The following is a 59,588-nucleotide window of genomic DNA, read 5'->3' as shown; positions in this document are numbered from 1 at the left end:
AAAATAGTCAATCAAGTCCAGGAAGCCCAGAGAGTCCCATACAGGATAAATCCAAGGAGAAACACACCAAGACATATATTAATCAAACCATCAAAAATTAAATACAAAGAAAAAATATTAAAAGCAGCAAGGGAAAAGCAACAAATAACACACAAGGGACTCCTCATAAGGTTAACAGCTGATCTTTCAGCAGAAGCTCTGCAGGCAAGAAGGCAGTGGCAGGGCATATTTAAAGTGATGAAAGGGAAAAACCTACAACCAAGATTACTCTACACAGCAAGGATTTCATTCAGTTTCGATGAAGAAATTAAAAACTTTACAGACAAGCAAAAGTTAAGAGAATCCAGCACCACAAAACCAGCTTTACAACAAATGCTAAAGGAACTTTTCTAGGCAGGAAATGCAAGAGAAGGAAAAGATCTACAAAAACAAACACAAAACAATTAAGAAAAGGGTAATAGGAACATACATATCGATAATTACCTTAAATGTAAATGGATTAAAGGCTCCAGGCAAAAGACACAGAATGGCTGAACAGATACAAAAACAAGACCTGTATATATGCTGCCTACAAGAGACCCACATCAGACCTAGGGACATATACAGACTGAAAGTGAGTGGATGGAAAAAGGTATTCCATGCAAACGGAAATCAAAAGAAAGCTGGAGTAGCAATATTCATATCAGACAAAAGAGACTTTAAAACAAAGACTGTTACAAGAGACAAGGACACTACATAATGATCAATGGATCAGTTCAAGAGGAAGATATAACAGGGCTTCCCTGATGGCGCAGTGGTTAAGAATCTGCCTGCCAATGAAGGGGAAACAGGTTCGAGCCCTGGTTCAGGAAGATCCCACATGCCACGGAGCAACTGGGCCTGTGCACCACAACTACTGAGCCTGCACTCTCGAGCCCACGAGCTACAACTACTGACCTCTTGCACTGCAACTATTGAAGCCCGTGAGCCCTAGAGCCCATGCTCTGCAACAAGAGAAGCCACTGCATGGAGAGGCCCGTGCACTGAAACAAGGAGTGGCCCCCACTCGATCAACTAGAGAAAGCCCATGCAGAGCAATGAAGACCCAGCACAGCTAAAAATTAATTAATTAATTAATTTTTTTAAAAAAGAAGATATAACAATTGTAAATATTTATGCACCCAACATAGGAGCACCTCAATACATAAGGCAAATGATAACAGCCATAAAAGAGGGAACTGACGGTAACACAATCATAGTACAGGACTTTAACACCCCACTTTCACCAACGGACAGGTCATCCAAAATGAAAATAAATAAGGAAACACAAGCTTTAAATGATACATTAAACAAGATGGGCTTAATTGATATTTAAAGTACATTCCATCCAAAAACAACAGAATACACTTTCTTCTCAAGTGCTCATGGAACATTCTCCAGAATAGATCATAATGTGGGTCACAAATCAAGCCTTTGGTAAATTTAAGAAAATTGTAATCGTATAAAGTATCTTTTCTGACCACAATGCTATGAGACTAGATATCAATTACAGGAAAAAACCTGTAAAATATACAAACACATGGAAGCTAAACAATATGCTACTAAATAACCAAGAGGTCACTGAAGAAATCAAAGAGGAAATCAAAAAATACCTAGAAACAAGTGACAATGAAAACATGACAGCCCAAAACCTATGGGATGCAGCAAAAGCAGTTCTAAGAGGGAAGTTTACAGCAATACAATCCTACCTCATGAAACAAGAAAAATCTCAAATAAACAACCTAACCTTACACCTAAAGCAATTAGAGAAAGAAGAACAAAAAACCCCCAAAGTTAGCAGAAGGAAAGAAATCATAAAGATCAGATCAGAAATAAGTGAAAAAGAAATGAAGGAAATGATAGCAAAGATCAATAAAATTAAAAGCTGGTTTCTGAGAAGATAAACAAAATTGATAAACCATTTGCCAGACTCATCAAAAAAAAAAAAAAGGAGAAGACTCAAATCAACAGAATTAGAAATGAAAAAGGAAAAGTAACAACGGACACTGCAGAAATACAAAGGATCATGAGAGATTACTATAAGCAACTATATGCCAATAAAATGAACAACCTGGAAGAAATGGACAAATTCTTAGAAATGTACAACCTTCCAAGACTGGACCAGGAAGAAACAGAAAATATGAACAGACCAATCACAAGTAATGAAATTGAAACTGTGATTAAAAATCTTCCAACAGGGCTTCCCTGGTGGCGCAGTGGTTGAGAGTCCGCCTGCCGATGCAGGGGACACAGGTTCGTGCCCCGGTCCGGAAAGATCCCACATGCCGCGGAGCGGCTGGGCCCGTGAGCCATGGCCGCTGAGCCTGTGCGCCTGGTGCCTGTGCTCCGCAACGGGAGAGGCCACAACAGTGAGAGGCCCGCGTACCACAAAAAAAAAAGAAGAAGAAGAAGAAAAAATCTTCCAACAAACAAAAGCCCAGGATCAGATGGCTTCACAGGCGAATTCTATCAAACATTTAGAGAAGAGCTAACACCTATCCTTCTCAAACTCTTCCAAAATATAGCAGAGGGAGGAACACTCCCAAACTCATTCTACGAGGCCACCATCACCCTGATACCAAAGCCAGACAAAGATGTCACAAAGAAAGAAAACTACAGGCCAATATCACTGATGAACATAGATACAAAAATCCTCAACAAAATACTAGCAAACAGGATCCAACACACATTAAAAGGATCATACACCATGATCAAGTGGGATTTACCCCAGGAATGCAAGGATTCTTCAATATACTCAAATCAATCAATGTGATACACCATATTAACAAGTTGAAGGATAAAAACCATATGATAATTTCAATAGATGCAGAAAAAGCTTTTGATAAAATTCAACACCCATTTATGATAAAAACTCTCCAGAAAGTAGGCATAGAGGGAATCTACCTCAACATAATAAAGGCCATATATGACACACCTACAGCCAACATCGTTCTCAATGGTGAAAAGCTGAAAGCATTTCCTCTAAGATCAGGAACAAGACAAGGCTGCCCACTCTCACCACTATTAGTCAACATAGTTTTGGAAGTTTTAGCCTCAGCAATCAGAGAAGAAAAAGAAATAAAAGGACTCCAAATTGGAAAAGAAGAAGTAAAACTGTCACTGTTTGCAGATGACATGATACTATACATAGAGAATCCTAAAGATGCTACCAGAAAACTACTAGAGCTAATCAATGATTTGGTAAAGTCACAGGACACAAAATTAATGCACAGAAATCTCTTGCATTCGTATACACTACTGATGAAACATCCGAAAGAGAAATTAAGGAAACACTCCCGTTTACCATTGCAGGAAAAAGAATAAAATACGTAGGAATAAACCTACCTAAGGAGACAAAAGACCTGTATGCAGAAAACTATAAGACACTGATGAAAGAAATAAAAGATGATACAAACTGATGAAGAGATATACCATGTTCTTGGATTGGAAGAATCAACATTGTGAAAATGACTATACTACCCAAAGCAATCTACAGATTCAATGCAATCCCTATCAAACTACCACTGGCATTTTTCACAGAACTAGAACAAAAAATCGCACAATTTGTATGGAAACACAAAAGACCCTGAATAGCCAAAGCAATATTGAGAAAGGAAAACAGAGCTGGAGGAATCAGGCTCCCTGACTTCAGACTATACTACAAAGCTACAGTAATCAAGACAGTATGGTACTGGCACAAAAACAGAAATATAGATCAATGTGAACAGGATAGAAAGCTCAGAGGTAAACCCACGCACATATGGTCACCTTATCTTTGATAAAGGATGCAAGAATATACAGTGGAGAAAAGACAGCCTCTTCAATAAGTGGTGCTGGGAAAACTGGACAGCTACATGGAAAAGAATGAAATTAGAACACTTCCTAACACCATACATAAAAATAAACTCAAAATGGATTAAAGACCTAAATGTAAGGCCAGACACTATAATACTCTTAGAGGAAAACACAGGCAAAACACTCCATGACATAAATCACAGCAAGATCCTTTTTGACCCACCTCCTAGAGAAATGGAAATAAAAACAAAAATAAATGGGAGCTAATGAAACTTAAAAGCTTTTGCACAGCAAAGGAAAGCATAAACAGGATGAAAAGACAACCCTCAGAATGGGAGAAAGTATTTGCAAATGAAGCAACTGACAAAGGATTAATCTCCAAAATACACAAGAAACTCATGCTGCTCAATATCAAAAAAACAAACAACCCAATCCAAAAATGGGCAGAAGGCCTAAATAAACATTTCTCCAAAGAAGATATACAGATAGCCAACAAACACATAAAAGGATGCTCAACATCACTAATCATTAGAGAAATGCAAAGCAAAACCACAATGCAGTATCACCTCACACTTATCAGAATGGCCATCATCAAAAATCTACAGACAATAAATGCCGGAGAGGGTGTGGAGAGAAGGGGACCCGCTTTCAGTGTTGCTGGGAATGTAAACTGAAACAGCCACTCTGGAGAACAGTATGGAAGTTCCTTAAAAAACTAAAAATAGAGCTACCATATGACCCAGCAATCCCACTCCTGGGCATATACCCTGAGAAAACCATAATTCAAAAAGAGACATGTGGGCTTCCCTGGTGGCGCAGTGGCTGAGAGTCCTCTTGCCGATGCAGGGGACGCGGGTTCATGCCCCGGTCTGGGAGGATTCCACGTACCGTGGAGTGGCTGGGCCCGTGAGCCATGGTGGCTGGGCCTGTGCGTCCGGAGCCTGTGCTCCACAACGGGGGAGGCCGCGGTGGTGAGAGGCCCACGTACCGCAAAAAAAAAAAAAAAAGAGAGACATGTGGGCTTCCTTGGTGGTGCAGTGGTTGAGAGTCCGCCTGCCGATGCAGGGGACACAGGTTCGTGCCCCGGTCTGGGAAGATTCCACATGCCACAGAGCGGCTAGGCCCGTGAGCCATGGCCACTGAGCCTGCGCATCCAGAGCCTGTGCTCCGCAACGGGAGAGGCCACAACAGTGAGAGTGCCGCATACTGCAAAAAAAAATAAAAAGAGAGAGAGAGAGACATGTACCACAATTTTCACTGCAGCACTATTTACAATAGCCAGGACATGGAAGCAACCTAATTGTCCATCAACAGATAAATGGATAAAGAAGGTGTGGCATGTATATACAATGGAATATTACTCAGCCATAAAAATGGAAAGGAATTGAGTTATTTGTAGTGAGGTGGATGGACCTAGAGTCTGTCATACAGAGTGAAGTACGTCAGAAAGAGAAAAACAAATACTGTATGCCAACACATATATACGGAATCTAAAAAAAAATGGTTCTGATGAACCTAGGGGCAGGACAGGAATAAAGACACAGATGTAGAGAATGGACTTGAGGACACGGGGAGGGAGAAGGGTAAGCTGGGACTAAGTGAGAGAGTAGCATTGACATATGTACACTACCAAATGTAAAATAGCTAGTGGGAAGCAGCTGCATAGTACAGGGAGATCAGCTCAGCACTTTGTGACCACCTAGAGGGCTGGGATAGGGAGGGTGGGTGGGAGGCACAAGACGGAGGGGATATGGGGATACATGTATACACATAGCTGATTCACTTTGTTACACTGCAGAAACTAACACAACATTGTAAAGCAATTATAGTCCAATAGAGATGTCTAAAAAAAAAGAAAAGAAATGGCAAACATCATTCCCTTTTACTCCTATATACTTCATTGTGTATCTCATGGAAACAGAGACTTTTTTTTCATAACAACAACATAATGATCAAATTCAGAAATTTTAGCATACACAGTCTGTATTCTAACTTTGCCAGTTAGCCAAACAATGTCACATACAGAATTTCCCCCCATCGGAATCCAAGATCCAATCCAGGATCATCCATAGCCTTTGCTTGCCATGTTGCTTTAGTTTCTCCTATTCTGGAGCAGTCCCTTGCCTTTTTCTCTCTTTCAGGATGTGAACAATGAAGAGTATAGGCGAGTTGTTTTGTATAATCTCCCTTTATTTAGGCAAAAAAAGTAATAATTCTCTTTAACTATAATAATGAGTATTTTATCAATTCAACCTCTCTCTTCCCCCAAGAAAAGCTAGAATTATATTTATAGAGGAGAAAGTTTTAACTGTTAAACCTTGAAAGTATATATAATGAGCATTATTCACCAGCAGAAGGTTCAGAAGACTCCACTGGTGAATAAGATTAGTTAAATAAATTTACATGGCAATATCAGGTTTAAACTAGGCCAAAAGATACCTGGTGACTGTAACAATTCAGCACTAAAACACACTACTAAGTGAATCTCTAGTGATCTCTAAAGGGGTTTCTTTTCTTTTAATTGAATTAATTTTAATTGTTTTACTTTTAAAAATAGCATAAATATTTCCTTATCTGGGATGTGTAAGAAATGTTTATAGAAAAGCAAGAAATCAAATTATAACTTAAGATAATCTTTCAGAATTTGAATTCTTAGAACCTTAGAGATCTTCAAGTTCTTGTTTTACAGAAAAAGAGACCAAAACCCAAACTATATCCTACAGAAATAATCAGATAAGTGCTCGTGGGTGTTTTACAAGGATGTTCACCCAGCACTGTTTTGAATAAGGAGAATGGGGAAAAGGAAATGATCTAAATGTCCATCAATAGGAGGTCGGTTTTTAAAATTGTTTAGGCAATACATTAGATTCTGTGTAGCCATTAAATAATAATGGAAATATATATTTAATGAAAGATGGCCATCATATATGAAATGGAAAAGCAAACTGTAAAATAACATATGTAGTATAATCTATTTTTGTAAAAGTAAACGTGTATATGTGTGTGTGAGAGTTGAAAAAGTCTGGAAATAAATACACCAGAATATCACTAGAAATAGCCTCTAGGTAAGACTAGAATTGATTTCAATTGACATTTTCATACTTAGTAAAGCGTGAATTTTTGTATCAATTATTACTTCACTAAACAGGAAAAATAAAGTTATTTTCATTGCAGGAAAGAGCAGGTAACTTTTTTTGATTTTCGCTTTTACTGGTGAACATTAACCACCCCCAAAAGTGTGTTGAACAATGTTATGAAATTGTTATTGGAGGCATTATTCTTAATGTACAAGATCAGAATTGCAGTAAAGATAGCAGGGAAGAAAGCCATACCAACAGTGTATTTGAAAATGGAATTATGTCACTGGGATTAGAATCTGAAGAGAAAACAGAATGTATCTCTCTCATTTGAGTATGACATGCTGTGGGGAATTTTTTGGAGGGATGGATAGAAGGAAGGAAGGATGGATGGATGAACGGAAGGATGATGGTTGGATGGACTTCAATATGTATAAACGTGCATGACCTATCATTCCATAAAAAACTGGAGGTGGCTGGGAGGAGAGATGGACTGCTAGATTTGATCTTAGGCTTTCATCCTTTAGTATTTACAGCCAACTTTTACAGTAACTATATATTTTTTGTGTTATTATACTCTCTTATGGAAGAAAAGGGAGAAATTCAGGCCTCTGCTACTCCTCAAGCCCCTGCCCAATCAATAGTCCTATATTGGCAACAAAGATGGATGAAGACACAGTGAACGGTGCTAACTGTCATGATTTGAGGAGTTCTTAATCTCTGTAGGAGGTGTTGGGTCTCCTTTAAAATCCAGAAAAATGCACACACAATTCTGACTCAACTTCAGGAGATTCTTGAGTCCCCAGAATCTCATCCATTAATTTCACTGAGGTTCGGCAACTCCATATTAAGAACCTCTGAACTAAGTTGTAGCAGGAATGACTAGACCTGATGATGACAGGCAGAACTGACTGTAAAAGCTTTGGGGGTCAAGCCCATGTGTTTCTATTTGGAATCTTGGCTGCTTTAAATGTAGCCGAAGCAATTGGAACTTAAAATTAAAAAGGAAGAAAATGGAAGTTTACATATTTTTCTAATTAATATTTTGAGTTCAAACAATGCCTTTCAGAATAAATAATTCACCATAGTCCCAAGTGGTGAATTAAGAACAAGAGTTCATGATTCCTTACAAAGAAAAAGAAAGAAAACTGAGGATGCATTCATTTATTCAACAAATCTATATTGAGTTCCCACGATATGCCAGGCCTTGTTCCAGGAGCTGGAGACATAGCAAAATAGACAAAGTGCCTGCCACGTGGACTAGCTTTTTTGTTGAGGTGGGGGAGGGAGACAATAAACAAGCAAATAAATAATTACATGCTATAGTGTCATACTGTAATAAGTGCCAGAAAGAAAAATGCAGCAAAAGAAAGCTAGCAATGGGGAGGCTGTTTGGCAGAGGGCAGTTAGGGAAGGCTGAGAAAGACACACTTGAACAGGTGCCAGAATGGAGTGAAGGAGCGAGCCATGCAAGCGTCTGGGGAGTTTTCCAGGAAAACAGAACAGGAAATGCAAAGGCCCTGAAGAAGGAATGTGCTCCATGTGTCTGAGAAACAGCTATGAGGCCACTGTAGTTGGAGGGAGGTGAATAAGGGAGAGAGTGGTGGGAGGTTCGGGAGGCATCCTGGAGTCTGAGGCCACAGGAGGGACTCTTGAGTTGTCTTCTAAGAGTTGTGGGAAGCTACCAGAAGGTTTTCAGGAGGGCAGTATCATACCTGACTTATAGTTTATGATGGGTCATTCCAGCTGCTATGTGGAAAAGAGACAGTAGGAGGATGAGTGTGAAAGCAGAGGAGAGGAAAGAGAATGCTTTCATTCCATTCCCACATGGTACCCAGAGGTTTTTGTTGGCCCTGGAAAGAAAACATAGATACAAAGATTATCAGTATCAAACTGCACCCTTTATACCAGTTCATTCTACCCAGTATGTCACCAGCATCCAGTTGGTGGGTCCTGGAAATGAGACAGCAATCACCTACCTAACATAGCTGTGATATTGTGACTTATAATAAGAAATAAATATTTGGTCTTTGGCCAGTTCCTGGCATAGGATTCCTAAAAACCCTTAGAATTTCATAAATGATGAGAATGAGTGTCTTTTTTTATGTTAATGGCTTTGGGGCGGAAAAACCTAAGGGTGGGGGCTGCTAGCCTGGAGAACCAACCATGTGATTAGAGGATTGAAACTTTAAATCCCACCCTCCCTGACTTGGGGAAGGGAAGAGGGGCTGCAGTTTGAATCAATCATCAATGGCCAATGCTTTAATCAACCATGTCTATGTAATGAAGCCTCCATAAAAACAGACAGGGTTCAGAGAGCTTCCAGGTTGGTGAACATATGGAGATATGGAGAGAGTGGTGAACTCAGGGGAGAGCATGGAAGCTCTGAACACTTTCCCCACACCTCCCCTATGCATTCCTTCCATCTGGCTGTTCCTGACATATCCTTGTTTATAATAAACTAGTAACCTAGTAAGTAAAATGTTTCTCTGAGTTCTGTGAAGCCCTCTCGCAAATTAATCCAAACTAAGATGGGGGTTGTGGGAACCTTCGATCTATAGCTGGCCGGTCAGAAGCCCAGGTGGCAAACTGGAGTTGCCAGCAGTTTGAAGTGGGGTGTGGAGGGAAGTCTTGTAGGACTGAGCCCTTAACCTGTGGGATATGACAGTATCTATAGGTAGATAGTGTCAGCATGAGTTGAATTGCAGGGCGCCCATGTCAGCACGTCTGAAACGTGCTTGGTGATATGTGGGAAACCACCTCCTGACACTGGTTTCCAGAATTGGTACCAGAATACTATTAGCGCTTATCTTCTTTATGCAAATAATTGCTTGTCTTTTCCTCAGTCTTCCCACTGGGAGGTAGATATGGTAGCTAAGACATAGTAGCCAAAGCCCCGGACTTGGGATCAAAAGACCTGGGTCCAACACTCCATAGGACCTGTATAGATTGGGTAAGTCCTCAGATTCTTCATCTGTAAGATGAGGATAATGCTAGCTTCTTCACAGAGCGGTTGTGAGAAGTAAAATTCAAAAATGTTTTTGAAAGGGCTTTGTGAATCCTATGCAAATATAAGGAATTATTTTAAAAAACTTACTCCCCTCCAATTCAATCTTAACCCAGCTCAGACCTAGCAGCCACTAAAAGAAGGAAGTGACAAAACAAAGAAATGGTTCTCCCACTACTCTCTTGGACTCATCTCTTGGAGATGGGGGATGGGGTGCGGGGAGGAGGTGTTGGAGGGCAGGCTAGGATTTTGCAGAGTAAGGACAAAGAGAAGAGAAAAGAGAAGTGAATGGAAGAGAGAGAGGTTTGGAGGCAGTGCATGAAGAAAAGTGAGTCTGTGTAGCAGACAAGCACTGCTCAAATCCTCCTTCAAGTCTTGTAATCAGCAGACAGCATCCAATTATCAGTCCCTCAGGGTCTGCCTTAGCTGCAGAGAGCCACCTCATCCAGGGGTTCCTGGGGCAGCATGCATCTGGTGACTGATAGACAAGTGTTATAAAGGCCTACCCATTTTGGCCCACTGATGGAAAAATATGACAGGCAAATTCACACCAACATTGCCAGCTGAGCTGCTGGAAACATTGTCAGGCCTACATCACAGATAAATTTCTCCCGCTGCTTCTCCTTCCTTACAAAAGTGTTGACTCCAACAAATATCTTGCAACCCAAACTCTATCTCAGCATCTGCTTCTGGAGAACCTGGACTGCATCAGGACGGAGTCTGAAAGAGCACATGATAAGATTGGGTTTACAGCCAGATCACTCTGCCCAGACTGGAGATAAGGACTCCATCAGTGAAGCACAGATAATCTCTGTCATAAACTTTCACTGGTGGTGAATTGAGAAGGTGGATCTGTGAAAGGGAATGCACTAGCAGGTGTGATGAATCAGGCATTTGAGACATATGGAGGAAATAGAAGCTATAAGGAAAACAATATTGGATAGCTATTGCTAAGGACCACTGTTGTGCTACAGAAAAACAAGGAATAACTGAAGGTAAGAAACAAGGAATTGGGGAGACGCAAGAGGGAAGAGATATGGGAACATATGTATATGTATAACTGATTCACTTTGCCATAAAGCAGAAACTAACACACCATTGTAAAGTAATTATACCCCAATAAAGATGTTAAAAAATAAAATAAAATAAAATAAAATAAAAATTTAAAAGAAAAAGAAACAAGGAATTGAAAGCCAGATGTGAAAGGAGGAGGGTCTCTTTGGTTGCAGAGAAGTTCTCATCTTCTGCAGCTGGAAAATAGAGAAAGTCAAGGTCCAAGCCTAGGTCTTAATGGAATGGCTGAACTTCAGAGATGATTAAAAGCCTAATCAAGGAAACTCTGTTATGCTAAGGTCAGAGCCCTGTTTGGGGAACTAGGGACTCTGACACATGGGCTGGGACATCTGGGCAAACACCCCCAAAGATTTTGATTCCTTAGATTTCTTTGAACTTTCTGAAGCTGCAGATGTTGGCCATATCTCCTTATTAAGAAACAAACAATATTGCATCTTAGGACCTAAAGGATTTAGGGATTGTGGTCCTTATCACATCTCCATTAATTCACTGGTCTGTCACCTGCAGAATGGATCTAGTAGGATGATTGTAGACTACTGATAGTAGTCTAATCACAGATGCCAGGCCAGATGTGATATTTTTGATAGAGGAGATTAATATGGCCTCAGGAATACAGACTGAAGAGGACCCATCAGTAGATTTTGGTAGACACTTCTGTTGGACACATGTACCCAGCAACATCAGTTGTAAGCATAAATGATGATCTAGCTTGACTTCTGAGACAAGTCTCGACCTTTGAGGTCTAAACCAATAAAACCCCACTTTGGGATAGTAACTGAGCCAGCAGCTGAAGTCTCTTTCTTCCTCCAGTCTGGAAGAATATCAAAATATCTTTGCATGGATCAAGCTTGTATGCTTGATCATTTTTATATTACTTTCATAAATACTCCTGTCTGCATTCTACTTCACATTTGGCTGTGGTTACCAAGTATCTGTAACCCTTAAATTTCTAGACAGTATCATACTTTCCCTAGAAAGCCATATTCCAGCAAACTTGTGCTATAGTGTGTACCACCTGTACATACATTGTATAGGATATGTGTAAATATCCCCCCAAAACCCACTATTTTTAAGCACTTAGGAAACATTTCTATGTAAATTATTGTAAACTTTTTCAATAGTTGGGACAATGGCAATTTAAAAATTGACTTTGATTTTGCAAATACGTTCTTTTCTCTCAATCAGAAAAGATGAACCAGAAACAGTTTGAGTTCACACGTAGTAGACAAAAATATATATTTTCAGTTTTCCCCCATGGATATATTAATTCTCCTTCTGTCACAATATAGTCCAAAGAGATCTGGACCACCTGGGTATCCCACAGAACATCACATTGATCCATTACACTGGTAGCAATGTGTTGATTGGACTGGATGAGTAAGAAATGGCTAGCACTTCAGAGAACTTGCTAAGATATATGTGTTCCAGGGAATGAAAGAGAAACCCTGTGAAGATTCAGGGCTTGCCTTATCTATAAAATTTAAAGGAGCCCAATAGAAAGGGGTATGCTAGGATACCCCTCCAAAGTAAAAGATTAATTATTGTGGGACATCTCTGGTGGTCCATTGGTAAAGAATCTGCCTCCCAATGCAGGAGACGTGGGTTTGATCCCTGGTCCCTGGGGAAATAAGACCCCACATACCGTGGGGCAACTAAGCCCACACACCACAACTACTGAGCTCGTGTGCCTCAACTAGAGAGAGAGAACCCACACACCACAACTAGAGAGAAACATGGTGCTGCAACAAAGATCCCGCATGCCACAACTAAGACCCAACTCAGCCAAAATAAAAATAAATAAATAAAATAAAAATAAATATTAAAAAAAAAGATTAATTATTGCATACTGGGGCTTCCCTGGTGGCACAGTGGTTGAGAGTCCGCCTGCCGATGCAGGGGACACGAGTTCGTGCCCCGGTCCGGGAAGATCCCACATGTCGCGGAGCGGCTGGGCCCGTGAGCCATGGCCGCTGAGCCTGCGCGTCCAGAACCTGTGCTCCACAATGGGAGAGGCCACAACAGTGAGAGGCCCGCATACCGCAAAAAAAAAAAAAAAAAAAAAATTATTGCATATTATCTCCTACCATGAAGAAGGCAGCACAATGCCTGCTGGGCCTCTTTGGGTTCTGAAGGCAACACATTCCACACCTAGAGGTATGGCTTTGGCCCATGTATAGGATGACCCAATAGGCTGCCAGCCTTAAGTGAGGCCCAGAGCAGGAAAAAGCTCTGCATCAAATCTGAGCGGTGGTGCTAGCAGCCCTATTGCTGGGCCATGTGATTCATCAGACCCTAGGGTGTCAAAAATACAGGGATGAGTTTAGAGCAAGTCCCAGTGGAGAATCCCAGCACAGGCTATCCTCACAGAGTACAGAGTACAGTGCTGTGAAGCTGGTCGTCAAGCTGTGCCTTCAGCAGGCTATTCCAACACTGCCTCAGTGTAGCAGCTTCTGAGTGGCATGGTAGGTGATAGGACGATGGTCAGGGACCCACTCCCACATCTCCTTTGCTGTAAAGTGAGTCCCTGGTCTGATAAAAAGTTACGTGCGATCCCATACCAGTGAGTTAAACACTTTGAAAGCCCTCAGAGAGTTGTTCTATCTGAGGCCCAGAATGCAGGAAAAGGCAAACCCATACCCAGAATATGTCTACTCCTGAGGATGAACTGCTGGCCCTTCCAGGATAAAAGGTGCCCAGTATAGTCAATTTCTTCTTCAGTCTCTGTTGCTAGCAGGTGGACATTCAGCAGTGGCAGTCTTGGTAAATGCGAATCAACAATGCTTGTTCCCTGCATGGTTTCCATCCCCACTACTACAGCCACTTGATTCATGTATCCATCATGGTAGCACTGAGGTAGCTGATGACAGGGGCTGGCTGTCAGTCAACTGGCCAGGTCATTTTGTCTATTTGGTTGTTTAGTGTCTCTTCTGTAGATTTTTCTCTGGTAGATGTTAACATTTGATGCATTTCATGCCCACTCCTGTGTCTATCCACATGCCTCTACTCCAGACCTCCTTGTCTACAAACTTCCAATCTTATTTAACCTTCCATCCAGACCACTGGCCAACTGGCCATGCTATTTGCCACTGCCCATGAATTCATATATATTTTAAATTCAGGTTACTTCTCTTTCCATACAAAATGGATGACCAAGTGCACTACTCAACACTCTACCCACTGGAGGATCTTCCATTTCCATTGTCTTTCAAGGCCACCTCTGAGGGGACTGTAGAGAAGCCACTGTCCATTTCCAGCTTGCATTTGCATTCAGAATGGACCCATCTGCAAAGCAAACCCAGACTATTTTCTCCTCCTTCAGTTGGTCATGCACAATCCCCCACACAGCTACGTGTGTGAGCTGAGGAGGGGCACTGGAGCGACAGTGGGAGGTACCATGTGTCTGCGGTACTGTTCATGCAGCTTAGTTGTGCCCTCTGGTCCTGCTTATGCTCAGTCCTGGATGTAGCACCTTTTAAAATCATGGATTGCTTATCTTATGACTTGGTTGATCGGCCGCAGCTCATGATGGGATGTTTCATTGCCTGGTCACTTGGTGACCACTGACAGGCTTTCTGTCTCTACTAGAGCCTTAAAGCATGGCAGGAGTACTTTTTCAAAGGGATGTGATTCTCTACCGCAGATAGCATGGCCTTGCTACCAATTCCCAAGGCCCTGAATTATGATTCTCGCACTGGGGCTTGCCACAAAAACCATACAGCATCTTTTCTCACCACTGATACCTCCAACACCGTGGGGTCTGCAGGATCATATGGCCCAAGTGACAGGGTTGCTCACACCTCAGCCTGGACTTGCTGTAAAGTGCTTTCTTGCACAAGGCCCCACACACACCTGGCAGTCTTTCATGTCATTGAGCATATGAGCTGCAGCAGTAACCAAAACATACATATGGCTTCAAGCTTTCATCTATTTTTGATAAACATGAGAGTGAAGGTGGTTGAAAGCCGGGGGACCCAGCAGAAGAACTTCAATTTGCATGTAGGGACCTAACCAGAGTAAGTAAAAACTATAGAATACAACCCCAAAGCCACCTAGGACCTTTTCTTCCTGAGGCATGCAAAAATCAAACTTTCTAGTTGATTAGCCAGGTGTGAGAGTTCTACCTTGACAAGAAAAAAGTACATCCTGTTGTCTTCATTTCTTGATCTCAAATGGGCTCTTGTCACACACTAATACATTACAATCCTTTAAACGGGGAAGTGGCTAGGACAAATTATTTTCTCAAAGGCTCAGAATGGTATAATGCTTGTTCCTCCCCACTCCCCTTCCCCCAACACACAAAAGATATCTGAGAATATACCTGGCTGTTATGTGTAAGTTTTCATTGACTCAAGTCTAGTAGAAGGGCCTAAGCAGTATATAGCATTGTTCTATTATAAATAAAAGCTCAGTACTTATTTTTAATTATTTTAAGGGAATTCACTTTGAAAAGTGTTCAGAAAGTTCAAGGGTAGTTAGTGCCATTTTTCTGTCCCATGTCCTTTAGCATAAGACTCAAATCTACCAGGTTATCACAAGATAAATAATACTCCTAGCTATCATTTATTATTATTTATTATTATTTATTACCATAATATAATGTTAAGTATAATTACATTTAATAATTGGAAAAATCTAGTAAAGGAGGATGTGTGAGGGGTCCACAAGGCCACTCCCAATTTCAGCAATTTGCTAGCAGGATTCACAAACTCAGCTTATAGTCATATTCATGGCTATGATTTATTATAGTAAAGAGATACAAGGAGAAATCAGCAAAGGGAAAAGGTGCTTGGGGTGAAGTTTGGAGGAAACCACAAGCTTTCAAGGGTCCTCTCCTAGTAGAGTCACACAGGACTCCGCAATGAGTTGTGACAACACATGTAATATGGTATCTACCAGGGCAGCTCATTAGAGACTTGGTGCCCAGAATTTTTATTGGGGCTATTCATACAGGCACTCTCTGCCCAGCATGTACGAAAATTCCAGACTCTGGAAGGAAAACAGGCGTCCAGCATAAACCATATCATTTGCACAAACAGTTAAAGCAAAGTGAGCCACTGTTGGAAGAGAATGGTGGAAGCACCCTCCCCAAATCCAATTTCCCAGGTACCAACCAACGGCCAGCCTTGCAAGCAGGCCTTTCAAAGGATAGATTTCTTGGGACTTCTATGTCTTTCTACACTACATCTTTTAACTCTTTTCTGTATACCGGCACTATTATCTTCTTCTTCTTTTTTTTTTTTCTTTTTGGCCACACCACACGGCACGTGGGATCTTAGTTCCAACCAAGGATTGAACCCCCACCCCCTGCAGTGGAAGTGTGGAGTCCTAACCACTGGACCGCCAGGGAAGTCCCTATTATCCTTTTTAAAATATATTTTGTATTTTCAAACTTTATATTTTTATATGCTATTTTACTTATATATTTATTTTAAATATTTATATTTTATTTTTATACTTATATATATTATCCATTTTTAAAAAGAACGCAGAACAAACTCAAATAGGTTAAATATCTTGCTCAAGACCGTACAGGTCATATATGGCAAAGCCAATATTCAAACCACAGTATGTCTGCCTCCAAAAGCCATACAGTTCACTAGGTTGTAATATCTCAAATCATAGCATCCAACACGTAAACTGTGTGTCTTTTTACATAGTAAGATTAACTTACATACATTCTTCTTCATAGGTTCTTCTATGAATAAATTCTTTTTTTAATTAATTAATTTATTTATTTTTGGCTGCATTGGGTCCTCACTGCTGCGTATGGGCCCTCTCCAGTCGCGGCGAAAGGGGGCCACCCTTCCCCGCGGTGGACGGGCTTCTCATTGCAGTGGCCTCTCCCGCCGCGGAGCATGGACTCTAGGCACGCGTGCCCCAGCAGCCGTGGCTCGCGGGCTCCAGAGCTCAGGCTCAGCACCTGTGGCGCATGGGCCCAGCTGCTCCGTGGCACGCGGGATCCTCCCGGACCAGGGCTCAAACCCACGTCCCCTGCACTGGCAGGCGGACTCCCAACCACTGCGCCACCAGGGAAGCCCCTAATAAATTCTTTCACTGATAATTATGCCTGCTACAAATTTATAGATGGAAAGAAGAAAGGAAACAGGTTTTAATATCAGTATTTCTCATTTCTAAAAGATGTATGGGGACTTCTGGTTTCAGATCCTGCACGTAAGAAGCCTGGAAGTTGCTACTTTATCTTAACAAGTAAAAAAAGCTAAACAAACTGTAAATCAACAACTCTTCTCAGATTCATTAGAGAAGTGAAGCCACAGGGCAAACCACTGCTTTCCAAATTGTAGAGACCAATAGGTGGATACAAAGAATTATAACTTACCAGAGCAGAAACCTCTGTGGGAACCAGTGCCAGGGTAGGGAAACCTGAACAGTAATTGACAAATTGCTGGAAGCTCAATGTGGACAAGTCTGAGAGATAAAAACTCCAGAGAACCTAGTCATCAGGAGGACAGCACACTTTTATAAGTTTTATCTACTGGAACTCTACCAGGGTCTCCACTGGCAGGGGAGGGGAAAGGAACCCATTTTGAAATATACCAGATCACTGTGCTCTTCTTAACAGGTCTGCCTTCAGGAGTGACTCTTTGACCAGACCCTAATCTCCTGGGATTTTATCAGACTAGAGGGCCCAGAAATAAACCCATATTAATCTATTGGGAGGGCCAAAAAGTTCATTCATTTAGTGAATACGTTGCTCAATAAAGTTCTTCATGAAAATGAAAAATGTCTTTTATTTTTACTTAAAATCAAACAAATGTTTTGGCCAACCCAATAGTCATGGAACTATAAGGGATTAGCAGATACAAACTACTATGTATAAAATAGATAAACAACAAGGTCCGATTGTATAGCACAGGGAACTATATTCAATATCCTGCAATAAAGCATAATGGAAAAGAATATGAAAAAGAATATATATATACATATGTATAGTTGAATCATTTTGCTGTACACCAGAAACTAACACAACATTGTAAATCAACTATACTTCAATTAAAAAATATATATATATATATACACATATAGTTCACTGATTTTTGACAAAGGGGCAAAAGCAGTACAATGGAGCAAAGATAGGCTTTTCAACAAATAGTGCTGAAACAACTAGACATCCACATGCAAAAAAGTGAATCCAGATACAGACTTTATACCCATCACAAAAATAAACTCAAAATGGATCACAGACCTAATGTAAAACACAAAACTATAAAACTCCTAGAAGATAACATAGGAGAAAATCTAGATGACCATGGATTTGGCAATGACTTTGTAATGCACATCAAAGACATGAATCATGAAAGAAATAATTGGTAAACTGGATTTCATTAAATTAAAAACTTCTGCTCTGTGAAAGATTCTATCAAGAGAATGAAGAGACAAGCCACAGACTGGGAGAAAATATTTGCAAAATATATATCTGATAAAGGACTATTATCCAAAATATACAAAGAATTCTTAAAACTTAACAATAAATAATAAACCAATTAAAAAATGAGCCAAAGACCTTAACAGATACCTCACCAAAGAAAATATACAGATGGCAAATTAGAAAAAAAAAGATATATCACCAGGGAAATGCAAATTAAAACAACAATGAGATACCACTACATACCTATTAGAATGGCCAAAATCCAGAACACTGACAACACCAAATGCTGGGAAGGGTGTAGAGCAACAGGAACTCTCATTCATTGCTGGTGGGAATGAAAAATGGTACAGACACTTTGGAAGACAGTTTGATGGTTTCTTACAAAACTAAACATACTCTTACCATATGGTCCAGCAATTGTGTTACTTGGTATTTACCCAAAAGAGATGAAAATTTATGTCCACACAAAACCTGCACTTGAATGTTCAGAGCAGCTTTACTTAGAATTGCCAAAGCTTGGAAGCAACCAAGATATCATTCAGTAGGTGGCTGGATAATTAAAACTGTGGTACATCCATATAATGGAACATTATTCAGTGATAAAAAGAAATGAGCTATCAAACCATAAAAAAAATGGGGAAATCTTAAATGTATATTACTAAGTGGAAGAAGCCAATCTGAAAGAGCTACATAGGTATGACTCCAATTATATGACATTCTGGAAAAGGCAAAACTATGGAAATAGTAAAAAAGATTAGTGGTTGCCAGAGGTTGAGGGGTAGGGAGGGATGAATAGGCAGAGCACGTAGAATTTTTATGGCAGCGAAACTAATATGTACGATAATAAAAGGTGGATGGGTGTCATTATACATTTGTCTAAACTCATAGACTGTAAAGCAACAAGAGTGAACTCTAGTGTAAACCATGGACTTTGAGTGATAATGATGTATCAGTGTAGGTTCATCAATTGTAACAAACTCTGGTTGGGGATGCTGATAATGCTGGAGGCTATGAATGTGTGGGGCAGAGGGTGTATCATAAATCCCTGTACCTTCCACTCAGTTTGGTTGTGAACCTAAAACTGCTCTAAAAAATAAGGTCTATTAGGGGTTCCCTGGTGGTGCAGTGGTTGAGAGTCCGCCTGCTGATGCAGGGGACATGGGTTCGTGCCCCGGTCTGGGAAGATCCCACATGCCGCGGAGCGGCTGGGCCCGTGAGCCACGGCCGCTATGCCTGCGCGTCCGGAGCCTGTGCTCCGCAACGGGAGAGGCCACAGCAGTGAGAGGCCTGCGTAACGCAAAAAAAATAAAAAATAAAAAATAAGGTCTATTATACACTCTAAAGAAAAGTCTGTGAGTGAACATATACTTAATGAAAATGTTATACCAATAAACAAATTTTAAAAATAATATATGAAGGAAAAGTAAGGAAATTCAGCTATGTAGTTTTGTTTATTAGTTTCTTTGTTTACTTGTTTTTATTTTCTTCTATGAAAAAAAGCACCAAATAGAGGTACCCAAAAGCAAGTTCCCAGATTGGGTATCCTTTACTACTTTTCAGAAAACTGTCTTTGCTACTTTTCAGCAGAGGAACAAGAGCGAGATATAATACATCAAAGCTGGCGTGTGAGAGGCAACTCTTCCTTTTTCAATTTCTTCCCAGGACTGGAGGATTCTCCCTCTGAGTCATAGCCCACTAAATGTCTACAGGACCAACAGCTATTTCAACTTCAGTAGCTTCACATGCGTAAAATCCCTGACACAGCTCTCAAGTTGAAATGAATGCAGAAATAATGTGTATTTGTGAGCCTTTTAGACACAAAAATAAGGCCACCTATGAAAACTGTTTCATGGGTATTAAAGGACAAATACAAAAGGAAAAACATATTATCTAAAAAAAAAAAACCTCAATGTACTCTTACCTGCTTTTACAGTGCAAAGAAACTACTTTGTAGCACAGTCTAAGCTGCATGTTTGTCCTGAAAGCTTCTTGCATTTGATTTGCATGGCAGATAAAGATATTCTCATAGGGCATTATTTATATAACAATACAACAAATATTTGATCTATTACCCAATCCTAATAAAATTCGGGCCCATTCATGATTCATCTCAGTATCACTTGTTTCCTATCAAATCATAGAAGCTTTATATAAATGAAATCAGGTTTAGGTTTAAGGAAGTCAGTGGTTATTTCAACCACCCCTTGGCCCGTATGTCCTTCCTTTTGTCTCCCCAAACGATGCTTTTATAACCAATATCCTGCTCTAAGTCTTGGTGAAAATTTCAGTTCCTTAATTCACAAGTGAAGTGAGTTTTGGCAAGCTACTTTAACTTTCTGGGACTTAAGTTTCTTCATCTGTAAAATGGGGATAAGAGTAATACTCATCTCATGACATGGCTCTAAGGATTAAATAATATAATGCATGTTAAGCTCTTAGCACACTCCCTGGCATATAAAAAATGCTCAATAAATTTTGTTTTTCATTATTACCATAAGGGCCATTCAGTGAAAAATAGCAATCCTTTCCGAGCTGTGTGTAATCTATTAGGACAGAAATCTTTTCCTTTCCTTTTTTTTTTTTTTTTTACCAGTAGCATTTATGCAATATTAGCATCATTCTTATCTATGGGGGCTGGATATTGAGAAAGTCATGAAAAAATCCATGTGAGACCTTTGGTGCCAAATGTTGGGAGTATGGGGATCCATCTGGGACTTTTCCAGTGCTCATGGGTGAAAGCTGAATGTCACACGATGCCAGGAAGCAAGGAGATTGAGCACCAGCTGAGATCCTGGAAATAATTTTGGAACTAGGAATGGAGGTTCCATTTGCTGGCACTTTCTTGTAAGCTTTCCTGATAAACTTTTGCTTATTTGTCATGTGAGTTTCTATGGTGATGGGATGATGGGAAGGAATTGTACAACAGATGGTCCTAATCTATTTAAACTTTACTACAGTTTACTCCTTTGAGGTAAAACTGTGACAGCACATACCTAGCTGCCAAGATTCCAGACTTGCCTCTGTCTTTCCTTCTTTTCCTTGTGACCCAGGAAGGCCACCACTCAGGCCCAGTAGTAGGGTTTGGTAAGAGGTGAAGGGTACTGGCAGCAATAAGAGTTTGCTTATGAAAGACTCTAGCTTTTTATTGTGGGGATCATTTCATAATGTATACAAATATCAAATCATTATGTTATACAACTGAAGCTAATGTATGTTAATTATACCTCAATTTAAAAAAGGAATCTAGGGAGTTCCCTGGTAGTCCAGTGGTTAGGACTCCTCAATTTCACTGCTGTGGCCCAGGTTCAATCCCTGGTCTGGGAACTAAGATCCCACAGGCTGCACAGCACGGCCCAAAAAATAAGGAAAAAAAAAAAAAAGGAATCTAGAACATTTTACTCTCAGGTTAAAAAAAGAGCTTGAGATTCACAAAATTAGGAGTTCAAAGTTTGCCTCTACCTCTTAATAGCTCTGTATCCTTACATATGTTAGTTTACCTCTGGAACCTTATAAAACAGGACAATTATGTCTATTTTCACTACTTTAGGGTTCTTAAGAGAATCAAATGAATTAACAAATGTGGAAACGTATTATAAACTGTCACACATTATAACAATATTACAGCACTATCTAAACGATAGCCTTGGAGTAAAATTTCCTGCAGTCTTTTTGGAGAAAGGAGCTTCCTGCCTCCCAGAATGAGCTAAGTGAACTGAGTTAGAAGGTGACACTCCCCAGCAATCCACAATTTAATGGGTACCTCAAATGAGAACTTTGGAAAAGTACTACATTCAGTATAATTTCTTTTAAACCTGTTATATACCTTCTATCAAAAGTTTCTAGTAGGAAACACTACATTCGGAATTAAAACTCTAGAAATTAAAAGTTTACCTGATGTTTAAAATTACTCACAGCATGGTCATTTATTTATTAAAAAAAAAAAAAATAGAGATGGAAATGAGTACAGTCCCTTCACACCTTACCTAAACAGAAAGAACCAAGCTGTGAAATTTAGTGACAGTTCGAAATAGGATTCGTAGGAATAATGGTATGATATGTAAGCCACTTAGGCTTCCCTCTATGAAAGGGAAGTATGGATAAGGTTACTAAATATTTTTCAAGTTCATTTTTTTTAAAAAATTTGACAGGCTATGCCTCAGTTTCCTTGCAGTAGGTATTCCAACTTGTTACCAGGCAAAGCTCAAGATTTTTGTACTTGGGCTTTCAATTTTTTAATAACATGCCTCCAGTTTTGAGATTTTTTTCAAATGAGGATATTAAGACAGAGAGACTTTTATTTTTATTAATATTATTAATGGTTTGTCTTTGAATATTTATTCGACCATGTGAGATATATAAATGTTGTGAGGGCTTAAATTTGCCTGAGCCCAAAAAAAAAAAAAAAAAAAAAAAAATTTGCCTGAGCCCTTTAACAAGAGCAGAGCAAGCCAAATTTCAGCATATGTGATGTTTGTAGTTGCCTCAGATCATTTTTTTAAACATATGCTTCCATTTTCTATCTGTTCTATCTTTGAAGATGTCACATTCTTTGTAAAGAGCATGAATAAAATATAAAGTGTGGCATACTTCCATCATTGTAGAATATTTTTTACTTCATTGAAACCTAATACATAGACTTCTAAAATTATTAGTGTCTATATTAAGTTTTAATCTTTTTAAAATTGTTTTTCTCATTGAAAAGAAAACAATTTTTTTATAATATGTGGTATTTTACAAGGTTTGAAACATTTTATTTATTAAAAATGTTTTTTGGGGGATCAAACCATTTTATTGAGGTGCTTTGGGGGAGGGTTGAAGGACTGGGAGAGCAATGAGATCTGAAAATGAGGACAATGGGATCCAAAAACCACAACAACATTTTTGTTTTTGTTTTTGTTTTTTGCGGTACGAGGCCGTCTCACTGTTGTGGCCTCTCCTGTTGCGGAGCACAGGCTCCGGATGTGCAGGCTCAGCGGCCATGGCTCATGGGCCCAGCCGCTCCGTGGCATGTGGGATCTTCCCAGACCGGGGCACGAACCCGTGTCCCCTACATCGGCAGGTGAACTCTCAACCACTGCGCCACCTGGGAAGCCCAGTGGCAGGTAGGCCCTTGAATTAGAATATCTTACATAGATAAAGAGAGCCCTTTTTCAAGGAAGTGTTTCATGATATGTATGGGAAATAAAAATAAGATGGAAGCAATTCGTACCACACAGTGATGTCAGGCTGCTTGTGGCAAACCCTTCATGTCTCAGAATGCCATAGTCCTCAGAGGCAGGCTGTGGGATGATGTTAGGCCTCTACTGGCAATGACATCATAAAGGAAAATACAAAGTGAGTATCATTATTTTGCTGCGCTTTAGTAATAAATGGCATGCAGATTGCCTCTCCAAATCTGGTTCATTGTCAAATGAGTCCTCATCTTTGGCTATTATGCTAATACATGTCTATACCAGCACAAAAGAGCTAGGTACTCATGATTAAGAAGAACAGAATAGTTTAATTAAAAAAAAATGGAAAGTGGCATCTATTTCTTTGTATAGAATGGAGTTCGGGATGTTGCATCTAAATTTGTAGCATCCCTCAAGCTACTCTGTGAATAATTGCAAGTTCAGAAGCTAGTGTTGTGTATGTGGTCAACTAATAACTCAAGATAAAACAGGGGACTTTTCTCTCTGAAAGAGCTATCTGGTGTGCCTATTGCTCCAGCATCAGAAGAGTCTGTCAGTCCGCTGGGTGTACTAATATATATCATTAGTATTGTTGGTGAGGAAACTTTCCTCTCCCCTTCTAGTTTCTTCTGGCTGGTTTAAGAATTAATTAAATTGACATGAGACATATTAACAGGAGAAAATAAAATTTAGTTTTGTACATATGAGAATCCCACATACATGAGAGGGTCAGAGACCTCACATACATGAGAGGTTTCAAGACAGAAAAGTAAAATGAGGTCTATATGCCATCCTGAGCTAAGGAATGGAATAGGGGCCTGGGGCTTCCAAGGACAGGAGGGTCATTCACAGGATGATAAGAAGAGCAGATGTTTGGTAATTAGCTGTTCACCCTGCCATATAGATGCGGCCACTTAGATAAAATGTATCTCTGGTAATGACTCTTTTTCTGGGAAAAATCCCCATTTAAATTAATCTAGGTAGTTAAGGGAGGGGCAGTAGTTTCTCTGAGTTCACAGAGTCTTCATTGCTTTTCACTCAAAATAATCCATATGCCAAGGTGGCACATCTTGGGGAGGCCTGTTGCAAATGCCTACAAGTATCTTATAAAAAATCTAATAGAACATCAGAAGAATGGAGACCTTTTTTTCAAATATGTAAAGATATCTAACATGCACGAAAGTATAGAATTTCCCAGCAATCATCCCGAAAGCTACCATTCTTTCTTTTTCTCTTTCTTTTTTTTTTTTTTGGCCGCGTGGCATGCTGGACCTTAGGTCCCTGACCAGGGATCAAATCCAGGCCCCCTGCAGTGGAAGCATGGAGTCCTAACCACTGGAGCGCCAGGGAATTCCCCTGAAAGCTATCATTCTTATATGTGGAGTAACTTTTTTAAACACATTGACATAGATCTTAAGAATACTCATATCTTTGATGGGAATGCTGCAGATTTACAAACAGAATGTAATGCTTTTGAAAAGAAAATATAAATAAGCTGGAGGAATAGATCTATATTTTGGAGGTAATGATCCTCCTAACAGACACACACGAGGCATTTGTCCTGCACAAGGCAATGGAGGAAGGAGTCTGGCACATGTGGATGGTTTCCCCTTTCCATCAGCATCCCTGAACTATTTTTGTGTATGATGAAGATGCTATTTTAGAACTAAGAGTTAAAACTGTGGAAAAAAAAAAAAAAGAGTTAAAACTGTGAACTGCTTAAAGGTTTAATGTATGTACCCAATAAACTTGTGGATTCACTATACACTATGATAGAATTTGAAGTGGATTGGAGCAAAATTTTGCTTGAATAAACAGAATACTTTTTATAAGATGTAGATGAATTTCAGCTATGCAGTATGATGAAACATGGGGGATTTCTAAGATTGTCATTTTTAAAAGTCCAATTATCTATATGTTAAGCATTCCATATTTAGAATGTATCTATTTTACACTAGGACTTAGTTAGCTTTCATGACTGATCAGCTGTTTATTATGAATAAATACCTTAATTACAAATAAACATTATTATACATAGTCAGCCTATAAAACAACACAGAAGTGAAATATCTGCCAGTGTAATAAATTTTAAAAGTCACTTTAAAGGTGGAAATTCTGTACATCAAGTACTATTCAGGATGTAACTCCAGTGGCATAATATATATAGGTGTATATTTTTAAATTATACGAAGGCACTACAAGCCTTTCAGGTATCAACTATCATTGCAAACCTTAATTTTGGAATGATATCTTTATATTTCCTCTGCATTATACACAAACTTTTTGCTACATAATTGCCTTACTCATCTGCCTACAGTGGCATCTGGACATAGAATATATTGTTGGTAAAGGAAAGCTGAAGAAAAGACAGTACCTAAAAGTACAGTTTATGTCCTTTTTTTTGGGGGGGGGGGTGTGCGGGCCTCTCACTGCTGTGGCCTCTCCCGTTGCGGAGCACAGGCTCCGCACACGCAGGCTCAGCGGCCATGGCTGATGGGCCCAGCCGCTCCGCGGCATGTGGGATCTTCCCAGACAGGGGCATGAACCCGTGTCCCCTGCATCGGCAGGCGGAGGCTCAACCACTGCGCCACCAGGGAAGCCCTCTTTAGCATCTTTTTAAGAAATGTGCTTTTATTTTTATTTAATGACTTGGGATCATGCCCTTAATATAAATAGCTTGGCTATTATGAGCTCTATACTAATACCACACTAAGGAAATTCTTTTGATGAAAAATTTCTGATTGTTGTTAAACTTCATAAATGATTAATTTTATTCCTTATATACTGAAAAATGTCTAAAAGAATAATATCATGAAGTATACATAAAAGGAATTACTGTAAACTACTTTCGACTGCCATAGCAATTTGCATTTTAAATTGCAAATATATTGTTTTCTACCTTTAATTCAAAGCTCATAATAAATAAAGAGCTAGCTGGAAGATCTTAGGGTGTGCTATAAAATGATCTATTCCAGTACCCAAAGCCATCAGCAGTCAGATTCTATGTCCCCTTTCTGGAAATGCTCTGCTCTGCCAGGAGAGGGCACCATTGCCTACCAGGCAAAGAGAGCCAAAGGCTTATTATTAAGTACATCTGCTTCTAGTTCTTGGTTTCTTTCTCTTTGAAGAAATAACCCAGCCAGTGTAGGTATGATTGGGGGTAGGTTGCTACAGCACTTGCGTGGGAATTCAAGCTTTTCTATAATGCCCCTGATCATTTCAATACCCAGAAGAGCCTGAGTTCAGCCTTATCCCTGCTGGGAACACAGAGTATAATTATAATTGAATGTTTGTTTTTAGAGGCTGCTGGCAAAACGGAGAGTGAGAGTTGAGGACATGATTTTATGTTTGAGGCAGGTCATGCAACAAAAATAAGACAAGGCCTGGGGGTCAGGAGACCTGGTTCTATTTTCAGCTAGACCAATTCCTGAGTAACTTCATACAAGCAAAGAGAGGGAAACAAGTTCTGTATATATTTAGAAGCTTTGCCCTGGATTTTATTATGCATGCTCAATATAAGGGCTCATATTTCTTTTACTTTGCTGTCATAATTATGAAAATTGGTGTTTCTATCACTTAAATGTTAATTAAATATTTGATATGGAAGAATACATTCATATTTTTTATGCATAGTATGTTTAAAGATTTAACTGCAGTTACTATTCACAATGTAATATTAATATAATTCAGAATTCCCTAACTAATTTTTAATCTAGCAAAGAACAGATAGCAATGGCTGAGGTACCGAAGAAATTTGAAAACTTGTGCATATTTGATTCAATATTTCTTTGAGACTCTCCTAAAAATAGGCATGCAATGCCTCAAGATAAAAATGCCCAAGTTGGGACTTCTCCAGTTTGTCCAGTGGTAAAGAATCCACCTTCCAATACAGAGGATATGGGTTTGATCCCTGGTCGGGGAACTAAGATCCCACATGCCATGGGGCAACTAAGCCCACATGCCACAACTACCAAGGCCGCGCACCTCACTGAGAGACACCGGGTGCCGCAAACTACAGAGCCCACGCACTCTGGAGCCCACATGCCACAACTAGAGAGAAGGCCACGCGCCGCAACGAAGATCCCGGGTGCTGCAACTAAGACCTGAAGCAGCCACAAATAAATAAATAACAATTAAAAAAAAAAGCCCAAGTTTCCAGAGGCAGAATTTTATATGGAGGGAAAACAACCCACATTGTTGAATTGTTCAAAATATTAGACAAAATATATGTGAAGGGGCTGGCGTGTAATAAATGGTCTGTTTTTCTGTTTATTCATAACATTTTATGAGTGATGGCTGCAGTTGAAGTAGCTCTCTCTAGCTCATAAGTCTAACCTGAAAACAATAGGACTATCTCAGGTGCAGGTTCATCACATTGTCATGTCTGAAAGAAAGACATATCCTGCTCCGAAGAGCAATAAAGAGTTATACAGATCTTAACTCTGGGTCTCATTGCACAACACACAACAAAACTTTATAAACCTCTTCCTTAGCAAACACCCACCTCTCCTTTCCTTTCCCCCATATCAGTTTCTCTAACTTCTTCAATCATTCTCTTTAAAACACTCACCATTCCAGCCTTCCTTCTGTAGTATAATTCACGTTTCTTCAGCATTGCATCTTTTCCATTTCATCTCTCAGCAAAAGATATCCCTTGGAAAGTGAAGGAAAGGGAAAGACTGCATTTCTATCTATACAACCTAAGAAGTGATGGGGGAAATTCCCTGGCAGTCCAGTGGTTAGGACTCCACGCTTCCACTGGAGGGGGCACGGGTTCAATCCCTGGTTGCAGTACTAAGACCCCATGAGCTGTACGGTGCAGCCAAAAAAAAAAGTGATGGGAATATCATACGGCCAAAAAGAGAAGGGAAAGAACAGGAGAGAAATAAACTACTTCTGTAAAGAGATACTTGGCAAAATGATGTTTACTTTTGTTAGATTTGACATCAGCCAAATTTGACACTACCTGGCTAAACTACATTATCAAAATCACAAATAGAGTCAGAAACTCCTTGACCTGGAAGAGATCATTAAGTTCAAATCCAACATTTTACAGATCAGAAGCTGAGACTCAGAAGGGTATTGGATTGTCCATAATTCCCTCATTGGTCACAAAGGTAGGATCAGAATTCAGATCCATTTACCCCGACCTCCTTTGCCCATTACGGCATACTTTCTTGAGCTAAGTGTTTAGCTATAGCATTTGCATTTTAGTGAGATCTTACGTAAGAAAAGCCAAAATCTTAAAACAGAAATAAAATCATCTTTCTTAGGATTTTCTCCCCCTGCTGCAATTATAGAAAAACTTTTCTGCTTACACAGAGAATAAACATTCAATATTAAAGTATTTATTAATTGCAAATATTTTTCATCCAAGTGAAACACTATAAATAATTCAGAAAAATAGTGTATATATTTTAATCAAAGGTGATTTTGCAAATATTTGGGAAACCAAAGGTAGGTAACATTACATTAGCTTACTTAAAATAAAATACAACTACAGAAATTTTTAAAATTAATCATCTCCATTTCTTTGATAAGAAACATAATGAACTTCTTTGTTTCTCCTTTACCATCGATGGTTTTGTTCTCAGATCAAGTACAGACCTTCATGAGAAGCAGTAAATTCTGAGTAGAACATATTTTCCAGCACAGCTATAGGCACTAGAAATACAAAGATGAGTGTGTCATTCTCTTGAGCACAACAACCTAGCCATACTTACTCTTGATTATTGAAACCATCTGACCAACCAGAATGACTTGCTCCTCTCTAACAACCTGTAAATAATTTCACAAAAATGTTTCAAGTTTTTCTTCCCAGAAAGTGAAAAACAAGTCTGCTCCAACAATACCTCTACTGTATGAAACACAAAATATGATACATTTCATTCTTATCAAAATATTGCTGCACAAAAGCATTTACCTTGACTTTCCTGGCAGCATACTTATGATACCCATGAAACCCATGATACCCATGAAACAGTTATTGGAAATATTCCTTATCATAACTGCAAAAGGCAGGATAACTACTTTTCTTCCCTGAGGAAAAAAAAAAAAAAGATATAAAGGTTTTCTGCTCCAGAATGAGCATTATCATCTACAAGCTGAAAAACTGAGTCTGGGATGGCATCATAGCTTTTGTGCAAGTAACAAGAAAAAAATTATACATGCACAAATGGCTTAATTATGATTATCTTCATCTGGGAACAAATCTGACTGTATACGAATCTTTGCAACTTTAGCTTGGTTTAAATTAAGGCAATGTGTGGTGGTCAACTGCCTGTATTTAAGTGTAAAGGTGAAATGCTAACATTTTTCACTTACCACATTGGCAAAGACTGTACATGCTAACTCCCTGTGTTAGTCGGGACACTGAGAAACTGGCTCTCTAATACACCATTGGTGGGAATGTAACCTGGCATAACCTTGCTAGAAGGCAATTTGGCAGTAGATATCAAAGCTTTAAAAGTAGGACCTAGGGCTTCCCTGGTGGCGCAGTGGTTGAGAGTCCGCCTGCCGATGCAGGGGACACGGGTTCGTGCCCTGGTCCGGGAAGATCCCACGTGCCGTGGAGCGGCTGGGCCCATGAGCCATGGCCGCTGAGCCTGCGCGTCCGGAGCCTGTGCTCTGCAACGGGAGAGGCCACAACAGTGAGAGGCCGCGTACCACAAAAAAAAAAAAAAAAAAAAAAAAGTAGGACCTAATGCTATGTTTCAAAAATTGTGCTTTTTAAGACTTTGCTTTTGAATACAATCACGGTTAAGCAAAAAAGAGGTTTATCACCACATTACATAAAAAAGCAAAAAGCTGAAGAGCGCTTAAACATCCAGCAATAGGGTTATAAGCATAGGATGGCATACTATGCAGCTGCTAAAAATAGTGTTAAATAAGATTTAATGGTATACAAAAATGTCTATGAAGTATTTTAAGAAAAAAAAATAATACACACAAGTAGAATCCATATACATACGTTTTAAAATCTGTAAAGAATATATATAACAGGGAATTCCCTGGTGGTCCAGTGGTTAGGGCTCCACACTCTCACTGCCAAGGGCCCAATCCTTGGTCAGGGAACTAATATCCCACAAGCCTCGCGGGGTGGCCAAAAATAAAACAATAAATAACGTTAAAAAAAAAAAAAAAAAAAGAGGGACTTCCCTGGTGGTCCAGTGGGTAAGACCCTGTGCTCCCAGTGCAGGGGGCCTGGGTTCAATCCCTGGTCAGGAAACTAGATCCCACATGCATACCGCCACTAAGAAGTCCACACGCTGCAACTAAGAAGCCCGCATGCCGCAACCAACACCCTGCGTACCACAACTAAGATATGGGGCAGCCTAAATAAATAAATTATATATATATATATATATATATATATATATATATATATATATATATATATATATATATAACAAAAACTTCCTGATGAGTCCCCCAGGATGGTAATCTAATAGTTGGCATTTAGTTTCTTCTTTGTATTTGTCTGTACTTTCTAAATTTTCTACAATAAATATGTAGTACTTTTGCAATTAAGAAAAATAATATTTCTTTTCTTTAAAGCCTGATCTTTCTCAGTTGATTGTTCCAATGTGATGACATGTATTTAGGAGAAAGTTTGCAACAGTGTGCAATTGTCTTCAGATTACACTTGCTGTTGCACATTTATGCAAGCCATTTGTCACCCTTGGCTCTGGAGCTCAGCACAGAGCTTCCTTTCCTTTAGCAACATACAATCAATCCAAGGAGGAGTGCCTCAGTGGACTGGCCCCAAGCCATCTACCCTTCCAAAACCCTGTTAGAGGAGCAGAAAGGCCAGTTCCCCCACTAATAGGCAGATGGTGAAACATCCTCTTGGCTCTTGTAAATCCAGCCATATTGGTTCAGACACAGCTGAAAAAAAGGCAAGCAAGTTCCCTAAGGCCAGGCAAAACTAGTGCTCTCTTAAGGGAGTGTTGTTCCATGCCAGCTGGCATTTCCTGCAATGCCCTCAGCTTTTTTCAAGAATGAACAATGGGTAAAAAAGTAGAGGCTGTAAACTTGAGACCTGAGCATCTCAACTGGAGAGGAGATAGGCATTGAGCCCTGTGAATACACTGTCAGGAAGCAAAGGATTCCATATGACAGCAAAGTAGAAAGAGCTCTGGATTACGAATTAGGAGCCCTGGGTGCTAGTGATGTCTTCCTTACTCCCCTCTTCGAATTTCAGTTCCTTCTATAAAGTAGTGGGGTGGGAAGTAGATAGATTAAAAGAGCTATAAAGTTGCTTCTAGCCTTCAAAACCTTTATAATGATTTACAATGAGGTGAAACAATATACATGTCATTCAATAAAAATTTACTCAATGCCTACTGTACCAGGCAAGCAGGAGCTAAGGTGAAAAAAAACATTTTGCCTCCCCTTAGGACTTACAGTCCAAAGCACTGACAAATTTCCCAGCTCCGATATGTATAATTATTCACTATACCATTTATTTAAGAAAATATTTTTCAGCAAGATTGAATTTTCTCTTTTGCTAATATAGCTTCTTATCCCATTGTCAACAAGCAATGTGTCTACTATATACTGGGAGGCAATATAGATGTGGGTTAAAAGCATGAGATAGAATCAGAGTTCCAGTTAAATCTGAGCTTTACCTTATGCTAACTAAAGAAGCTTGGAAAAATTACTTAAATTCTCTCAGCTTCAGTTTCTTCATCAAAATAGGATTAATAATATTACCTACTTCCTAGGGTAATTATAGAGAGAAAATGACTTGAAGCATGCCAAGTAAGTTCTCAGTAAGTCATTCTTATTTGTTGTTAATATATAAAGTATAAAAATAATTGTAGGCCATTATCAAAAAATCTACAAACAATAAATGCTGGAGAGGGTATGGAGAAAAGGGAACCTGCCTACACTGTTGGTGGGAATGTAAACTGGTACAGCCACTATGGAGAACAGTATGGAGGTTCCTTAAAAAACTAAAAATAGAGCTACCATATGATCCAGCAATCCTACTCTTGGGCATATATCTGGAGAAAACCAAAAAGATACATGTACCCCAATGTTCACTGCAGCACTATTTACAATAGACAGGACATGGAAGCAACCTAAATGTCCATTGGTGGAGGAATGGACAAAGAGGATGTGATACATATATACAATGGAATATTACTCAGCCATAAAAAAGAATGAAATAATGCCATTTGCAGCAACATGGATGGACCTAGAGATTGTCATACTGAGTGAAGTAAGTCAGACAGAGAAAGACAAATATGATATCGCTTATATGTGGAATCTAAAAATATGGTACAAATGGGGGGCTTCCCCAGTGGCACAGTGGTTAAGAATCCACCTGCCAATTCAGGGGATGTGGGTTCAAGCCCTGGTCTGGGAAGATCCCACATGCCGCGGAGCAACTAAGCCTCTGTGCCACAACTACTAAGCCTGCGCTCTAGAGCCTGCGAGCCACAACTACTGAGCCCATGCACCACAACTACTGAAGCCCACACGCCCTAGAGCCCATGCTCTGCAACAAAAGAAGCCACCGCAATGAGAAGCCCGCGCACCACAGCAAAGAGTAGCCTCCACTCGCAGCAACCAGAGAAAGCCCATGCACAGCAACGAAGACCAACGCAGCCAAAAATAAAATAATAAACATAAATAAATAAATAAGATTTTTTTAAAAAATGGTACAAATGAACCTATTTACAAAATAGACATAGAGTCACAGATGTAGAAAACAAACTTATGGTTACCAAAGGGGGAAAGTGGGGGTGGGGGGGAAGGGATAAACTGGGAGATTGGGATTGACATATACATACTACTATATATAAAATAGATAACTAATAAGAACCTACTGTATAGCACAGGGAACTCTACTCAATACTCTGTATATCGGGAATAGAATCTAAAAAATAGTGGATATATGTATAACTGATTCACCTTTCTGTACAGCAGAAATAAACAAAACACTGTAAATCAACTATACTCCAATAAAAATTAATTTAAGAATTTTTTTAAATTAAAATAATTTTAATGTCAGTTTGAAGGCACAGATTTTTAGAATTTTAGATTAAAAGGGACCTTAGAAATAATCAATTTCATTTCGATTCTCTCGTTTTATAGTAATACAAAGACGTTGACTAGAGCTCTGGGACCCCTTATTCTCTTTACACATCCCAGGAATTAATTAGGTAATGTAAAGTGCTTTTCTGAGAAAAAAAAATGTCCTAAATCATGTGGATATTATTGCTATGATTTCTATTATTTTGAATCTTCTATTTGCCATTTACTGAAATTTGACTGCTGTTTCAGAGAGTCTTTCCAAAAAGAATATGGCATTTTGGCTAAATAGCTCAACTGATCCTTGCCCGAGCTTCTCCAAGTAGACTTAGAATCTCCCTCTCTGTGTGTATATACCATGAAGCCTGTTTTCTCTATTGGTTTTTCTAGCCATTTATAGCTAGTTAGAAAAAAATACTTTCAAGTTTAGATAAGCCAAACTTGTTTCATTGACTCCAGTCAGACAAAAACACCTCCTCTGGAAATCAAGTCTCTAGATATTCAACAGTATCTGCAGGACAATAAGATTAAAAGAAAGGGAGCTCATACAGAATAGAGAGAAAGCAAACTAACATTTTCCCATGCTTTCCCTGCAGCCAGGGATTCACTTAATCCTGACAATGACCCTGTGAATTAGATATTACTATCCCCACGGCAGGTAAAAAAGCTGAGGGCCAGAAAGCAATTTGTGTGAAGTCACCCAGACAGGAAATGATGGAGCCTGAATTTGAACCCAGGCCAGTCTGTTTCCAAACTCTTTCCAGTAAATCAGCCACATTCTCTCCCACCCGTGATCTTCACAGCATTCAACTGATAAGAGTACTTCTTAATGCAAAAAATAAAAAAATAAAAATAAAGGATTCCTACAAGATGGTGTAGTCACACTTTTGGAGAAAAGAGATCCATTATGCAATTCACTAAAAGTATGTGGAATGTTTACAAGGTGTTACTAAGGCATTGCACTTCAATCACTAAGAATCATCTCAAGTGATGTTTTAGTCCTTCCTAATAAGATTTTCTTGTATAATGTATTATGATTCTTGTATCATAAGAAGAGAGAGAAACTTAATGGATAAAGACATAGAAAGAATAGTATACATTTTATTTCTATAAAAATTTTTCTCTAAATCCAATCTCCTTGCAATTGATCGAGTCATTTTTCGTGGACTTTTGAGGGTAAATGTTTTGTGTTTTCCTTCACCTCCCTCTTCTGGCTTTTTTTCAAAGCATTTTTCCAGTCCACTTACAGTTCAGAACAGATGTAGATGCTGGCCTGCTCCCAGAATCTTGTTGCTATATCACGACTCCACCATTCCCCATGGACTTAGTAGTGCCAAAGTAGAAAATGACTTCAACCCACAGCAGAATCTGTGTTGCAGCCAATCCAATATAAGTCCAAAGGAATCAATCCTATTTGCAGCTTTTTATTCTTCATTTCAGTATACTGAGAATGTGTAGTATGTTGATTTTGATGATTTATAGAGTACTCTCTCCTCCACTGCCCCAACATTGTCATTTGTCAATTCTCCAGACTGGAAGAGCAGCAGATAAAAAGGAACTCAACAAGAAAATAAGAAAATAACTGCAAATCATTTAAAATGTTATAAAGTTAGAGTATATGAACCGGAAGATTAATACAACATAACTTTGGGTTACTCAACACCTACTAATGTCAGCAGTATCATTTCCCCACCACTTACAGGTACAGAAAACAGTACAATGTTGATAAAGAGCAGACGAGAAGGGAACGACTGTCAGTAACTCAGCCTTTTATTACAACAAAGCTACTCCAGAAAACTCCGACTCAAAAATCTACAGTGTGTAACGAACAGCAGGAACACAAAGAGACAAAAGAAAATATTGTTACACCTTCACTTCCAGGGACATTTGGACAATATCCAATTGAAAAGCCCTGGACTAGGTGTCATCATAGAGCAGGCAGAAGCATCAAGTGGTTTCCAAACGGCAGATTTTGAACCTCAAAGAACCTGTCTCTTCAGGGTTGTCTTTTTCACTTGTTTCAATATATTTAGGCTAAGTTCTGACATCCCCCAAATGAGCTTACTGACCTCATTCATTATTCTGTCGACTAAAAAAATTATTCACAACCTAAAAGTTGAGAGTTATGTTTTATTTGGCAGGAATTTTTAGGACTTCAAGCCCGGGAAGCAGCATCTCGAGTAACCCTGAGAGAACAGCTCCGAGGAGGCAATGGGGGAAGCCAGGTTACACAGAAGTTTTGTAACAAAGAGCAGGTAGTCAGGAACATCAAAAGATTATCGTTAATTAAAGAAAACCAGATATCCCAAGTTAAGGAATTTAGCGCTTTTCTGTGTATGGGAAGATGCAAGAGTCTGGGCTCACTGAAATCATTCCTTTGATATGCACCTCAGCTGTCTTCGGGCCATTATCCCGTGTTTTCACATCCTGAGTTTCCTCAGGGCTCACCGTAGGGAGTGGCTGCAGTCTGATGGCTGCTAGATGGCAGGTATTCTTTTCCTTCCTGAGTCCCTTCAGGGCTCACCAGCTCACCGTTGGCAGTGGCTGCAATCGCTGATGACTGTGACATCCTTTGTTAATTGATATGGCAGGAAATATTGCATTTCTCAATTCATTCCCCAAATATTTGTGGAGCTCCTGCTAGGGTCAGACACTGTCTGAGGCACCAGAATAGAGTGCTGAATAAAAAAGACAAGGCATTCATTCCAGAATCAAACTGCTTATGTTCTCAAAAGACAAATTTTAAGCATGTGATCTATTTCATCAGTGTAGAAACTACTTAGTCCTCACAAGCGTATTTCAAAATGAATATGTTTTACTGCCAATGTCCATATTTTCCTTCTTCAAGGGATCCGTTCATTTGTTAGCCACAAAACATATTGTCTTAAATCGTAGTAAAAACAAGCAATGAAAACATGGAACTTTTAGAAGAGTCATTTATTTCTATAAACTCTGCTAAGCTTGCCCTATCCTAAAATCTCCATAGAATGAAAACATAAAAATCCAAAGGGACACACATTCACCAAAGGGGCACACTGGTCTTTGCCTCATATAACGCTCAAGAAATAACTTAGTTTTTTATTAACATTTGATGAACTTTGACAAATTAGCATGAAGGACTAAATGAAATGATCTATTTTAACAGGAAGGCTAAGCAAATGGAACAGAAAATAACATGTAACTGAAAAGGAGTAGGATTTGCCACCCCAAAGTATACCTCTTTGGCATAAGGATTATCGTAGGTTGGTTATTTCTGAGAAGCTGCAGACACAGGAGAATCTCTGAAAACAGAGCAGAAGTTGCCCTTTTGTGAAGGAAATTTATGTGTAGAGGTATATCTCCATTTGTAAGGATTTTTCCCTTTGCAACCAGAAGAGAAGGATAAGACTTCTAATCTCTAGAAACTCCTTACCAATAGGGAGGATTCCATTTAAATGTGCATAACAACCTTACCCTTGTTTACAGTGCTTTTCCTGGTAACCTTTCATTACAGGTTCCCCCACTCCCACCCCACACATCTTTCTTTTGTCACTAGCTGAAGATGGTATTTAAGGTGGTAGCTTAGGCCATTTTGAGGAGTTAATCAGTTTTCCTGGGTTTCTCCCATGTGTACAGGAGGTATACATGTTATTCATGTTATTTGTTTTTCTCTTCTTAATCTGTCTTTTATTACAGAAAGCTATGGGGAAGGAACAATAATTTTCCCCTCTACCCTTCTAGGTTCTTGACTGAGAGCTCCCCTTAAAAGCCATCTTCAGCTAAAGACAAAAGAAAGGTGTTGGTGGGTGGGGGAAGCTGGTTATGGGAGGTTACCAGGAAAAGCACAGTAAACAATATGCTTATTATGTAGATTTAAACAGAACCTTCTGCATGCATAGTTTCTAGATTAAAGTCATCCTTCTCTTCCTGGGTACAGAGAGGGAGACATTCTAACAAATGAAGATTTCCCTTATAAATGTAAATATCTCTTATAAAAAGGTAACTTCTATTTAGTTTTCAGAGCTTCTCCAGTGTCTGCTGTTTCTTAAAAATGACATGCTCAAGATAATCCTTATGCCACAGAGGCATATATTGGGCTGGCATATTCTGCTCCCCTTCAGGGGTCTCAGCCAAGAACCCAGAAGGGTAGAGGGAAAATGATTCTTCCTCCTCTGCTTAAGTCTCTTATAAGGGATGTTGGACTAAAGTGTACCCTTTTTATAGATGGGGAAACTGAGACTTCCAAGAGGTAAAGTGACTGGCTCCAAAATACAGAACTAGAGTTAAGGGAAGGAGGTCACTGGTGTGGGGAGAGCTCTGTGGTAACAACGGTGACCACTAGATTTCAGTTCCTTGTCAGTAAAGGTTCACATCCTTCTCATGCAGAAAAAAAAAAGGAGAGCAGCCAGAAGCTAAGTTTCAGCTAGGAACAATGGGAAGCAGCAGCAAATCGAGAGCCATTATGGCCACTTCAAAAGGCAAAAGGTGAGAGACAGGCATGGCCAAGCAAATAAAAATGTATCTTTGAGCACAAGAGGACAGAAATCAGGATTTCAGACTCTGGGGTGCACTAATGTATAAGACATGGGGGGATCTGTTCTCCAAGAACTCTGAGTTTAGTAGAGGAAACAGACTAATTACACTATGTGAGAAAAGGGCACAGGAGTCAAAATGAGAAAACAGTCAGCCCAAGGGAGTCAGGTGATAAGTCAAATAACATAGGCATCATACAGGACGGATTATATATTGGGTATCAAAGTATGAATAGAAATTTTCCAGGTAAAAAGTAGGTGAAGACCATAGCATTCTAACTTAGAGAACAGCAAGTGCAATGGTAATGAACTGAAATCACGTATTGATATTATGGCTAAAGCTTAAACACCATAGGGAGAAAGAGTAGGAGATGAGTCTGAAGAAGTAGGTAAGGGCTTTGGACATTATTCTGAGGAAGCCAGTGATGTTTTTGTTTTGATTGTGTAACCTTGTTTTGAAAATTATTTCAAACTTATAGAAAAGTTGCAACAATAAGAAAAGTACATAGAACACCTGCATATCTTTTACCCAGATTCACCCATTAACATTCTGTCCCATCTGCTTTATCATTTTCTCTTTCTCTCTGAAGGGCAGGGAAGAGCAGAACCAAGTTTTGGGACTGGATAACTGAATGGTGGAGGCTCTGCCAAGACAGACAGTAATGATAACAGCACAACAATATGAATAACTTACATATTATGTATGCTAGTTATATGCAAGGCACTGTTCTAAATGCTTTAGATATATTAACTTATTTAATCCTCAAAACAACCTTATGAGGTTAGTTTACTTATTAACTTCCTTTTAAAGATAAGAAAAATAGTATTTCGAGGGGAAAGATGATGGAGTCAGTTTTTGAGAGAGTAAGCAACTCCTACTCATTCTAGAAACTTCCAAGAAAAGGGTGAGAGACATTTATGACAAACCCCCAGCCAATATAATACTCAGTGTGAAAAGATGAAAGACTTCCCACTAAATTCTGGAAAAAGACAAGGATGCCCATTCTTATCACTTCTGTTCAACGCAGTATTGGAAGTTCTAGTCACAGCAATCAGACAAGAAAAAGAAATAAAAGGGAAGATGATAATTGCAGATGACATGATACTCTATATAGAAAACCCTAATGACTCCACACAAAACTATAAGGACTAATAAATGAATTCAGCAAAGTAGCAGGATACAAGATTAATATACAGAAACCTGTTGCATTTCCTTACAGTAACAATGAAATATCAGAAAGTTAAAAAAAAAAAAATCCTGTTGAAAATTACGTCAAAAAAACACCAAAAACAAAAGCAAAAAAACCCTAGGAATAGCCTAACCAAGGAGGTGAAAGACCTATATGCTGAAAACTATAAAACATTGATAAAGGAAACTGAACATGATGCAAAGAAATGAAAAGATATCCTGTGCTCTTGGACTAGAAGAATTAATATTGTTAAAATGGCCATACTACCCAAAGCAACCTACAGATTTAATGCAATCCCTATCAGATTATCTATGACATTTTTAACAGAACTAGAAAAAATAATCCTAAAATTTATATGGAACCACAAAAGCAATCCTGAGAAAAAGAATCAAGCTGGAGGCATAACCCTTCCAGACTTCAGACAATACTATTACAAAGGTGCAGTAAATGAAACAGTGTAGTACTGGCACAAAAGCACACATATAGGTCAATGGAACAGAATACAGAGCCAAGAAATAAGCCCACACCCCTACGGTCAATTAATCTATGACAAAGGAGGCAAGAATATACAATGAGGAAAAGACAGTCTCCTCAGCAAGTGGTGTTGAGAAAGCTGGACAGCCTTATGTAAATCAATGAAGTTAGAACACATCCTCACACCATACACAAAAATAAACTCAAAATGGCTTAAAGATTTAACTATAAGACATGACACCATAAAACTCCCAGAAGAGAACACAGGCAAAACATTTTCAGACATAAATCATATCAATATTTTGTTAGATTGGTATCCCAAAGCAAAAGAAATAAAAGTAAAAATAAACAAATGGGACCTAATCAAACAAACACAGCAAAGGAAACCATCAATAAAATGAAAAGACAACCTATGGAATGGAAGAAAATATTTGCAAATGATGCAACAACAAGGGGCTAATTTCTAAAATACACAAAGAACTCATACAACTCAATGTCAAAAAAAACAAACAACCCAATCAAAAATGGTCAGAAGACCTAAACAGACATTTCTCCAAAGAAGACGTACAGATGGCCAAGAGGCACATGAAAAGATGCTCAACATCTCTAATTATTAGAGAAATGCAAATCAAAACCACAATGAGAAATCACCTCACACTGGTCAGAATGGCCGTCATCAAAAAGTCGACAAATAAATGCTAGAGAGGGTGTGTAGAAAAGGGTACACTGTTGATGGGAATATAAATTGGTGTAGCCCCTATGGAAAACAAAATGGAGGTTCCTTAAAAAACTAAAAATAGAGCTACCATATGATCTAGCAATCCCACTCTTGGGCATATATCTGGAGAAAACCATGATTCAAAAAGATACATGGGGACTTCCCGGGTGGCGCAGTGGTTAAGAATCCACCTGCCAATGCAGGGGACACGGGTTCGAGCCCTGGCCGGGAAGATCCCACATGCCGTGGAGCAACTAAGCCTGTGCGCCGCAACTACTGAGCCTGCACTCTAGAGCCCGCGTGCCACATCTACTGAGCCCACATGCTGCAACTGCTGAAGCCCGCGCACCTAGAGCCCGTGCTCCGCAATAAGAGAAGCCACTGCAATGAGAAGCCCGTGCACTGCAACTAGAGAAAGCCCATGTGCAGCAACAAAGACCCAACGCAGCCAAAAATAAAATAAAATAAATAAATTTATATTAAAACAAAAAGATACGTGTACCCCAGTGTTCATTGCAGCACTATTTACAATAACCAAGGTGCAGAAACAACCCAAATGCCCATCAACAGATGACTGGTTTATGAAGATGTGAGATATATGTTAATATACAGATATAGATGTCTATATTAATATCTCAATGGAATATTAGCCATAAAAAATGAAATATTCCCATTTGCAGCCACATGGATCAACCTAGATAATATTATACTAAGTGAGGTAAGTCAGACAGAGAAAGACAAATATATGATATCACTTATATGTGGAATCTAAAAAATAATACAAATGAATCTATATATTGTACAAAACAGAAACAGACTCAGAAACATAGAAAACAAACTTATGGTTTCCAAAGGGGAAGGGGAGGGGGGAAGGGATAAATTAGAATACGGGATTAATAAATACAAACTACTATACATAAAATAGATAAGCAACAGGGATTTACTGTATAACACAGGGAACAATATTCAATATCTTGCAATAATCTTATTGCATCTATATTCAGTATCTTTCCTATAATGGAAAATAATCTGAAAATGTATATATATATATATATAACTGAATCAATCTGCTGTACACCTGAGACTAACACAATATTGTAAATCAACTATACTACAATTAAAAAAAGAGCAAGAGAAATGTGGGAACTATGGGTCAAGAGATTATCTTAGAAAATTGGAACATTTATCCTTCATTCACATCAGGAGATAGCTGTCACTCTCTAAACCTCCAACCTTAGCTTGAATGCTAAAGATTATATTAATTTTATGTATGTAATGCTGGAAATTATATATATATTATATTAATATAGCTTCAGCTCACATGGAAGAAAATTAAACCCAAAATACCAAAACGTAAGAGATGCTTTCAACCACAAATTTATTTCAAATTATGAAGTAAAATTAGATATGGAAATGGCAAACCAATTTTATTTGTATTTTAATACTCAAAATGGTTTTAAATTATTCAGATGGAAATCAGCATCTCTCAGTCGCCGCCTTGTGGCTTGGTTTAATGATTTCCAAATTGATCAGATGGACAGACTTTATCTGAAGAACTTTATGAAATAGTTTCCAAGGCTGCATCTATGATCAGAACAGGGTAGGAGAAGACCTGTATTTTTAAAAAGCTCTCCGAGGTGATTTGGATGACCAGCCAGTGTAAAAAACTGGCAGCGTAAAAATTATCTTTTTTTTTTTCAAGTTCACTTGAAACAGCTTCAGACACAGTTTTTAGAACAAGAAGGAAACCTAGAGATCATTTTCTCCCGTTGTTTCATTTCACTTGTGAAGAGACTGAAACTAACGCTGTGAAATGGCTTGTCCAAGGTCACAGTAAATGGCCAAACCCAGAGCAGAACCTAACATCTCTTGGCTCTAAATTCAGCATGATTAATTGGAACAATTCAGTCTAATCCAATTCATCTCCACCTGTTTATCCCTTAACTTACTGAGAGTTCAACAATGTCCCTACCCTCCACATCACTTCTGCCTAAGAAAAGCATAGGCAGAGTTGCCAACAGATATTCTTTGGAGAGAAATTCTTTCCTTTTTAATACCTGGCATATCTTAAAGATTGATTTCTAGGAGGCAGGGGAAATTAAGCAGGCTAAAATATTCCCTATGAGACAAGCCATTTGAACTGGTGGCCTCTTCCCTTCTCCAGGATCGGTCTTCGTCAGCTTTGAAGGAGGGCTGAGCAGGGACCCCTTCCCCCAAATATCAAAGTATCACCTCTCATTCTACATAATAAAGTTAATTATCCTTTGGGTCTAGAAATTTGAAAGTGCAGTGGAAAATACAGCTGCCTGGGACGGGAAACAGGAAAAAACACCTTCCAGTCTGCCCCTAGGCAAGGATTAGTGAGTTAATCTGTAGAAAGATGGACTAAGGCTTGGGCAGGTGCTGAATGAGGAAAGGAATTTGAAAAGTGGGGAAATAGGCCTGGCAAAGTTTGTCTGCTTCACCATTTTGCAAGGGTTAGATCTGTTTATCCCCAACATAATTACATTTCTGGGATTCCTTTCAGTCCTTTCCCTCTGATCTCTTTCAGTGTCCACATCAGCTTTGAGAAGTTCTGGGCTCATCTAAAATAAAATCTTGCCTTTTCAAAAGTCAGACCAGCGGTGTGGGCATCTCCTGGGAGGTTGTGAAAAATGCAGAATCTTGAGCCCCACCTGAAACCTACTAAAGCAGAATTGGCATTGTAACAAGATCCCGAAGTGATTCGTATGCACTTAAGGTTTAAGAGATAATGCTCTAAAAGATAAATTGCAGAATGGTGTGGCTGGAAGAGAACCAAATGTTACCAAGGCCAGTTCAGAGCTTTCTCAACTATATTAAAATCCAGGGTTTCATGAAATGGTTCCATGATTCTAAGAAGCATAATTATGTTTTGCTGAAATTGTTGAATGTATAAATGTTTTTAAGCTTGAGGACTGTATGAGAATTCAGTTTCTTTCTCTCTTCCTTTAAATTACACTCTTAACTTCACCTATGGTGGGGCGTTTGTTTCTAAATGCAATCAAAAAGAACAAGTTTGGGACTTCGCTGGTGGCGCAGTGGTTGGGAGTCCGCCTGCCGATGCAGGGGACACGGGTTCGTGCCCCAGTCCGGGAGGATCCCACCTGCCGCGGAGCGGCTGGGCCCGTGGGCCATGGCCGCTGGGCCTGTGCGTACGGAGCCTGTGCTCTGCAACAGGAGAGGCCGCGGCAGTGAGAGGCCCGCGTACCGCATTAAAAAAAAAAAAAAGAACAAGTTTGGACTTCCCTGGTGGCGCAGTGGTTAAGAATCCACCTTGCAGGGGAAATGGGTTCGAGCCCTGGTCCGGGAAGACCCCACATGCCGCGGAGCAACTAAGCCCGTGTGCCACAACTACCGAGCCCGCGTGCCACAACTACTGCAGCCCACGTGCCTAGAGCCTGTGCTCCGCAACCAGAGAAGCCACCACACTGAGTAGCCTGCGCACCCCAACGAAGAGTAGCCCCAGCTCGCTGCAACTAGAGAAAGCCCGTGGGCAGCAACGAAGACCCAACACAGCCAAAAATAAAATATTAATAAATAAATAAATTTATATTAAAAAAGAAAAAGAACTAGTTCCAGTATTGTCATCTGAAGTAGAAGCTGCAAGAAGCCAGCGACAGCTCTCAGCATGTAATGAGTTATGTGGACTTCAGCAAATTACATGGTTTTCTTGGATATTAGTCACCACATCAGTGAGATGGAGACACTATTGTCTGCCCCTGTATACCTCCCAAAAGAGTAAAGGATCAAAAGAATTCCTAGTTTCTGGAAATAGCGCTGCTGATAACTTAGTGGCTCAGATCAGAAACGCAGAAGCCATTCTTGACTTCCCACATCAGGTCCATCACCAATTAATCTCAAGCTCATTACCTCTCCCACAACCTTCCATTTCTTTTATTCTCACTGCCACTAATCTAGACCAAACCACCACATATTTTTTCCTAAACCATGGCCTCCTCTGGGTGACCCCTGCCCCTGCTGCCCTTTAAGACATCATTTACTCTGAAACTAGAAGGATTTTTCAAAAAGCACTGTTTTGATCACAGATTTTCCCTACCTAGAACTCTTCAATGGCTTTCTAGGGCTTTTATGGGAAAGTCCCAAATCCTCCTGTGATTCATTCTGCTTCAGATCTGGTCCTTGCCACCTTCTTTACAATCTCTTCTCTTGCTGCTCTCTAGTTATATCATTTTTGAAAATCAGAACATCATGAAGAAACAATATGTCTCCCACTGTCCCTTTAACCTTTCATGTGACTGTTTCTTCTCTCACACTTAGATGAAAAAACCAGCAGTTGCAATAACTTTTTGGTTCCCTACTGGGTGATAGAAAATATTATGGTCACTTCCAATGTCAATACATTCTCAGTTCAATATTTCAAAACATCAAGTCCCATATGACACTGAAAACATTCAAAGTTGATTTAAAATTGAATTGTGCCCCTCCCCCATGCTGGAGCCCAGTGTGAGCTGGTTGCTAGTGGAAGAAGAGGGTGGGTCCTAGTCTCTTCTCATTTTCCCCACATGGTGCTCCCACCTCTCCCACCCAAATCCAGTGTGCTAAACCTGGTTTCTGATTCCACCAGCGGGTTGAAGCAGGGGAAGAGAGGAGCGGTAAGGAAAGGGTTAAGCTTCTTCCCTGGCTCATATTGTCTAAAGATGCCTCACCAAATGTAGAAGTCTAGCTGCTGCCTGCTGACCTCTCCTCTGGCTCTGTAACTGCAGATGACTCTAGTTTTTAAAGCAAGAGTTGACATCAGTCCACCACGCCCCCTAAACTCCTCAGGGTACATATTAAATTCTCCTACTGATCCAAGGGAAGTCCTTCTCTCTAATCTCGAGATGAAAGGCAGCACCGCATTCCCCTCCCCCTTGGAGAGGTTGGAGGAAATAACTCTCTCCAAAAAATCATCTCCACAAATCATTCCCTCATTTGGAATTCAGGAGTCAAATAACTAGTTTCTGGATGTTTAATTTGAAATTACTATAGAGTGGTATGTTGTAGAACCTGCTTCAATTTCAGATCTCTCTTACCTTAAAGTCAAAGCTCGCATTTTAGCAACATATTGCATGGAATTTCTGTTGGTTTCTCAAACACACCATATTCTCGTTGATTTCTGGCCTTTCAAACATGTTGTCTTCTCTTCTTCCACTCATTCATTTATCTTGGCACTACTCATGTATCTCCAATTCCTCATCCACATTTCAGTATAAAAGGGTTGAAAGGGTTTCCCTGGTAGCACAGTGGTTGAGAGTCCGCCAGCAGATGCAGGGGACACGGGTTTGTGCCCCGGTCCGGGAAGATCCCACATGCCGCGGACCGGCTGGGCCCGTGAGCCATGGCCACTGAGCCTGCGCGTCCGGAGCCTGTGCTCCGCAACGGGAGAGGCCACAGCAGTGAGAGGCCCGTGTACCGCAAAAAAAAAAAAAAAGAGAGAGATGAACTGTATGTACTTCATAGATAAGGAAATCATAAAAGCCAATAAACACATGAAAAGATGCTCAACCAAATAAATTATGTAGGAACTACAAATAAAAACTAATAGACACCACTTTCCACCTACCAGACCAGCAAACATGAAAAAGTATAACAATATCAAATGTTGAGAGGATATATAAATACTTAGCTATTGCTGATACCAGTGTAAACTGGTCTAAACTCTTTAGAAAACAATTTGTCATTGCCTTATCAAGGAGAACATGTGCATACTCTGTGACTCAGAAATTTACTTCTAGGTAGTAACATAATGCTCAGGAGATATGTACAAGGATGTTCATGATAGCACTATTTGTGATGGTCAAAAACGGGGAACAATCCAAATGCCCATTGACAGAAAGAATAGATTAAGGTATGTTCATACAATAGAATACTATACATCAGTAAAAATGAATGAACCACAGCTCTATGTGACAAAATGGATAAATCCGGGAACATAACGTTAAATTTTAAAAAAGCAAGCTGCAGAAGAACACTTGAAGTATAATACCTTATATATAAAGTTAAAAACAAAGTTAATAAAATATTTTGTACATGCATATACATGTAATAAAACCATACAGAAAAGCAAGGGGAAAATAAAAAATTTAAGACAGTGGTAATTTCTGGATAAAGAGATTCTTTATATATATATTACATATATATGAAGAAATTTTATATACATGGGTGATGGGCACATGTGTTTATTTTATTATATTCTTTATAACTTACCTATTTTTATTCATATTTTGTATATGACATCTCCATAAATTATTTTATATGTATAAAATATTTGATTTTAAAAGTATGGTTTTACTCATTTCTCCATTTATCTGCCATAATCAGTTGTCTCTGTCTGTTATTTCAAGGTAGGACCTATGATTCCTTTTTTTTTTTTTTTAAATATGGAACGCTTCACGAATTTGTGTGTCATCCTTGTGCAGGGGCCATGCTAATCTTCTCTGTATCGTTCCAATTTTAGTATATGTGCTGCCGAACCGAGCACAGACCTATGATTCTTGACTATCAACCTGTTTCAGGGCCAAAGTCTGAACCCTAGTTCTGAGGAGCCATTTTGCCTCCATACTAAGTCCAGTATTAGACAGCAGGGAAAGTAGGATAAGAATCACGTTCCAGGGCTTCCCTGGTGGCACAGTGGTTGAGAGTCCGCCTGCTGATGCAGGGAACACGGGTTCGTGCCCCAGTCCGGGAAGATCCCACATGCCGCGGAGCGGCTGGGCCCGTGAGCCATGGCCGCTGAGCCTGCGCGTCCGGAGCCTGTGCTCCGCAACGGGAGAGGCCACAACAGTGAGAGGCCCGCGTACCGCAAAAAAAAAAAAAAGAAAGTTCCAGTCCTGGCTCTGCCATTTATCAGCTGTACAATTTCAGGAATCTCAGCCTCAGTTTTCTTGCCTACAAAATGGGACAATACAACTCCAACCTTGGACTTGCTGTGAGGATCAAATGAGACATTCACAAAGTACTCAGGACGTTAATAAGTGCTCAGAACACGTTAATGTCCGCCATTATGAAAGCAGTAAGTAAGAGGCTGTGTTCCAAATGGTGCACAACCATTACTGATATTTATAAATTAAACTGAAGCCTGGGCACTACTTTCTTTAACTCACTATTTCACTTGACAGACATTCATTGAATGGTTACTAGGCACCAGATATTTTGATGATGGGTCAGTAGCTTCAGCCTCATAAGTGAAAAATGGCATTTGTTCTAACCTCAGGGCTAGGCCTAATGAAGAGGTTTCTGACCCAAGGCATGCACAATGTGAGAATTGAGTTACAGGGACTTAGGCTGTGAGCAAGTAAAATGTTTAATAAATAATGAAAATATGACCCTTGGCGCCAGCATGGTACTTAAGGCCATCTGCTGAGTCATTCCTAAGCTGGGGAAACGTAAGTTCCTGAAGCTACCTGGAAAGCTGGTTATGTCATCTCTGCTTGAAATGAATTCCGAGATATATGTCACCTCCTGGGGTGGTGTGGGTGTGGGGAGAGGTTTTAACTCCTGGGAAGTGAGATATTACTTTGTTCCATTTTGCAAAAATGATCTATTAGACTCCATTCCCAGAAACTGTCTCCTGAAGGCTTAAAGCAGGGCTAAAGAAACAGAATGCATATTTTAAATAGATTCTGTCTTTCTTTGAGCTGAACTCCAAGTTGCCTAATAAATTTTTAAATTCCCAAAGAGCTAGATGCATTCAGAGTGACTCCAAAAAAGATGTTCTATTTTGGGATGTCACAGGCATCACTGCCATAAATCATCACAAATAAAACTGTTGCTTTGACTAATTGGGGGCTATACAAAAGGTCGACCTCTTCGTCCTCATCTGCCTTCCCCTTCTTCCCTTTATTGGATATCAGTTTTCAGAATTAAGGATATGAATCTGATCTATCTTCCTGTTACTAATTCAGACTTTAGGTCATAGAAGGACCATAGGATTTCAGAGCTGGCAACTGGAACTCAGAGTTCTTGCATGCATTTCTCAAGGTCATACATCTTAGTGCAGTGGTTCTCAAGCTGTGGTGTGTAACAGAATCACCTGGAGGGCTTGTAAAAACACAGATTGCTGGGTCCCATTCCCCGAGTTTCTAATTCAGTATGCATGGGGTGTGGCCTGATAACCTGCATTTCTGGCAGTTTTTAAGGTGTTATTGATCCTTCTGGTCCAGGTCATAGTTTGAGAGCTACTGTCTCAGTTATTCAAAGGACAAAATATAGAGGCCAACCCTCAAACTGTCCAGTACTTTCTCCAAGGCAGCTCTTCTATAGCATATAGATTTTATGTCCTATCCTTTATTAAGTTATGGAAACCAGAGTTTCTTCTCCTCCTGAAAGTGGAGAATTCCATTGGAGGTAGAGCTAAAAGCATGAGCTTTGGCATCAGACAGGCCTGGGTAAGGGATTAGCTATTCCACAGTTTAGTTTTGTGATTTTGGGCAAGTTACTTAGCTTATTTGAGTTCCAGTTTCTTTATCTGTAAATTAGTAATTATTAGCTGTTCTAATGCTTTGAGACTCCTGAATGAACTGTTCAAAAACTATCTGACAGTTATAGGACTGTAAGCCATTAATAAAGCATCTAATTTAGCTTCTTCACTTTCTAGATGTGGAAACAAAGAACCAGGGAAAGTAAGTGTCTTAACTGAGATCTCATAGCATATGGCAAAGGAGGACCAGGATCCTGGCCTTTTAATGAGTTTTGTTTTGTTTTATGGTTTTTTTTGTGGTATGTAGGCTTCTCACTGCTGTGGCCCCTCCTGCCACGGAGCACAGGCTCCGGACTCACAGGCCCAGCGGCCATGGCTCACGGGCCCAGCCGCTCTGCGGCATGTGGGATCTTCCCGGACCGGGGCACGAACCCGTGTCCCCTGCATCAGCAGGCAGACTCTCAACCACTGCGCCACCAGGGAAGCCCTTGTTTTGTTTTAATCCTTCACATTGAATGAATATTTCCAAACCAAACACTTAAAAACTAAACACTTTAATAATGGAAGTCCAGTCATATGACAATATATAGACTTAAGACAAACATTTTAGAGAGCCATATAAGCCAAGTTCTGTGATTTAATCTGCTTTTCAAAATACCATTTTTTTTGGTACAAGGTTATATATTACACTTATACAATGGGATATATTATATGGGAAGATAATAAAGAATCTATTCTACTCACATTTAACAACTAAAAGAAAACTTACAGCAAGTCTCCAAATTTTATTTTATTTTTATTTACAATGCAATTTCAAAAAAGAACCTTCCTTGTGACATGGTGGTTTGCAAAAGGGGTGTGGCTGTTTATAGAAGTCTTGTCTTTGCTGTTAGAATTGAGTACATTTGAAAAATGAGAGTTAGCAGATGGGAAATCATTTTCTACATCAAGGAGAAAAAAGTTTTCAATGTGTTAGGAAAATTATAGCAAATGTTTAAAAGAGAAAAAGCAACTCAGAGGACACTGCACACTCAAGCTGTACTTGTTTGGAATGTATAAAAATTAGAGTGTTTGAGGGCTAGCTTAAACTCTTCATCTAGTGAACACGGACCCTGGCATGCAGTGGTGTTGGGAGATTTGTGGAACTGATCAAATGGCTTTGGCAAAGAGGAGCATGGAGCCCAGTTCAGTGCTTTTGGCATGGTGACCAGCTCATCATTGCTTTCATTTTCTAAAATAGTAATATTTTCCAAAATATTAATATTTTGATGAAGCCAAGAAACAAAGGGTCAGTGCTGTGGATTAAGAAACCAAGGTGTGGGCTTCCCTGGTGGCGCAGTGGTTGAGAGTCCGCCTGCCAATGCAGGGGACACGGGTTCGTGCCCTGGTCTGGGAAGATTCCACATGCCGCGGAGCGGCTGGTCCTGTGAGCCATGGCCGCTGGGCCTGCGCGTCCGGAGCCTGTGCTCCGCAACGGGAGAGGCCACGGCAGTGAGAGGCCCGCGTACCGCAAAAAAAAAAAAAAAAGAAACCAAGGTGTGCTTTCGCGCTCTCTTGTTATTTGTCTTGATGTGAGCTGACTGTTTACATCTAAATCACTATTTGGTTTATAGTAAGACTAAGACCAATATATTTTAGAAAGCTTATTTGATCCAAGTAATAAGAGATATATCCACTAAGTGACCACTAGCTGGTTGGTTAAGTAGACAAATAATGGGCCTCTTCTTACAACTCTTTAGTTTCCTGTTTCAACCTGCAGTATCCAGATTTAATCAATGCTGCAGCCACTCCAAGATGGCAGGAATATTCAATTGCCTTGGAAGCATATACTGATGTTGCATGATCAGAGGGGATAAGGCAGAGGGCTTTGTTCACAGCTAAGAGACAGGGGATTGTGCCAATCAGAAAGCCTAGCTTATAAGAAAAGAAAAGCCTAGATAAGAAAAGCCTTATCTGCCCGGCACCTGATAATTAACAACCCTCACTAATGGGAAGCTGCAATCCCAGGAAGATAATGGAAATACATTTAAAAAGCCAATTTGACCCTTTGCCAAAATTTGCAATGGGCCCCTACCTCAGATGATTTGGAGCTCATTTTAATAGGCTTGAAAATCTGAAAATAAATGATTTTGAAGTGATGACATAAATTATGTATGAGTATCCATTGAATATTCATGTGTAATGAGTTTATGGAATACAAGAGAGTATTTCTTTTGAGATGCTGCAATACTGTTATTGTTAGATTCAGAGCCCAGCTGATTGCTTATAGGGAGCCTTTGTGCAAATTTGAAAAAGGCACCCCCTCTGAGTGATGTAGCCATGTGGGTACATGATCTGGCAAGAGGAGCCTGGGCTGGATCTTAACTCCCTTTTGTCCCATTGGCTGGGTGCTTTTGTACAATGCACAAATTGCAATCCTTAAGTGGCAGCCCCAATTGCTACATGAAATGTGTGCCAGTAGCAAGGATTTCAAGGCTTGAAGTGCTTGTGTTGGTTGTTACAGAGTACATTTGAAATTTATAAAAGTGATGGTTCCTTCTCTTGCCCCAGCACAGAATTTATCTGCAGAGATGAAGTGTCAGTTAAGCTCTAAAATGCCATGAAAGCAGGGGGAGCCTTCATGATAGAGAACAGAGATCTTGTCTTGGCAGCTATGTTCCCTGAAGAAGCATAGCTAGTGAGTCACACTTCCCAAGCCAGAGGCAAACAACTCAACACCTGGGAAATTTAGATTTCTGACACCACAACTGTCTCATTTCCCACCCGCTGCACTGACACTAGAAGGGGAAAACTGTTGGGTTGGGTGTTGAGGTAAAACCTTTTACATCCACCCAGTTGTACTGGAACTTAGGGGCAGTGGGTATTAGCAATAAAAGTATACGGGCTCGGGGCTTCCCTGGTGGCTCAGTGGTTGAGAGTCTGCCTGCCGATGCAGGGGACACGGGTTCGTGCCCCGGTCCGGGAGGATCCCACATGCTGCGGAGCGGCTGGGCCCGTGAGCCATGCCTGCTGAGCCTGTGCGTCCGGAGCCTGTGCTCCGCAACGGGAGAGGCCCACGTACCGCAAAAAAAAAAAAAAAGTATATGGGCTCAAATGTTCATTTTCCTTCTTGGAACCATTGACTTATGATACCATGGTAATGAGAGTAGGAATCCCATATTGAGTTTCCAGTTCCAGGACAAAATGGAGTAAACACACATCTCTTTGTTCCTCTGGCTAAGAACAGCTAAAGGCCCTTGACACTGTATATAAAACAAACATAAGAAGGTTCTAACATGTAAAGGGAAGAAGGTAGACCTTCAGGGATCTCAGGACCAATGGAAGGACATGGGGATGTGGGTTTCCTTCTTGCCTGGGATAGCCCAGACTGCGTTCTGGAGAAGCAGGCATCCTGGAAAAGCCAACAAGCGTAGACAAAAAAATCCCCAAGAAAAATTGGTTCTCTCTAGCTACTGGAAAAGGAAAGGGGCAGCCTAGCAAAACAAAACTTTTGGACAGCACTTCCCTGATGGCACAGTGGTTAAGAATCCACCTGCCAATGCAGGGGGCACAGGTTTGAGCCCTGGTCCGGGAAGATCCCACATGCCGCAGAGCAACTAAGCCCGTGCGCCACAACTATTCAGCCTGTGCTCTAGAGCCTGTGAGCCACAACTACTGAGCCCATGTGCCACAACTACTGAAGCCCACACGCCTAGAGCCCATGCTCCACAATGAGAAGCCACCGCAAGGAGAAGCCTGCGCACTGCAACGAAGAGTAGCCCCCGATCCCCGCAACTAGAGAAAGCCCGCGCACAGCAACAAAGATCCAACGCAGCCAAAAACAAAATAAATAAAATTAAATTAATTAGTTAAACAAAACAAAAAACTTTTGGAGAATAATTGCTCTACTGCAACCAAACACCACAGAAAAGTATGAGTGGAGAGCCTAGACTTATGTCCTTGGCCAGCTATAACAAGGCATTTCTCTTCCCCCCACCAGTGGGGAGGTGGAACATTTATCCCCACCATATGGGAATGAGACTACCCCCAACCTCTGCCCCAGGTTGTCAGTAAAGACTGTGTGGAGAGCCAGGACTTCCATGCCGACCCAGCGGTTGAGTCACCCCTCCCTACCAAGGTGGTATCAGAGAGGGCTGAGTGGGAACCTGGGACTTTACCACATTCCATCCCAAGCTAGGCTTCCCAGCCCCCTGTAGTGTCAGCAGAGGCCTAGTGGAGAGTCTGAACTCCCACTCCCACCCAGCAATAATGAGATGCCCCTCCGCTTCCCAGGGTTCAGTGGAGGCCAAGAGGGGAATTTGAGTTTCCACGCCACCTGACAGTAATACTATAAGGCATCACCATCCTTCCTCCACTGATGTGGTGTCATAGAAGACCTGATAAAAGAGAAGATTTAAATATGATCCAGAATCTCATAATATAATAGCAAAACTGTCCAAGATACAATTGAGAATCACTCATGAGGAACCAGGAAAATCTTAACTTCAATGAGACGAGATAATCAACACACACCAATACCAAGTTTATGTTGATGCTGGAATTATCTGACAAGGATTTTAAAGCAGCCATCATATGAAATGCTTTAACAAGCAATTAGAAACATACTTAATACCAATGAAAAAATAAAAAACCTCAGCAAAGAAATAGACAATATAAAGAAGAACCAAATGGAAACTTTAGAACTGAAAAAATGCAAGAATCAAAATAAAAACTCAATCAATGGGATCAATAGTAGAATGTAGAGACCAGAGGAAAGGATCAATGAACTTGAAGAGAGAATAACAGAAATTACCCAATATGAACAACAGAAAGAAAATAGACAGGAAAAAAAATGAATAGAACCTTAGGAACCCATGGAACTATAACAAAGGATACAATATTCATGTCATGTCATCAGAATCCCAGAAGGAGTGGAGAAAAAGGGCAGGGCTGAAAAGGTACTTAAAGAAATAATTGCAAAAATTCCCCAAGTCTGGCAAAAGACATAAACTTACAGATTTAAGAAACCTAGTGCAGAGACTTCCCTGGTGGTCCAGTGGTTAAGACTCCTCTCTCCCTGTGCAGGGGGGCATGGGTTCAATCCCTGGTAAGGGAACAAGATCCTGCATGCAGCAAGGAGGAGAGGATCTTGTACTGAGTCTTGTCATTAGAAAGAGCCCTAAAACAGAAAAACAGAAACCAATTACAGTCAGGTGAGTCACATTAAGAAAAGAAAAAAAGGTTAAGACCATTGCTTTATAGCATCACTGTCATAGCGTTAGGTTTAGTAGGTATAAAAATACTTGAGGATTAATAGCTTAGTTTCAGAGAAGTTTACATCTGCTAAGCAAATACACAGTAACATAACACATTCAAGCGGTGAGCCACTGAAGTGGTTTTAGGGGATGATTTTTGAGGAGAGACTTTGTTTCATAAGCCACCAGTATGACTCGTTTTTCACAACTATCACAACTAAAAATGTTTTCCAATTTCTAAACAGGTTGAGAGCAAACTTAGGATGTGAACTTTAAAAATACATTATTGTTATTTATTTATTTAAAACATTTTTTAAAATTTATTTATTTTATTCATTTATTTTTGGCTGCATTGGGTCTTCGTTGCTGCATGCAGGCTTTCTCTAGTTGGGGCGAGCAGGGGCTTTTCTTCATTGCGGTTCATGGGCTTCTCATTGCAGTGGCTTGTCTTCTTGCAGAGCACAGGCTCTAGGTGCATGGGCTTCAGTAGTTGTGGCACACGGGCTCAGAAGTTGTGGCACACGGGCTTAGTTGCTCCACGGCATGTGGGATCTTCCCGGACCAGGGCTCGAACCCGTGTCCCCTGCATTGGCAGGCAGATTCTTAACAACTGTGCTACCAGGGAAGCCCCTATTGTTATTTATTTAACTTACTATTTAGTACAGACATACTTTGTTTTATCGTGCTTCAGCATGTTACATTTTTCACAAATTGAAGGTTTGTGGCAACCTTCAGGATATTTGCAAAAGACTTTCAGCAAGGGTTCAGTTGGTTTCTCATCTTGTTCTCAAAACAGGTTAATCTGGGAGATTTTAGTCCCTTCCAAGACAGTGTGATCTGAATCTGCTAAGGTCAGTGGCAAACAGTTTGATTTGAATTTGATTTTGGTTTTTGGCATCTTCTTCAGAATCTCTTCATTCTCTGAAGTTTTGTTTAAAAATGATAAGGCTTGGCCATGACTAATTGTGTTTGAATTAAAAATATGACGTAATCCAATGTCATATTGGACATGATAGTGACAAGGGAATGTCCTTGCATGCCCTCTTACTTTATTCACCAACTGAGCTGAAGCATGGCAATAGGAGAAAATGTAGTCTCTCGGTACTGTTCCTACCACATGCTTTTTAAAACATACTCTTTGAGGGGCCCAAATTTTAATCAGTTAATTAACTAATTTATTTTTAACATTGATTTATTTATTTGGTTGTACCGGGTCTTAGTTGCAGGAGGCGGGCTCCTTAGTTGCGGCAGGCATCCTCCTCAGTTGCGGCAGGCAGCCTCCTTAGTTGTGGCATGCATGTGGGATCTAGTTCCCTGACCAGGGATCAAACCCCGGCCTGCTGCATTGGGAGCACAGGGTCTTATCCACTGCACCACCAGGGAAGTCCCTTAATCGGTTAATTTAAATAAACAAAGCTGGCTAGCCCTGCCCTACCAACACAGCTGTGTCAGAACAGGTTGGACTCTGTTTAACCTCACGATGAATCAACAAATCAGTTAGTTATTTCCTGATACAAGAGATTTCACTTTTCACCATGAGATAATAAACATGGATTATTTGGTGGTTAGTGTTTATTTTTATTTTCCAAGTTAGAATGATATAACAACTTGGTAAAATTTTCTGTTGTTGACTTAGAAGATTTTAAATGAGATTCAAATGAAAGAGAAAGAGAGGAAAGTGAAGGAATAAAGGGAGAGATAAGAGGTAAAATTAAAAATAAGACATATTTTTTCATGTGTTTCAAGGGGAATGTTGGAAAGAAAACAGCTATAGAGAATAATATAGTACCTAAGTCAAAACTTTTTTGATACAAATTTAGAGTTTCTAGCAGCAAAAATATGTTTCTCTTTTTTTCTGATTAAAAAGCATCAATGAATCTTTTTTAACATGCATTTGAAATAGCTGAATAATCCAAATACAAAACAAATCAACACACTTGCTTGTAACATAGAGGTGAAAACATTAAAAAGGCTATCTGCAAAATAATTTGTAAAAGCCCCATTCCTTCCTGCTTCCTCTCCAATCACGATGTAAACTAGGTTCTGTAAACACCTATCTCTGTCTCTAAAACAGAGGGAGTGATTTGGGGCAAAAGCTTATTTTTCAGATTTGCATCTGCGTTTTCCTGCATGATTTATGGTAGAAATTTGACTATTTTCTTGTAAACTTTGAGAATGAACTCTTTAGGAGAAATTCAATCTTCTCCGAATTACCCACTTTGGGGTAATTACTCAAGATTACCCTTTTCTGGATTATTCCCACTTTTTCTATGGATGTCCTGTAGCGGATGATAAATCAGATCATTGTTTTCCTGCCTTCATGTGCTATTAGATGCTATGTCCTCATGGTGCACTATCAGCCTCAAGTGAAGTGGCATTAGGAAGGTAAATCATTTGCCCAATTTATATCTTTATAGTTTTAATTTTCTTCTCGTTTTATTTGTTTTCCTTTAAATTCTTGAACATATTTACAGTAACTTTTATATCCCTTGTTAGCTATTTCCATCATTTCTGTTATTTTTGGCTTATGATTTTTCTCCTGGTAACGGGCCAGATTTTTTTTTACATGTCTAGTAATGTTTGATTGGATGCTGGACATTATAATGTTATATTGTTGCTGTTGAGACTGTGTTGTTCTTTTTAACAAACGTATAAATTTGTTCTGGCTGGTAGTTAATTTACTAGCAGCTCACCTTGATTCTATTGAGACTTGGTTTAAAGCTTTGTTACAGTGGGTCTAGCACTGCCTTTATTCTGGGGCCACTGTAGCCTTACTACTAAAGTGTGACCCTTCTCAGCTTTACTTTGATGGCCCCAGATGTTCAAAAAGGTCTCTCTGGACAACCCTCAGAATGGGAGAAAATATTTTCAAATGAAGCAACTGACAAGGATTAATCTCCAAAATATACAAAGAGCTCATGCAACTCACTATCAAAAAAACAAACAACTCAATCAAAAAATGGGCAGAAGACCTAAATAGACATTTCTCCAAAGAAGACATACAGATGTCCAACAAACACATGAAAAAATGCTCAACGTCACTAATTATTAGAGAAATGCAAATAAAAACTACAATGAGGTATCACTTCACACCGGTGAGAATGGCCATCATCACAAAACCTACAAACAATAAATGCTGGAGAGGGTGTGGAGAAAAGGGAACCCTCTTGCACTGTTGGTGGGAATGTAAATAATACAGCCACTATGGAGAACAGTATGTAGGTTCCTTAAAAAACTAAAAATTGATTTACCATATGACCCAGCAATCCCACTACTGGGCATATACCCAGAGAAAACCATAATTCAAAAAGACACATGCACCCTAATGTTCATTGCAGCACTATTTACAGTAGCTAGTTCATGGAAGCAGCCTAAATGCCCATTCACAGATGAATGGATAAAGAAGATGTGGTACATATATACAATGGAATATTACTCAGCCATAAAAAGGAACGAAATTGGGTCATTTGTAGAGATGTGGATGGATCTAGAGACTGTCATACAGAGTGAAGTAAGTCAGAAAGAGAAAAACAAATATCGTATATTAACACATATATGTGGAACCTAGAAACATGGTACAGATGAACTGGTTTGCAGGGCAGAAATAGAGACACAGATGTGGAGAACAAATGCGTGGACACCAACGGGGGAAAGTGGCGGAGGGGTGGTGGTGGTGTGATGAATTGGGAGATTGGGATTGACATGTACACACTGCTGTGTATAAAATGGATAACTAATAAGAACCTACCGTATAAAAAAATAAAATAAAATTCAAAAATTAAAAAAAATAATAAAAGATACATGCGCCACAATGTTCACCGCAGCACTATTTACAATAGCCAGGACATGGAAGCAACGTAAATGTCAATCAACAGAGGAATGGATAAAGAAGATGTGGCACATATATACAGTGGAATATTACTCAGCCATAATAAGGAACAAAACTGGGTCATTTGTAGAGACGTGGATGAACCTAGAGACTGTCATACAGAGTGAAGTAAGTCAGAAAGAGAAAAATGAATATCATATATTTTTATGTATTTATTTTTAATTTTTAAAATTTTATTTATTTTTGGCTGCGTTGGCTCTTCATTGCTGTGCATGGGCTTTCTCTAGTTGTGGTGAGTGGGGTCTACTCTTCATTGTGGTGCGCAGGCTTCTCATTGCGGTGGCTTCTCTTGTTGTGGAGCATGGGCTCTAGGTGTGCAGGCTTCAGTAGTTGTGGCACGCGGGCTCAGTAGTTGTGGCCCATGGGCTTAGTTGCTCTGCAGCATGTGGGATCTTCCCGGACCAGGGCTTGAACCCGTATCCCCTGCATTGGCAGGCGGATTTTTAACTACTGCGCCACCAGGGAAGCCCCGAATATCATATATTAATACATGCATGTAGAATCTGGAAAAACTTGTATAGATGATCTTATTTACAATGCAGAAATAGAGACACAGACGTAGAGAACAAAGGTATGGATATCAAGGGGGAAGAGGGGGTGGGCTGAACTGGGAGATTGGGATTAACATATACACTATTGATACTATGTATAAAATAGATAACTAAGGAGAACCTACTGTGCTACTGTATAGCACAGGGAACTCTACTCAGTGCTCTGTGGTAACCTAAATGGGAAGGAAATCCAAAAAAAGGGGATATATGTATACCTATACCTGATTCACTTTGCTGTACAGTAGAAACTAACACAACATTGTAAAGCAACTATACTCCAACAAAAATTAAAAAAATAAAAAAGTCTCTCTGACCTGGATGGTTGGAATTCCAATGTTCCCAAGTCTTGTGTTAACTCCTCAGTCTGTTCTTCGCCTGGCCTTGTAGAATTTCGCTCTATGCGTACAAAGAGTAGTATTCAGCCAAGGAACCCAGGGAACCCTTGTGAAAATGTCTGGGGTGCTTTCCTTGTGCAGTTTGCTCCCTACACTATTCTGCCCTGCAAATTCCAGCCACCTCAGCCTCACCAAACTAGATTTCTGTCTCCTCATTCTAGTGAAATTAGCATGCTCCACTTGAGTTTTCTCCCTCTTTATTGTGGTTTAAAAATTGCCTCCAGGGGACTTCCCTGGTGGTCCAGTGGTTAAGACTCCTTGTTTCCACCACACGGGGCGCGGGTCAGATCCATGGTCCAGGAACTAAGATTCCATGTGTGGCGCGCCAAAATGTAAAAAAAAAAAAAAAATTGCCTCCAGGTAGGGTTGCTGGATTTAACAAATAAAATCCAATATTACATTTTTATACATATTTATACTAAGAAATTATTCTTTATGTATCTGAAATTCAAATTTAACTAGACATTCCATACTTTATCTGGCAACCTTACATCCAGGCAGAAAGCCAGGAGAAGTGAGGGCTCACTTCAATTGTTTCTCTTCTCTTGGAACCACAATCTTGAGTACACTGTGGTCCCAATGTCTGAAAACAGTTGTTTCATATATGTTGTCCAGT

General features: G+C 39.8%; 1 non-coding gene and 1 pseudogene across 1 annotated transcript; one reads left to right on the top strand and one right to left on the bottom strand.

Annotated features, from left to right (window-relative positions):
* Positions 1 to 24,581: 24,581 nt before the first annotated feature.
* Positions 24,582 to 25,343, top strand: LOC137228348 (glucosamine-6-phosphate isomerase 2 pseudogene; annotated as a pseudogene).
* A 21,515-nt stretch (positions 25,344 to 46,858) lies between these two features.
* On the bottom strand, positions 46,859 to 46,965 carry LOC137228468 (U6 spliceosomal RNA). The gene has a single exon (XR_010945259.1). It is a non-coding gene; the product is annotated as a U6 spliceosomal RNA (small nuclear RNA).
* Positions 46,966 to 59,588: the final 12,623 nt, after the last annotated feature.

Source organism: Pseudorca crassidens, chromosome 7 (genome assembly GCF_039906515.1).
Source record: "Pseudorca crassidens isolate mPseCra1 chromosome 7, mPseCra1.hap1, whole genome shotgun sequence".
Lineage (NCBI taxonomy): Eukaryota > Metazoa > Chordata > Mammalia > Artiodactyla > Delphinidae > Pseudorca > Pseudorca crassidens.
This window is presented reverse-complemented; position numbering and strand designations above follow the sequence as displayed.